Raw genomic sequence first — 72,089 nt, forward strand, 5'->3', positions numbered from 1 at the left:
TTGTAGTAACATAGGTTACCTTTTGACATACAACTTATTATGAAATGATTTTTGGCCCAGTAATAATGCAAAGGGGACAAATATAGATAAGTGGTGAGCCGTTGTTAAAGTGAACTAGTCAGCACGAATTGCAGTTTTTTCTAATGGTAAGTCATAATGCTCCCTCTCCGGCTCTGCAATTGACAGGCATACTCTAATTATAATCAGTAGCTTAAAAATATGACCTTTTGTGCTGTTCCATATCTCTTGGATTTCTGCCTCCACAATAGTCAACTGAACCATCTTCTTGGAATACACATGAAGATGGGAGTTTCTGTGAAGAATACGCTGTCAGTCTGTTCTGTCTCCTGTGGTTAAATCCACATGAAGAATGTATTCTTCGATTATCTTCTGGATACACCATTCTAATAATGTAACAGAAACAGTTATTTTTAATTTTTTATTATTAGAGTTTTCAAACATAAATAACAGGAAAATACACACCCATGTGCCCATTACAGAACATTCAACACGTCATCATTTTGCCAGTGTTGCAGAAACAAGTGTTAATTATAATCACAGAAAGGATTCAAACTTTATGGGGGGCATTGTGCTAGAAGAAGTGAGTATACCCTTTCACCAACAGTCAAATGGTGAAGGGGGGAGCAGAATCCCTGCATGATGCAACATGGTAAAAGTAAGAATGCATCTCCCATGAAAGGAGGTAGGCCCTTCTTTACCCTGCAGAGAGAATTAGGATCATAGCAGCTATATTTGCTTGTTCCTTTTTATATTATGAAGTTAGATTAGCAGAATCATTTCAGTATAGCAGCAAATTAGGGGGTTATGTAGCTTATAGACAATCTCTTTTAGAGATCTCTTTTAGAATCTCTTTTAGAATATTTGACACTGAGAAGCTGAAGGCTAATGACTCACCGTTTTTGTTTTTTTTTTTAAGATTTTATTTATTTATTTGACAGAGATCGCAAGTAGGCAGAGAGGCAGGCAGAGAGAGAGGGGAAAGCAGGCTCCCCGCCGAGCAGAGAGCCCAATGTGGGGCTCAATCCCAGGACCCTGGGATCATGACCTGAGCCGAAGGCAGAGGCTTTAACCCACTGAGCCATGCAGGTGTCCCGACTCACCTGTTTTAAATTTTAAGTTTTGCTTTTCATGTATGTTTCAGGTATACAATTTAAAATTTCAAATCTTTCAATTAACCCCTACTAAAATATACATTTGTGGGATAATTCCAGCATATTTTTAATGTAAATATTTGATAGTGTTTGTAAAGAACTCTTACTTCTTTTCCTACTATAGTCCCTTCTTCTCCAAGTTGCTAATATGCTGTTATACTTGGGCCTATCAGTAATGGGTAAGTGGAAAGGAAGAGGTCAGGTGAAATCCTGTCTTGGCTGTCATCTGCCCTTCTCCCCCTCAAACCAAGGTCTCTTTTGGTCTATCTCAATTTTTTCTTTAGGTCTCTCCATTTGATGAGAATACCTTTGAGCCATGTTCATCCTGTCAATGGCTAAGGAAGTTAGTAAATTAAGAAAAACTAGGTAATTTAAGACAAAAACTTCAATCTGATTTCTGTTCAGTAGTTTAATATAGATTAGTATGGAATATCCTTTTATACTGAAACTTCTATTCTTTCACATAGGATGCTTATAATCCTGACCCCAAATCGTACTGCGTGACAAGAACAAGAAAAAGAAAGCCAAACACGCCCTTTTTTTTTTTTTTTAAAGATTATTTATTTATTTATTTGACAGAGATCACAGGTAGGCAGAGAGGTGGGCAGAGAGAGAGGAGGAAGCAGGCTCCCCACTGAACAGAGAGCCTGATGTGGGGCTCGATCCCAGGACCCTGGGATCATGACCAGAGCCGAAGGCAGAGGCTTTAACCCACTGAGCCACCCAGGCGCCCTGGAGTGAGAGATTTCTATTGACCAATCTTGTCTTTTACCCTGTCCAATAGAAGACATAATAATCAAGGAATAGAGTGAAGTTATTACAAAGGAAATGAAACAAGCTTAACTAGTACCAACTAGTAGCCACTGGTAACCCAGGTGAAGATGAATAGATTGACTGGTTTTAGAATCCCCAAACCACAGGGGAGAAGTGACAATCACTTCCAAAGGCAGTGGCCAGGATCTGCCAAGATGGTATATAAACCCTATATACATGTGGATTCACGAAATGCTTGTTTTCTAACATGTTTACATGTCACTGGTAGCAACAGGACTGAAAGGGATGGTTTTGCGGCTAAATCAGTATTTGCCTCTGACCACATTGTCTCTGCAGTTCTCAGTGCCATAGGCCCTGCGACGTGAGGAAAGTGAGGAAGGCCGGGAAGATGCTGGTAGGAAAGGTAGGAGAGAAAAAAAGAAAAGTTTCTGAATAAAACCAGGACAGCCCATAGCCCACAGGTAAAATTCACATCTCTCCAGGTACGTGTAGAATAATGTACAACTGGAGGAAACATTCTGAATTGAAAGGGAAGGCACACAGTAACTCTTCTCTTCACCTCCTTTCTCAAACCTTCCCCTCTTCTATGGTCTTATTCTCTATCCCAGCACAGTGCTTTATTTTCCTGGATTGTCTTTTTATTTCCATCCCTCTTCCTATCCTTTCTCATGTCATTCCTTCCCTTTCAGATGGCAGGCCTCCCCTCTTCCTGCCTTGTGCTTCAGTTTCACTGCTCTCCAGAAGACGCTCCCAACTAACGGCACCAAGAGGTGATTACTGCATGGCAGAGAGAGGCCTACTGGCGTGTGTGTATTAAAAAGTAATTTGTAGGGGCGCCTGGGTGGCTCGGTGGGTTAAAGCCTCTGCCTTCGGCTCAGGTCATGATCCCAGGGTCCTGGGATCCAGCCCTGCATTGGGCTCTCTGCTCAGCAGGGAGACTGCTTCCCTTCCTCTCTCTCTGCCTGCCTCTCTCCCTACCTGTGATCTCTGTCTAATAAATAAACAAAATTTAAAAAAAAAGTAATCTGTAGCAAACAAAGACAAACCAAAAAACAGAACAAAGAGATGGTTACCAGAAAGGAGGGTGGGGTGGGGGGCAGGGTGAAATCGGTGATGGGGATTAAAAAAACTAAACTTATCTTGATGAGCACTGAGTAATATACAGAACTGCTGAAGTTAAAGCACTATTGTATACCTGAAACTAATTTAACACTGTATGTTTACCATACTGGAATTAAAATTAAAGAAGAAATAGGGGCCCCTGGGTGGCTCAGTGGGTTAAGCCTCTGCCTTCAGGCTCAGGTCATGATCTCAGAGTGCTGGGATCGAGCCCCACATCGGGCTCTCAGCTCCGCGGGGAGCCTGCTTCCCCCCTCTCTCTCTGCCTGCCTCTCTGCCTACTTGTGACAAATAAATAAGCAATATCTTTAAAAAAAATTTAAAGAAAAAATAATTTGTAGGACAGCTAGAAGGAATACAGTTGATCCCTGAACAACTGGAGGTTAGGGGCGCTGATCCCTGTGTAGTCAAAAATGCACGCGTACTTCGGATCAGGTCATGATCCCAGGGTCCTGGGATAGAGCCCCACATCGGGCTCTCTGCTCTGCGGGGAGCCTGCTTCCTCCTCTCTCTCTGCCTGCCTCTCTGCCTGCTTGTGATCTTTGTCTGTCAAATGAATAAATAAAAATCTTTGGGAAAAAAAATGCACGCATAACTTTTGACTCCCCTAAACTTAACTAGTAACAGCCTGCTGTTTAACAGAAGCCTTACTGGTAACATAAAACAGTTGACTAACATATGGTCCTATGCTACATGTGTTATATACTGTATTCTTACAATAAGCTAGAGAAAAGAAAATGTTATTCAAAAATCGTAAGAGAAAATACATTTACAGTACTATACTGTAAAACATCCACATATAAGTGAACCTGCACAGTTTAAACCCTTGTTGTTCAAGGATTGACTATATTTTTAAAAATCCTTATCTAAAAGTCACAGTATTTCTCTGAGAAATCTGTTTCTAGTTTTTGTTTTGTTTTCTTACTACTAGCTTACAGTGAAAGGTTAAACCATTTAAATCTAATTTGTATATTTACTGCAATCGTGGGAAATAAAGGTAAATTTATAATTCACAGCATAAGAAATAAACCTTCATCACAAACTGAATCTATATAAGAATAAATCTGAATTTTAGCTTTGGGTGATAATTTATACCACTTTTATACAAATACCTAATCTGAAAGAAGTCTGAGTGTTTTGTTGGAGTCAAGTACCGTTTCTTACTGTGCAAAACAAAATGACTCACTTATCTAAATGCCAATCAGAATTTATGTTATCAGGAAGTGGGGAGTCCCGAAAAGACCGTGGTCTTTGTGAGGACGTTTCCTGTTCAAAATCCAAGTCTTCCAAAAGAACCTGTTCTTGTGGATCATTACGTGGGTGGTTACAGGAAGATATATGCCATGGTTTTGTTCCACTGTTGAAATCAAAATTTCTTAAATGCCTTTGTTTTTTAAACTTTGGAAAAAGTGGTAGTCTTTGTCCATGACCTCTATTAACATATTTTTTCAATGACATTTTCTCTGAGAAATCGTTGGAATGGTCATGTAGAGATCCTCGTGAGTGCTCTGATACGACATCGGTATATTCTGAATCTTCCAAATTCATTTCATCATGAAAATAGTTCTGGTAGAAAGGCTTTTGCCTTTGAAAACCACCACCTCTGTTGAGAAAATGAGAACTCTGTACAAGTAATTGGTCCTGAAAATCACCACCAAGTGGGTACTCATGGCGGTTATAGAAAGGCTGTTGTTTTTGTGCCCAGCTTCTGTTGATAAAACCATAATCTTTTGTTGGAAATTGTTCCCAACAGTTGCTATAGGCCTGATGATTCTGAATGGAATGTCTCCTTTGTCCATCAATTTTGCTAACAAAATCAAAATCATCTCCAGCATCTGGCTCATGGCAGTCACTGTGAGGCTGGGGATCATGAAATGGTCTCGGTCTGGTTCCATGTATCTTGTTATTGAAATCTGTTTCCTCTTGAGAGACATCATAACACTGGTGATTAGCAAAGAATGAACATCTTGGTCCTGGTCCTTTGTTACCCAAATCCCAATTTCTCAGGTGTCTTTCTTCTGGCATGCTGTCACTACATCTGTGTTTATACAAATCCCCATGCCTCTGGGACCGTCCATTGTTGACATAATCATAATCCTTTATCTGTACATCATTTTGAGGGTGCCGGTCATTAAGAAGCCTTGACCTTTTCCCAGTCCTGCTGGGGGGAAAACAGGCTATAAATACTAAGTATTTGAATAATAAAGGATAAATCTACGCCATAGCAAAACCTCCCTTGTTCAGCTCAACAGGACCGAAATTGTTGTGATGTCCCCGAACTGAATTGTGCCACATTTTCATTTTTCTCCTTTGTTTGCACTTATGAGCCCCAAACTTTCTCCTGTAGCTATTAACTTGTAGATTTCCAAACAAAAGTGTGTTGGTGTTAAACAGTAATTTTTTCCCCTAAAAACTAGACCACAACACATTTCACAGCAGTTTTTCATTTAGAGAAATGTCATAACCAGATCACTTTTATCATAATCTATCTGATGGGTTAAAGAAGTAATCTTACGAATATGGCTAATAACACACTAGATTATTGTACCGACTTCATGTGAGAAGAAGTAAGAAAACATATATTGATTTTTATATAATTACTCCTAAGAACTACTAATGGAGCTTATAGTATAAAATAATTTGGTATAAATAATACATTTTGGCTATTTCCAGTTTTTTTGTTTTATAAATAAGCTGCTATGAGCATTCAAGTCATTTCTGTGTGAACAAGCTTTCAGTCCTCTGGGATAAATGCTCAAGAGTGCAAATGCTGGGCTGTATGCTTAATCCATTTTTAGTTTCATAAGGAACTGCCAAACTTCCATAACATAGAGAACACACCAATTTGAAAGGGTCGAGAGGAGGAACAGATAGAATTTAGAATAGAAATAAGTATTTAAAAACCCAGGATGAGATACTATAATTGACTAAAAAGTTACAACTTTGTTTCCTAGCAACAAGAAAAGGAAAGTTTCATAAAAACAAAACACAACCTAAACAAAGATTAACAACGAAACCCTTCAGTGTCTGAAAACAAAATTACTGGCACCAAATTCTGAGAGACTTCACAAGGATTTTATTCACTGAAGATAAACAAATGCTTCCTTGGAATGGGGGTACAGACATTATGTGCAGGAAGAGCCCGTGTCAGAGCAGACAGGCGCTGCCAGGGTAAACAGAAGAGCTCTGTACAGCTCTTCACAGGGCTCACGCACATCCTGTGATGTTAGCTAACGCCTACCCCAGTGCCTGGCCCTGCTCAAGTCAGGACTCCTTCTAGGCAGGTGGGGCAGAGAGAAAAAGCTGTACCACTCAGGTGGCAAAATGCTTCATGTTTTGGGAGTGAGATCTGAAGCTGAGAAAAAGGAGAACGGGAGACTATCGTCTAGTCCAGCTTGAATTAAATCAGTTCACAATAGATCATCTCAATTTCTTGCTACATATTTCAGTTTAAAAATTCAAGTGCCAAATATTCCTCTTGATTTAAAATAGTATTGTTTATCCTGTGATTATAAAAAAAAATGCCAAGAGAAGAGTGTAATTTTTTTGGAAAGATAGAGAAAAAAGGGTTGTAAGAAAATTTTAAATTCTCTCCTATCAATTTATAAACATATATGATATATATACAAATGTATATCTTTTATATACATTTATATATATGTATATCTCATATACATATATATCAATATATATATGTAAGTCAGAGGAAATTCTAGTAACATTTGATAACCTTAATCCACTTCCTGATATACTGGTAGAATAAATACAAATTATTACTTAGAATCATAGCATTTTAAATTTTGAAGGGATCACAGAGATTACCTAATTCAATATTTGCCAAATAGCTTGGGGAACATTAGTTTTCCGTATCATGTTAATGCTAGTTCTGTCAGGGGGGAAAGCAGTTTTGTGCTTGAATAAGTTAGGGAAATGCTGGGTTCAATAAAATTTAATACATTTCTTTACTTCAGGAATTTGAAGGGCTTCTAATAAGCTAGTGTTCATGGTGACATCAGCGTGCATTTCCAAAATTTATTTGACTTAACACTTTTTATTCCTGTAAAACTAATAATACCTCATAAAATACTAGTTTCATATGTCCTTAAAATACAATTTAAGAAAGCCTAACTGATCTTGTCCAATGCTTTATGTGCTACATTAAACAACACTGGCCTGAAAACGTTACGTCATTGGCTCTATATGACCTACAATTTAGAAGTGGCAGAATCAAGATTTGAATGCAGACTTCCTGACCCCCAATCCCATGGATTTTCTAACCTACTCTATCATCATTAATATGTATCTAAACTATCATAAAATATTCATCTACAATTATGTTGCTTTTACCCATGAAAGTCTTCATTTGGGGACCAATCTCCAGATTCTTCCATAGAATTAGATGGGAGATTTGCATCTTCATCAGAATCCCAGACATCCATTCCAAGATTACTAGAGGAAAAAGATCAATACATTTTTAAAAATTCTATCAAAAATAAGATCATATGCTTTTAAACACATAAGGTGAGCACAAAACAAGGAAGAAAAAAGCACAACTGCACACCATTTGCATCACAGAAAAATCTGTGGATATTTTGCCATTTTGGCTTAGTGAGGAGAATAAAACTTAAGAACCATAAGGGAGAGGTCATCAGTCAAGCAAAATTTTAGGATGTTCGGATTTCCAACTTTGAGGATGTAAACAGTATCTCCTGTGGCCAAGAAATCATAAAAATTAAGGGCTTTAGGCATAGGCACTTATGAGGAAGGGTGAGGTAAAGGGGGAGTGGGAATAATGTCAGACACCAGACCTCCCTAACTCTCCCCTTCCATATACCTCCTCTGATTACCCACTTCCACTATCTGAAATTACCTTGTGAATGCTTTTCCCCAGTACCATACATCCAATCATTGACTCTTCCATGCAGCAAATACTTGTTAGGTGCCCCAAATGCGCCAGGCACCGTTCAAACACTTAAAGATATGGTAATGATCAAATCAGGCAAGTCCCTGCTCTCAAAGGAGAGGGAGACCATAAACAAGTACATAAATTATATAATTTCTGATAGAAATAAGCCCTTTGTAAGAACTCCAAGGTAGTATAATAGACAGTGACTGGGAGAGGGGGACAATATTAAGACAGGAAAGGCTGACTCTGTGAGGTGGTGACATTTGAACAAAGAAATCAGTTATGCAAAGACAGAGCATTCCAAGTAGAGAAAATATCAGTGCAAAATTCCCTCATATATGGCCTCGTGAGACTGCACAGAGACTTAAAAGCTTCATGAGGAAAGGGACCTTGTCTGTCTTATTCACTGCTGAATTCTCAGAGTCAAGCAGAGTGCCTTGACACAGTAGGTACCCCATAAATACTTGTGGAATGGAAAAGGATGAATAGTGTGTTCTGTATCATAACACTTAACACTTTGTTGTATCTGCTGGCTTTACTCACCTGTCTCCTTGAGGGCAAGGCCTCTTCCCAGCCTCTACAGCTGTTTAGCATTGGGCCTGGCATACAGAAATGCTTAACAGAATTCCTGAGCAGTGTATCAGAGATGTTAAATGAATAATGTATCTTTACTGGAGAAGATAAAATTAAGTGGAAGGTATTCTCTAGGAATGCCTCACTGAATTTATGCTAAAGGACACTTAAGATTTTTAAACTGTTACAATGTTCTTTAGTTTCAAAAAGTAGAAAAATGACTATCTGAACATGCTATAAAGGCAATCTTTTCAGGGATAGAGGGCAGAGAAGAAGGCAGGAAGAATTATGTCTCAGTGTCTATAAATGCCCATCACTATACCTTAGGAGAATATTAATATTAATATTGAATTCAAAAATTACTTTTCTAAATTCTAGTAAAAAGGATGCTACCATTGTTCTGATACATATGCTATCTATTGGGAATAACATTTCCTCAGGTAAAGGCTATAAACAAGCACATGGAAAAGGCTTCAAATGGAAGAAAAACACAAGAGTAAATTTAATTGAATAGCTCCTGTAAAAAGTAAGAAATGAATATCCAGTAAGTCTTCTTCCCAGGGTACTTGAATAAGTACTAAGAAGGAAATCCCTAGCTCACAGGCCTAATTCAATTTTTGGTTAAATTTTATTTAGCCTCTTAAACTCTGAAAGACGATAATGCTTTAGTGCATTATAAAACAGATGTGGTCTTTAAAAAATAAACACAAAAGTCATTCTTTTCATGAGCTATTATATAAACTTGCCCAAACACCTATAATTTGAAAAGAAAATGTTCCCTACATAAGTGTGAAATTTTGTATGAAGTTCAGGTGTGAGAAAGATTTGGGGGTCATATGGTAAAAATAAGAGCTGAAGTGACAAGAAAATGGGATTACAGGAATAAAAGCCAAAGACAGTCTTATCAAACATCTACAACAGGAATGACGAAGAGGAGACAACTAAGGTGAATGGAGCTATGAGAATATTAGGAGGCAAACCTAGATAGTATTGGGTGCAAAATAAAAAATTTAAAGTATGGGGCGCCTGGGTGGCTCAGTGGGTTAAGCCGCTGCCTTCAGCTCAGGTCATGATCCCAGGGTCCGCAGATCGAGTCCCGCATCAGGGTCTCTGCTCAGCGGGGAGCCTGCTTTTTCCCCCTCTCTCTCTGCCTGCCTCTCTACCTACTTGTGATCTCTGTCAAATAAATAAAATCTTTAAAAAAAATTTAAAGTATATGTAGAGAGTGGTTAATGATGCCAGATATTGCAAAGAAAAGCTATAGGGTGTGGCTAGGTTGTTGGTGACCTCTGACAAGGAAATTTTAATTAAGTGGTAAAAACACACTGGATACATTTAAGCAGAGAATAAGAAGGTAAAGAAATGGAGGCAGTGATCCTGGACAAGTGTTTTTAAAAAACTGGATAATGTATCAAGAGAATGGAATGGTATTTTGTACAAGATGTAGAAATCAATGGAATGCTTCTAGGTATTTTTAAAATTCTGTATATTTAAGGTATACATTTTGATGTTTTGATATACATATACATTGTGAAATAACTGTTAAATTAAGCCAATTAACATATGCATTACTTCACAAAATGTGTGCTCACATGTGTGTTAAGAATTTCAAGCAAGTAAGGGAACCTGGGTATTGAAAATCAGGATCTGGAAGAGGTACCTACACTCCTATGTTTACTGAAGCATTATTCCCAATAGATCAGATATGGAAACAACCTAAAAATGTCCATCAACAAGTTAACAGACAAAGAAAATATAGTAAATACACACAAATATTTTTCAGCTTTTTAAAAAAGATTTTATTTTATTTTTTATTTTTTAAATATTTTATTTATTTATTTGACAGAGAGCTAGAGAGAGAGCACAAGTAAGCAGAGTGGCAGGGAGAGGGGGAGAGAGAGAAGCAGGCTGTCTGCTGAGCAGGGAGCCTGATGCGGGGCTCGATCCCAGGACCCTGGAATCATGACCCGAGCCGAAGGCAGCTGCTTAACCAGCTGAGCCAGCCGGGCGCCCCTAAGATTTTATTTTTTTGACAGAGATCACAAGTAGGCAGAGAGGCAGGCAGAGAGAGAGGGGGAAGCAGGCTCCCCGCTTAGCAGAGAGCCCAACGCAGGACTTGATCCCAGGACCCTGAGATCATGACCTGAGCTGAAGGCAGAGGCTTAACCCACTGAGCCAACCAGGTGCCCTCAATCTAATATTTTTTTCATTATACTGTCCAACCTCGCACATTTTCAGAACAGAAACTGAGAAAAATTAGGGGGAAAAAAACCCAAATTCATTGTGCTGTATATTTTGGTATTGACTTAAATATTCTTTTTTTTTTTAAAGATTTTATTTATTTGACAGAGAGAGATCACAAGTAGGCAGAGAGGCAGGCAGAGAGAGTGAGAGGGAAGCAGGCTCCCTGCGGAGCAGAGAGCCCGATGTGGGACTCGATCCCAGGACCCCGAGATCATGACCTGAGCCGAAGGCAGCGGCTCAGTTGATCTCGGAAGCTAAGCAGGGTCAGACCTGGTTAGTACTTGGATGGGATTGACTTAAATATTCTTGAGATTTGTTTTAGGAGGCAGTTAAGTTGCTTGGAAATAATTTGATCCTCTTACATGTTGCTTTTAAGAATTATTGGTAAACTATTAAAGAGTAGCGTTCAGTCCAGGGCTAACTATTCCCCACCAGTGAAACAAGACCCTTCTAAGTACTATCCAGTATCCTATCAACTAGTCCGTTTTCCAATCTGGCTGGTGGGAAAAGGCACTACTCCTGGCTCTGTGTGAAAAACATTCCCTCTAATCTTCCAGTAGTTATAGTTTCCTTACAAGCAGGGTGCCTCTCTACTGATCTAGAGACTTCTCTCTCTGTGCAGCTCTCTCCTCTCCAGCACTAGCTGTGTTGATCTCTCTGATCATTTTTTCTCCTTAACTTAGGTATCCATCTGGTTCTGCCATGACTCCCCCTTTCCTGTGCCATGGCCTGGAAACTCTAAGGCAGTAAACTGGAACAATCCCGGGTCATCGATGTCCATGGTTCACCATTTCTCAGAGATAACTGTCCTTTATCCCTGCTATCCAATTTCTTGAAAATTATCTTTTCCTATATTTTCTCTGCTTTTTAAGTTGTTTAGTTGTTTGTTAGTTAGGTGGGAGAGTAAATCTGGTTCCTGTTACTCTGTCATGGTTGAAAGCAGAAGGTCTAGTGCTATCACTTTTTTCCTGCTCTGAAATCTTGGGTCTAAGAACTCTCCTACTTTATGAACTGGCCAATAAAAATTCCTCTCTTTTAATAGCCTTTTGTTTTATTTTAAAATATTTATTTATTTGACAGAGAGAGGGAAAGCACACAAGCAGGGGGAGAGGCAGAGGGAGAAGCAGGCTCCCCAGTGAGCAGGGAGCCTAATGTGGGACTTGATCCCTGGATCCTGGGATCATGACCTGAGCCGAAGGCAGATGCTTAGCTAACTGAGCCATCCAGGCACCCCTACTTTTATTTTTCAATAATTAGAAGCACAATTAAACTAATACATTATTTATTTATTTATTTTGAGAGGGAGAGAAAACGGGGGGAGGGGCAAAGAGGTAGAGGATCTCAGGCAGGCTCCACGCCCAGTATGGAGCCCGAACTGGGGCTTGATTCCACAACCCCAAAATCATGACCTGAGCTGAAATCAAGTGTGTGATGTCTACCGACTAAGCCACCTAGGCATCCCTCTTATAAATTCTTAAATATAAATAGTTCAGTAAGAAATACTTGGCAAAAGTAAGTACCAAGTATGGTGACTACTATGTCCAATTTTACACGAAAATCCCTTTATAATAACACACATAAAAATTCTAACATATAAACATCTAAGCTGTAAACAGTCTTTCATCCTTAAAGCTAATATTGTATAGAGGTATTACATGAGCAAGATGGAGGGATAGGAGTTGCCAATGTTCATCTCTCCCCAAAACAACAAAGCAATAACAAACTACAAACTGATAAAAACAGCCTGAGAAAGCTCTGGACCATAATGAGGAAGCGGAAGAAACCTTGTGGAGCTCAGAAAACCAAGCATTATACCTGAATCACCCCTTCCCCCAGTTCAGAGCAGCTCAGTGCCAGGAGGGATCCCCTTGGAAGGATTTCACCCCACAGAGGTAAAGGAAAGCTGGAGAACCCCTGCAAATCTTATCAGCGTAGTTGTTTGTGCACTGTAATGGGAACATAAATTGGTACAACCATTACAGAAAACAGTATATTGGTTCCTGGATGAATTAAAAATAGAACTACCATGTAATCCAGCAATCCTACTCCTTGGTATTTACCCAAAGGAATTGATTCTGAAGAGATCTCTGCATTCCCATGTTCACTGCAGCATTATTCACAATACCCAAGATATGAAAACAACTTAAAAGTCTTTCAATGTGTGAATGTAAAGAAAAGGTGGCAAACATACACACACACACACACACATACAGAATATTACCCGGCCACAAGGAAGAAGGAAATCTTGCTATTTGCAACATGGATGAATCTGAAGGGCATTATGCCAAGTGCAATAAGCCAGAGAACGACAAATACCTTCTGCGGAATCTAAAAAACACCCAGTTCATTTCAAAGAATAGAATTGTGGTTGCCAGTAGGGATAGTGGCAGGGGGAACAGGGAAAATGCAGTTCAAAGGGTACAAATTGTCAATTTTAAGCAGCATAAGTTCCAAGGATTTAATGTACAGCATGGTGAATAGAGTTAATAATATGGTACTGTAAACTTCAAAGATGTTGAGATCTTAAGCATTCTTACCCCAAAAAAAGAGTTAAGTGAGGTGGGAGATATGTTAATTATTTTGATCTTAGTAATCATTCCAGAATATATACATATATCAAATCACAATGTTGTATACTTTAAATATATACAAGTATTTGAAAAGTACTCCTCAATAAAGTTGTATTATATATTAAAATTATAATATAAAATTAAACATAAATATAAAATTTATATAAATAAAAACAAAACAAAAATTTATAAATATAAAATTAAAATATAAATATTAAAATTATAAAAGTATTCCTCAATATAGTTATATATTAAAATATTATATAAATATTAAATTTTATAAATTGCTAAAGTCTTGCTGCCCTTGGCTCTAACTTTAGGCTCTGGAGCTACATCTCTACTTGTATGCTTCAAAAATAAACACCTGACATATTTATGTACCATTTAACATTTCCCACACTCCCTTATTGCATGCTGGGAATTCATTTCTATAAAAGCAATAATCAGGGTCAATGAAAATTTTGTTCATTGCACTTTGGAGCCAAAGAGCACCTGAAAAATCTATTACTAATTTCTGAGAGACTTTAACTGCCCCAGTGCTACGTTAAAGGAGAGCTGGGACTCAGTTATCACTCATCTTGGTTTCTCAGTGATTTAAAATGTGATACACATAACTGAACTCAATACTTGAAACGTGGCAAAACCATATGTATAGTAAAATTATTAACTCCTTTGACTGTGATCTGAAACTTAAATGCTGACCTTTAAAGTACATTAGTTTTTTAATCAGCTGCATCATACTACATCAAGTAAAATTCCTGCTATTTTCATCTGAACTACTAAGGCTTCCACATCTTGTCAGTGCAATTTTTTAAAAAAAATCAACAATTGTAGGATTATACTTCTTTCTCCATAAATCTCATCATACTGGTTTCAGCTCAGCAGTTTGTCCTATTAATTTCAATTCTGAAACCTGGTTTGTTATTACAGTGATTCCCAAATGTGACCTATTAGCAACAGAAATCATTCTGAATGCATTAAAAAAAAAACACATAAAAAATTCCTAGGCCCCTCTTCAGACAGTTTGATTCACTAGGTATAGGTGAGCCAAATAAGTCTACACTTAACAAGCCCCCAAGTAACCCCCAAATAACCATATTTGAGAATCACTGTTCTCTCATAATCATTAATCCAAAATTGAAGACAGCTACTCAAATAAATACATATACACACATATTCACAGCAACACTATTCACAATAGCAAAAAGGTAGAAATGGGGGTGGAGGGATGGGTAAATTAGGTGATGGACATTTAGGAGCACACGTGATGTAATGAGCACTGGGTATTATATAAGACTGATGAATCAATGACCTTTACCTCAAAAACTAATAATACATTATGTGTTAATTAATTGAATTAAAAAATAATTATCATAAAAAAATAAAAAGTGAGGTTTAAAAAAAGGTGGAGCTAAAATCAACAAGTCAGGAAATGACAGGTGTTGGCGACAATGTGGAGAAAGGGGAACCCTCCTGCACTGTTGGCAAGAATGCAAGCTGGTGCAGCCACTATAGAAGACAGTATGGAGGCTCCTCAAAAAATTGAAAATAGAGCCACACTACAACCCAGCAATTGCATTACTGGTATTTACCCCAAGCATACAAATGTAGTGATCTAAAGGGGCACCTGCACCCCCATGTTTATAAGTAGCCATATCCACAATAGCCAAACTATGGAAAGAGCCCAGATATCCATAGAAAGATGAATGGATAAAGAAGATGTGGCATATATATATATATATATATGGAACATTATGCAGCCATCAAAAAACTGAAATCTTGGCATTTGCAATGATGTGGATAGAACTAGAGGGTATTAATGCTAAGTGAAATAAATCAATCAGAGAAAGACAATTATCATATGATCTCACTGATATATGGAATTTGAGAAACAAGGCAGAGGATCATAGGGGAAGAGAGGAAAAAATGAAACAAGAAGAAACCAGAGAGAGAGACAAACCATAAGAGATTCTTAATCTCAGGAAACAAACTGAGGGTTGCTAGAGTGGAGGAGAGTGGGAGGGATAGGGTGGCTGGGTGATGGACACTGGGGAACGTATATGTTGTGGTGAGCGGTATGTATTGTGTAAGACTGATGAATCACAGACTTGTACCCCTGAAACAAATAATACATTATATGTTAACAATAATAAAACATATATGTATTTTTAAAAGGTAGAAACAGCCCAAATGTCAACTAACAGATGAATAAACAGATTGTAGTATATATACTATGGAACATTACTCAGCCATAAAAGGAAATGAAATACCAATATATGCTATACATAGATGAATCTTAAAAACATGGTGCTAAGTGAAAGAAGTCAGATACCAAAGGTCTATGGTATGACTTCATTTATATGAATTATCCAGAAAAGGTAAACTCATAGACACAGAACGCAGAATGGTAGCTGCCAAGAGTTTGGGAAAGGGGTTAATGGTAAGCAGATACTTTATGGATACGGGGCTTCTTTCAGGGTGATGAAGATGTTTTTCATTCAATAAAGGTGGTGGTCACACAACATTATAAAAGTACTAAATGCCATGCAATCATTCATGTTAAATTGGTTAACTTCATGTTTATGAATCTCAACTCAAAAAAAAAAAAAAAAAAGATAATGTGAGCCAGGTATTTAAGACATCTAGAAGGTTCAGGCACATACTAGGATAGTAACCTGGAGAAAGCAATAGTACAGCATATTCTTCATGTTATGACAAGACAATGCGCAGATATATTTTGTTCCAGCACTGAGGAAGAAATAAAATTATCCCATAGCAAATGGGAACAGTTTAGAACACATTAGGAAGCTAAGCAATTTGTTTTTGTAAATATGGTTTTACTGGAACACGGCCTATTTGTTTATGTTGTCTATGGCTGTTTAAGGCTACCATGGCAGATCTGTGACAGATGACATGGCCTGCAAGCCTATAGTATTTACTATCTGGCTCTTTAAGAAACGTTCTCCGCTCTTAATAGAATGTACAATCTTTAGGGTCAAGCCAGGTTCACAATGAAGCAAAGACCCAAATGGAAAAGGCAAGGAAAGAATAACAAGCCCATAGTCATGGTGCCCTCTGTGAAGAGTTTCTGAAGTATTCAAAGCTTTATCTTTGAAGGGCAGAGTAGACAGTGATGAGGTGTTTGTGAACCTAATGAGAAATACATCAAGTGAGCACTCAGACCCACAACAATGAGTGTCCTAATGATATATATATGAGTTTTCTTTTGGTTTTTGTATTTAACAGTATGAATTATAACAAAGGTTTTAATTTAAGAAACCTACAAAGGATAAGAAAGAAATCTACTAAAGGAATAAGATCCTTGGATAAGATACAACTCACAGTCCAGTTTAAAATTTACCTTCTCATGGGTCGAGTTTTGAGATCCTTTAAGTACACACATCCATCTATTCGATGACCACGGGCCTCACCAAAAGCTAAGAATAATCAATGAAGGATTAATGTTGATCAAATAAAATTAATGAGGTAAATTTTGTGACAAGATCCTTGGATTTTGTTCACCAACTAACAGATTATATAATAAAATGATTTATTGTGGTAGCAGTGATGAGATCCTAAAAAATTTTATTTTTATATAAAAAAATCACAACCTTAATTTTTAATGTTCCCGTGTTTTCTTTTTTCATTTTTTTAAATAAATGGCTATAAGAAAAATCTAGTTAAAAATGTATTAAGTTGAAAAGGTATTAACAGTAAGGCAATAACTAAATAAAAAAGAAATAAATCATTATTTTCTATATTTTAATTCATTTAAATGGTACTACACATTTTCATAACATTGGTCCTTGTTTTTAGCTAAACTTTCTAAAAATACCTTGAATTGCTGTATCTGGATCCCAGCCTTCAACATCAATAAGGTACCTGAATTAAAAATATTATTTTAATTTTATAATATAGGTAAGGCTGAATTTTAAAATTTTCTTCTAAACAAGACAGACTTGAAAATTTAGCACCTATATCATTCTTACCTACATATAAGGTATCCTGTTCTGTTAATTCCATTGGTACAATGAACTCCAATGAGTTTATCTATAAAATGTGAAGAAATATTAAAAAGTATGAAAAAATTAAGATGAGAAATGTATAACATGTTTTATAAGTAATTTGTAATTTTTATAAAAATTCTACCACTAGTGGAATTCTTAGTCATAAAATTTAAATCTAGTATGTTAAAAGGACACTATCAAAGATACAGAAAAGAAACAGGCTTTCTATGTTGACCCTACTGTATCAAAAGGTGAATTTTTAAGGATAACCATACGAAGGACAAAGTTTGTATCATGATCATGAATAACATGCTTCAAACATTATTCAGAAAGAAATAATTTTAAACTTACTTCTTTGATCTTAATTGCCTCTGCATTCAGTGAAATGTACTAATACTTTCTGGTTAATATAAACACCTATGACATCATTTCTCCTTTAAGGCACATTATTTAAAACCACAGTTGAAGAATTAGAAGTAAGATGAATCTACTGATCTTTGTGGATGGGCCAGGAACCTTTTTTTGTATGGTGGAAATGACCTATCTTAAAAAATTTCCCTGGGGCGCCTGGGTGGCTCAGTGGGTTAAAGCCTCTGCCTTTCGCTCAGGTCATGATCCCAGGATCCTGGGATCGAGCCCCGCATCGGGCTCTCTGCTTGGCAGGGAGCCTGCTTCCTCCTCTCTCTCTCTCTGCCTGCCTCTCTCCCTACTTGTGATCTCTATCTGTCAAAAAATAAAATAAAATCTTTAAAAAAAAAAAATTTCCCTATAGTGAGGTTAAAGTTTGAGTACTTCCCTAGAGAAGATGGATTTTGAGAGCCATATTCATCTTCTGGGTATCAATTCTGAGGAAATTTTTCAGTAAGATTCATTCTCTAGATGTTTTTTCTTTACTTGTATTCGTTCACCTTTCCTAGCCTGACAATTGCCAGAACTTCTCAAAAGAGCTGATTTGGCACCTTTCTTCAGGACCACATGTGAAGATAGATTCAGGAAGCATTCATTTAGTGTTTGTTAGGACGTTGTTTTCAACTGGCACTGAATTTTCAACTGGCACCCACATTTCCAAGTCTTCAAATTATTTTCAAATACTATAAATTTTGGGGTGAACATATTTAGAATCAATTTATAGTAAGAGGTTTTAGAAACCCATTTTCATTATTTTGTGGTCTGAATGAAATGGAATTCATTTTTGTAAAAATAACAACTGATTTATGGCCTTTTTATATGAAGAATGATCATTATCTGAAATAGTTTTCTCAATACATACATATTTTTTTCAAACATCTCCATATGGCTTTATACACACACAGACACACATACACAAAGGTGAGGTTTTCATTTGAGCAATGATAGCTCAGGTAATTCCAGTTGAATCTATCTGGCACCTCAATGAGTTCGGAGTCTAGTATGGGAAGAGCCATAAGCAAACAAAGCATTTGCCATAATACATGATGAATGCACACCAACGTGTTATGTGAGTACATAAGAAAGAGCCCTTAAATTTGCATTGGGACATAGGTTTCAGAGGTTTGAAAGAAACACTGAGATAATCCTGAGAAATGAGTGGAAGTTCACCAAGAACAAGATGGAAAATATTTCAATAAAGGAGTGTACAAACACCAGGAGGATAGATAGCACTTGTATGGGAAATAGACATGTGAGACATATGGGAAACAAATGTAAGAGGCTTTTAGAGGGGCACCTGACTGGCTCAGTCAGAAGAGTGTGCAACTCTTGACTTCGGGGTAATGAGCACGAGCCCCATGCTGGGTGCAGCAATTACTGAAAAAATAAATAAACTTATATAAAAAAGAGAGGACGCCAAGAATCAGGTAATGAAGCATCATGTTATCTGTAATCTGGTGCTTATTAGATGGGATGCTACTGAAGGATTTTAAGCAAGAAAATGACATAATCGGATGTGCATTTTATTTTATTTCTTTTATTTATTCATTTGAGAGAGACACAGAGAGAAAGATCACAGGGAGGAAGGCTGCAGAGGAAGAGGGAGAAGCAGGCTGCCCCATGAGCAGGGAACCCGATGAGCGGGGCTCAATCCCAGGACCTCAAGATCATGACCTGAGCTGAAGGCAGTTGCTTAACCGAGCCGCCCACGTGCCCCAGATGTGCATTTTTGACAGATAAATTTGTGGAAGTCTGGAGGAATGACTGGTGGAAGGAGAGGCAAGAAATCTATGCAGGAGGCCATCAAAATAACCCAGATCAGAGAGGGCAAGAATAGACCTGGGGAGGTAGGGGCAGGAGAAGGAAGACTAAGAGTTCAGTTTTTGATGTGTTCAGTTTATTGGTGCCAGATGAACCCCTTGGTGGATACAATGTACATGTGAACACTGTTCAGGAGTTCAGGAGAAAGGTTTGTGCTAGAGATACAGATTTAGGGGGCCAAAGTTAAAAATAGAAAAAGATGAGACAAAGTGAAGTGAAAAGACTTTTGTTTTTTTTTTTTAAATCAAACCATTGTATTGAGGGGATTAGGGAAGGAGTGGAAGGACTGGGAGGACAATGAGATCTGACATCCAAAATCTCCCCAGCTTTGCAGTTGCCAAAGCAGGACAGATTCTTAAGAAGGCATCAAGGATTTGAGCAGGACAAAAGACAGAGAGGAAGCATGGGAGGGGGATTATTAGTAAAGAAAAGAAAACTTGAAAAAAAAATATTAGCTAGAAAACTGAAAAACACTTAGGTAGGAAAAAATTGAGGAAAACAATATCATAGAAGCCAAAAGGAAAATTTTAAGGAAGGAATGAACAGCAGAGGTTAAGCTTACAGAAATTTAAGCAAGATAGGGATGGAAAACTATTCTTTGAATTTCTACAATCTTCCAACTGAACTATAATTAGAGAGCTGTAGAAATCAGACTATGGGCGGTCAGTAAGAATCTCTTTAGTGAACAGTAATGGAATGGGCACAATGAACAGGGACAACTCTTTCAAAAGTGTAATCAGCAGAGGAGGGAAACAGAGCATGAAAGAAAGAATTAAGGTTGCAAGAGGGAAAAGAGAGGATTATTTTAAGACATAGGAGAGGCCTGTGCTTGTTTATATGTTGGTCTATTACAGAGTTGAGAATAAATAAAGAAAATGTCCCAAAGAAGGCAGGATTGGAGGAGAGGTAGAGGTCTGGTCTGCTTTTCTTAGGAAAGCAGAAGAAAGGGAGAATATGCGAGTACAGATACAGGTTAAAGTAAGAAAGAGACCTCTGTTTTTCTTGAGAAGTGGGGAGCTATGATATATGAGCTGAGGAAGGAGTGTGTTGCAGGCAAGAGTCAGAAGCAGATGGGTGAGTTGGTTGGGGATAGGGAGAAGACTGCCAAGCAGCAGTAAGAACCCAACTGAAACTCTTAACCAACCACCCACGGTGGCACCCAGATAACACTGTGGAGGTATTCTAACATGCAAGAGAAGGGAAGGAGGACTGTTGGATTAAACTAGGGATGAGTATTTTTGCATTGGAATTTAGAAAGTATTTCTTAAAGATCTACTAGTGACTAACTTTTGGAATAAAGATAAAAAAGGGATATGTATTGTTAAAAAGGAGAGAGCAGGCCCAAACTGGAATCACTTAACTAAACCCCACCAAGACTTAATACCTAACCTAAGTGTAGCTTCAGCTTCTCCCAGAAATGTGACTTTTAACCAGCCAACTTGGAATTTCCTGGACAGCACAAGGAGATAATCTAATAGACCCTTTGCGTTCCCCATAGGAAGGTGGCCTTAACCTAAAACAATGTGTTCTTTACTAATAAATTCCCCTCTGCCTTTAAAAATCTTTTCTTTTCTGGATGGAGCGCCTTGTTATTTGCTCGATGGGATGCTGCCCATTTCATGAATCACTGAATAAAACCAATTTGATCTTTAATTTATTCAGTTGAATTTTTGTTATGTAATAGTATCTTTTCAGTCTATATAGGAAGTCGTCTTTTTACAGATTTTTTTTCTCCACTTGGTTTTTAAAATCAAGAACTTAAGATCATATCAATGTTCTAGTACCCAACGCATCACAAACCTTTGGTATCATACACTAAAATGTAACTTTATTCTGCTCAGTGGTATCTAGTAGGAACAATGTTTTGATTCATTAAGTCTGTTTTCCTAAGATAAACAGTTTAACTAACAGCAATTAGCCTCCTTCCCCTCTGCCTAGTCTTTGGGGAAAATAAGCTTATGAAGCTATTTTTTGATTTGCTGGGACAGACACAATAAAAAGTAGAACCTGTAGATTCAGAATAAGGCTGCTGTGGGCAGCTAGCATTGTAACCACTGCAATCAGCCTGAAACCGTGAAACCAATTCTACTTCTCAGGCTCTAACTGAACAGTTGGTTAAAGAGGAGCCATTAGTAATTCATCAGAAATAAGCCACTTTCCAAGAAGTAGGCCTTGTCACCTGAAATTCTTCCCTAAGTCCAGGAAACTAGGCAGGCAGTACCAACCTCATCCTTTTCTTTCTGTTCATTTACCCCCAAAATGGGTTCCTTGTCCTTTTTACATTTCTGGGTATAAAAAAATTGTTTAATTCAGGAGACTGATGCAGGAAAGTAAAGGAAAATTGATTTTTATTGTAATTACTTAGCTCAGGTACAGGAAAAGGACAATGAGAAGAGAGAAGTTAAGAAAACTAAAAGGGAAAACAGAATTGATTTTGTCAGCCAGTGGGGCAGGGAGGGTAAGAGAAATAACAAAAAACCCTGGAAGACTAATAGGCAGGGAGAGAAAGGAAGGTGTCCAGAGATAATTAGATCTAGTGAGAGTAAGAGAACGAGAAATGTGAAGAGTGTAGATGTCATCAGAGAAATCTATTCTATAGACATGCTATCCATAAGCAGTATTTATTAGCCCCTGGGACTAATCCTAGGTATAGTCTAGTTTACAAATTTTTAAGTTTAGTAGCTCTTATAACCCAAACAGGAAATCACTAGAGTGAAGATGCTCATGTGGTCAGATCACCTCGGATCACCTCTGAGTCTAAGGGGAAGCCTCTACCAGAGGTAAAGGTAAGTCCTTGACCACTAAGCATTAAGAACACCTGGATAACACTTTGTTTTTTAAAGCAGCCTTTTAAAACTATAAAATACATAAATAAAATAAAATAAAATAAAACTATAAAATACATGTCCATTATAAAAAACAACACCTAAAACATAGGAAGTACAAATATGAAGACAAAAATCACAATCAGATGCCACTATTAACACTGTGACGTTTATCTGAGTGTTTACTCATATTTATTATTTATAAATATAATTATGTAGTGACACTGTCATTTAAAAATACCTCACAAGCATTTTGCCAAATCACTGAATACTTCTCTTTTACTTGGTTTTTAACAACTGCCTATTATTCCATGTGTATGTAAATGCTATAATTTAATAAACTTCATGTTTAGTGATCCTTTAGGGTCCTTCCAAGATATCAATATTTTAAACATATCAGTGAGTATTCTTGTTCACATGTTTACATATACTTCTATTTATAGAATAAATCTATTATCCTGTTACTTATAATTCTATTATTTATTATTAAATTTATTTAGGTAAGACATCCCCCAAAATACATTCATGGAGTTAAAAGGTTTACATAAGACTTTATCTTTCTTTTCTTTATGAAGCCAAACTGTACATCAAAGAGACTAAGATGTACCTTCCTTTATGCTACATATCCTTTTTTTTTTTTAAGTTTTTTATTTATTTATTTGACAAAGAGAGACACAGTGGGAGAGAGAACAGAAGCAGGGGGAATAGGAGAGGGAGAAGCAGGCATTCCACTGGACAAGGAGTCTGATACGGGACTTGATCCTACAACCCTGAGATCTTAACCTGAGCTGAAGGCAGACATTTAATGACTAGCCACCCTGGTGCCCCTATGCTACATATTCTTTCAAAAGTTATTTCTAAGTCAATTTTAAAATACTGAGTTATATTTTTGTCTGTCCTGGGCTATCAGCATTTAAGGAATGCTGTAGGAAACCCATCTGTAAAGCAAAGAATCATCCCTCAATGTATCTTTTCTGTTTGCTTTACTTTCTTCAAACCAAGTTTTCTTAAAGTGAGGGGCATGTATAGATTATAATCTCAAGAAAATCTTTGATAATGTCCTTTTAACTATAAGTATTTAAGTGAAATATGTTTATCATCTTTAAGTGATCTACAATAATTTCTATTAAAATAATATTTGTTAATTAAATAGAAACATTTTGATTACATTAAAGGTTATTAATTACCATTTTCTGCATTTTCCCACAGGAACTTTCTGACCCACTTTTTGAACTGCAGAATAGTAGCATTGTCAGGGACTTCGAGTCCAACAGTATAAAGTTTTTTATAATGAATGCTTTTAGGTAAATCCTAGAAACAAAGGAAAATAGAATGCAACAATTATGTCATTAAAAAAAACATATTCTTCAACCTAATGAAACTTACCATTCAGTATTTTTTAGATCAGGTACAATGATTATACTGAAGGCACACTGTAGATCAATTTGTGCAGAACTCTTCTGTTTTTTATTAAAGATTTTATTTATTTATTCTCAGAGAGAAAGAAAGAGACAGTGAGCATTGTGTAGAAGTGGGGGCAGGGGCAGAGGGAGTAAGAGACTCTCAAGTAGACTCCCTGCTAAACATGGAGCCTGACATAGGGCTCAAGCTCATGACCCTGAGATCGAAATCAAGAGTCAGATGCTCAACAGACTGAGCCATCTAGGTGCCCCTATTTGTGTGGAACTCTTTTGTAGTCTACATAAAAAGAGGCTATAAAATAAGCCTAATTCCTAGAGGCCAATGATAAGGATTCAAGTGATGAAGCAGGCACAGTGTCAACCTAATATACAAGCTTGAAGTGTTAACTCCAGGGGCACCTAGGTGGCTCAGATCATTAGGCATCTGCCTTTGGCTCAGGTCATGATCTCCAGGTCCTGGGACTGAGCCCCACATCGGGCTCCCAGCTCAGTAGGGAGTCTGCTTCTCCCTCTCCCTCTGCTTCTCCCCCTGCATGAGCTCTCTCTTTCAAATGAATAAATAAAAAATCTTTAAAAAGATAAAGTGTTAACTCCATACTTGGTGTTACAATTCTAGATATCAGCTTAGGTTATGTAGTAAGCCTATTTTAATATTTCCCTGACTCATTCTTAAGTTTGCAAGGGAGTCTAAAGTGGAGACCCTAAAAAGGAAGAGCTAATTTAATCATTTAAGTAAAATCAATTAATCAATTAAGTAAAATCAATTAATCAACTAACAATATTCATTTAAAGAATATCAAGGTGATGAGTATAAATGCTTATGGTCAGATCCTAGAAGAAGGTAATAGTTTTGGAAAAATAAGGATAATGACCTTTGAACAGTTATATGCCAAAAAAATATGCATAACAGACCAGCAGAAGCTATAAATGTTAGGCCTTGAAGAACAGGTAAGAGTTTTGGACAGGGAGAGAGAGGGAAAAATTCCAAGTTTCTGCAGTGACTTAAGGCACGGAATCAAGAATGTTCATGAGATAGTGAAGAGATGGTTTGTTGTGAAACAGAGAAGAGCCTGATGAGAAGGGGGTCAGATTAAATTGGGCCTTGAAAAACAGAGAGAGGAGTTTAGATGTGATGCATTCAAACAGTGGGGAGGGCAGGGAGACCTGATATTTTTTTTTTTAGGAAGGACCTGGAATGGGCATGAAAATTATGTTTAGGCACAATGAGTCAAAGATATATAAAAAAGGCTAGCTGTTGAATAATAAGGTAAAAGATCTGGAGAAAATGAGACACATTTTTTAGGAGGAAAAAATCTACAGGGTTTGAAGATAGAGGACTCAAATGATTTCAACCCAATACGTTCAGTAATGGTGCTTTCAGGTGAAACAGGGCAGCTGAAAGAGGTTGCAAATTTGTAGTTTGGGGAAGGAGTGGTATGGAAGTAAAGAAATGATGGTGTGTTTAGTTATATGTATGCTAAAGATATCAAAGACTATATGTTACCTAATCAGGGCAGGAATGGCAGATGACATCTTTGATGGCACCAATCCAATTGAATAGCAAGGCTCAAGAGTTATTTTCCTCTATAACAAAGTTTTAAAATTCTCTTGCTCTCCACAGCCCTTAGCAAAGTCGTGTCGCTAAGACTTGGGACAGGGAGGGGAGGACTGGAGGATGATGAGGCCTAGTGGATCCTAATCTCCTGCTTCAGCCAACACAATTCTCTGTTTATCTGCTTTATATAATGGGCTTCAGATCATGATTTAATTGAAATGATTTTGCTGCAAAAAAAAAGTTCAAAAAACACTGTTGTACAATAATATGTATCTCGTGTTTTTTCTTTTTCTTTTTTCTGTTGCTTTCTTTTCCATCATGCTACTCTTTCCCTCGGTTTCCTTGTTCCCTTTTGTGCTTTTCCTGTTTTATTTCTATGCACACTCAATTTATTCTATATATTTGTTCTCTTAAAAGAAAAATATTCCATTTTTTCCTCTCTGCATAATCCATGATTTTAGGAAAAAAAGGTACTATATGATTATGTGAAGGATTAAGAAGATCTCTAATAAATTCCACATGGGAAATGCTGAAATTAGTATTAAAATAACCACACAGTTACTTTCTTTAAAATGCAATATTAAAAAATCTTTTCTATTTCAAGATGTATCTATGATAACAAAATATATTTGTAACTTTACCTTAACTTCATAATATCTTGTGGTGTATGTTAGATCGATAATTAATCCAAGTTCCACATTTAGTGCTTTTATTGCACTTATCAAATCTTTTGGTGTAAACTTCTGGGTTGGAGTAAGTCTCTGATTAACTGCCTATAATGAAAAACGAACAATAAGTTTATGAAATACAGATAAAATATACCTACCATAAAATAAACAAGGAAGAGAAAAAACATAAGAAGACAAAAAGAATCAGTGAAAACTGTCATACCTTTAAGAACACTGGAAAAATCTCATAATGAATTGGAGCTGTGAGAAGAGCCCAAACATATTTACATCATCTGCTTCAGTGATTTGATATATGTCCTTGTCACCAAGGACTCAGAACACTTTAAAAAGGACTATCCTGCTTGGATCCACTGGAATTTTCTTACATCAAATTCAGTTTAAAATAAAGTTATTAACCATGAGTGAAAAATGGTTTTGTAGTAGAGTTCTCATTTGAACTGAGGCTTTGAAAAGTTAAATTACTTGCCCTACATCACAGGCTAGATGGCAGTCAAGATTTTAAACCAGAAATTTTTACTTTTATCCAGCTCATACCAGTCTGACTCATTTGACTAAATGTTCATTTTTCTCCCAGATATGAAGGTTCTTAGTTTCCATATTTATATTAAGTAGAGTGAGAATTTTAAAATGTCATATATGGATTGTCTGGAGATAAATCTATAGTTTTGGTCAACATTTACAGATGTTACCAGCTTCTTCTGGTGTATTTGTTATTGCTCTCAGTTGTGTGTGCTGATGGTACAACAGATTTGATTTTTGTATTATATGATTAATAAGAAAAAAATCAGTTAACATAACGCACTACAAAGCCAAATATAAATAAGTTTAAAAAAAGTTTAAGTTCAAGTTTAAAAAATTAATTCAACTTGGGAACAAAAAGAAATGAACTGTATGCTACATGAATGAATTTTGAAACATGCTAAGTGAAAGTAGCTAATCACAAAAGGTCACAGACTTTATGATTCTATTATATGAAACGTCCAGAACAAGCAAATCTACACAGAAAGTAGATTAATGGTTGCCAGGGGTCAGGGGAGGGGAAATGGGGAGTGACTACCAATGAATACAGCGTTTCTTTTTGAGGGGATGAAAATGATGTGGAATTGGTGTCACTGATTACACAACTCTATGACTATATTAAAAACCACTAAGATAGATACTTTAAAAAGGTGAATTTTATGGTATGTGAATTAAAGTATTAATTATATTAAATATATTTAAAAAGTAACTTAAAATTACTTCTCAATATATTAAAAAAGCAACTAAAAGACCCATGAAAGGGAAAAATCTGAGTTAAATTAGGAGGCCAGTATAAAAGATTCTGAACTGTGTGCTCACACATTCCCAATGTCAGAGCAAGCAGGAGAAACTAAAGCTGCCACAGATCTGAGGCCATGTACAATATGGCATGGGTTTCAAGTATCTTTTGATTTTTTTAAGGAAATTCTATGCAAAGGATTTCACAAATTAGTAAAGGAATGCTGATTTTTTCGCAGGGGTGGTGATTACTCGAAAGTTATCCATCTTTATTTTTGGATTATAACTTTTAAGTAGATCAAAATATAAAAAGCAAAAATAACATTAGGATTCAAAATATTTTCTCTCAAAAAGGTATTTAATCTTGTTAAATGCTTTCAACAAAACAAGTTGAACCCTTAAAAATTTAATTCGAGGGGCACCTGGGTGGCTCAGTGGGTTAAAGCCTCTGCTTTCGGCTCAGGTCATGGTCCCAGGGTCCTGGGATCGAGCCCCACATCGGGCTCTCTGCTCAGCCGGAGACCCGCTTCTCTTCCTCTCTCTCTGCCTGCCTCTCTGCCTACTTGTGATCTCTGTCTGTCAAAAATTTAATTCGACTTGGCAACAGAAAGCAAAGAGGTATGATACACACTACAACATGGGTAAGCCTTGAAAACATTATGCTAAAGAAGCCAGTCACAGATTTATCATTCCACCCACAGGAACGTCCAGAACAGTCAAATCTATGAAGACAGAAAGGAGACTAGTGGTTGTCTAGGAGGCGGGGGTGGGAATGAGGGAGAAAGGGGAGTGACTACTACTATGCATGGGTATTTGGAAGGAAGTAAGGGTGATGAAAATGTTCTAAACTTGTAGTGACAGCTGCCCAACTTCATGAACATATTAAAAACCACTGTGTACTTTAAATAGGTCAATGTCAATAGGTGAATTACATACTAATAAAGCTGTTATTAAAAAATTAGTCCAAAACTACTCCCTTATACTAGCATGAACAACTGATAATTACATATATGAAAAATTTACTCTTCCTTCCATGTCAAACATTTGCTGGAAATTTCACATATTTTTATGAAAAAAAAAAAAAAAAAAAAAGCATAACATTAAGTAAACATAGATCACATTAGTCCCAATTCTCCTTATAAGATAAATGAGAAAATAATATACATACTCCCTTTAAAGGAACTTTAAAAGCAATAAATCGCGTTCCAGGTAGAGGATGTCCAATTGGTGTCACAGACCTCCACCTGCAATGAAAATAAACAACTAAATTATAATACAAATATTTTAATGACTCAAGATGGTAAATAAAGAGTATTTTTTTTAATAACTAGAGCTTCACTTGTTGGTTAGTTGCTTTTCGAGTGCTATCATGCATGAATTTTAATTTACTGCTTCCTCCTTCAAAAAACACAAAAACAATGGAGGGTTTTACATAAGTATGGCACTTCTACAGTAAATAAGACAGCATTCATTCCTGATAAACTTCCAATGCCCCAATGATAGTGTCTTTGTTTTTCTTGGGCAACAGTAAGAGAAGGAAAATAGTTTATGAATTTTGCATCATTGTCACTGATTATATATTAAGTAAAAAGCAGTAAAAGGTATTAAACGTGAGAATAATAAAAGTAAAATATGAAAACCTACAGCGGTTTTTTAAAAAGATTTTATTTATTTATTTGACGGAGGGATAGAGAGAGAGAGAATGCACAAGTAGACAGAGTGGCAGGCAGAGAGAGAGAGAGAGAGAAGCAGGCTCTCTGCTGAGCAGAGAGCCTGATGTGGGGCTTGATCCCAATACCTTGGGATCATGACCTGAGCAGAAGGCAGCCAGTTACCCAACTGAGCCACCCAGGTGCCCAAAACCTACGGTGTTTTAGTAGTAGGAAACAAATCATTTTTTCAACATGATTATTTTGCATATGTCTTAATTTCTGATTAATCTTGAATTAAGAACTATAGCTCATTAACTTTAAATATCTTGATTTATCTATAACGACAACAAAGAGAAATCTGGTATTAAAAGTAACTCCTAGTCATATAATTATTCCCAAGTTATTTTTGATAAATCCCAATTATAACACACGAAGATTTCTTAAAATGAGCATTTTAATTCCCTGCTTACTTCTCCAGCTTCATTTCTGTACCATCCTTTCCTTCTCCAGGCTCTGGCTGCACAGTTTCCTTTCCTTGGTCCTCCAATGTTCCATACTATACCTTCTCCCATTTCACTCCTTTAGTCATCCTCAGCTTGCAGCTCCAGTATTAGTTCTCAGGAACTTCTCTGTTATCACCCATTCCCATTAGACATACCCTTCACCTTCCTTCCTGGCACTTAACAGTTTGTAACTATACACATGATTATGTGATTTTTTGGGGGGGGGGAATCATGGTTTCTCTCTTGATCATAAACTGTGAGATTGACCATGTTTGTCTTTCCTCATAGTACAATGCCTGCCACACCAGATACTCCATAAATATTAAATAAATGTTGAATAGTTTGGTTTCATAAAATCACTATTTAACGTACTGATTATATATGATTAACAGCTGACTTGTCATTAAGAATAATGAAGGTCAGAGGTAATGGGATGACATTCAAATGTCGGAAAAAAATATATAGCCAAGCAAGAATTCTATATCATTCTATATCCAGCAAAACTATCCTTCAAAAAAGGAGTGATAACTATGTTCCAGTCCTTTGCTTTGTAAGAACAGAAATTTGATTCTGATAATTTATCTGAAGTTGAAAAATATAGTTTCTCAAGTTCTTAAATACAATCCAAATGCTACCAAAATCCAATAACAAAGCAAAGATGTTGGACTAGGTTTCTTTCTCTTTAAAATTAGAAAATGATTTCTAGCATAGTAAAAGGCTTTACTTACAAATAAAAAGCCCTCATTTCTACCTTTAAATAACTCATTAACTCTTAGATTTTTGCTTGTGACTTTTTAAAAAGATCATTTCTTTGATGGAATTCTTTGCTTGTGGAATAAGATGCCCTTGAATACTTATGACATTTATCCTTTCCTCAACAGCACATCTAATTCTACTATTATGAATGACATTCAACTATACTACAATAATTCCATAAATATGTTCATCTTTGTTTTGATATCCAGCTGGAAGCCGTACGTTTTGTACTAACAATACAAAGGAACCATATGGAAGCAATATCGGACCATCTGCTACTATTGCCAACATTATTATATATATTACTATAACGTGCACTTTTTTCAAGCCGTTTATTTCCACAACTAATGCTTCCATAATGACATAAATGACGGTATCTAAATAAACTAGTACTTCATTTAAATTATCTATTCAGCCACTTTTTTAAAAAAAAAGAAAAGTAAGTGAATCTATATACATTCCCAAGATTTGCTTCTGGAATGCAATACTTTTGGGGTTCTGGTTTTCAGACAGATAAAATTTTATTACACTCCAAGAGAAGACAGAAATCTTTAGAGTACTCTACACAAATCCAAAAAAAACTTGCTTACAGAATTCTTGGCCACAATGTAAGATAAAAGCCAATTACCACTGCAAAATTAAACAAAGAAAAAAAAGGTAGAGACTATATGGAGAAAACCTATAATGTTCTGACTGCTACCAAGAGATCAGTAAGTTGTTGAGCTATCAATCATGCCAGCCATGTGAATGGATGAAAATACTAATTTAGGATTAATAAAAGCAGGAACAGAAGAAGGCTACAGACAATGTCTACTAGAAAAATCTCTCCACCTATTCAAATACTACCCTATCCTTGCGGATTAGTTTAAAACATCATTTCTTTCATAAGGTCATCCTTTATTACAAAACACCCTCACGACTTAAAATCACAAAGAATGGGACAAATTGACCTCATGTACCTCCTGATGTATACTGAGAAGGCTATATAACAATACCAAAGTAGCGTCGTTGCCAAAAACAAAACAAAACAAAACAAAAGAAGTTTAACCTGAATATAATTAAGGAAATGATCAGCAAACTCATAAAGAGGGTCATACATAACAAACTGCCTAGATTAGGGATCAACAAACTTCTAAGGTCAGATAGTAAACATTTTAGGCTTGTGGGCCACACAGTTTCTGCTGCAACTACAGAACTCTGCCGCTGCAGTGCAAAAGAAGCTATACACAGTATGTACATCAGGAGTATAGCTATTTTTCAAAAAAAACTTTATTTATAGAAACAGTTGGGTCAGCCCATGGGTCATATTTTACCAAACACTGGTCTAGACTCTGAATAAATGACAAAGTAATGAAAGACCAAAAAAAAAAAAAACTATTGTAGATGGAGACTACAGAGACAACTAAATATACACATGAACTTTCTGGGATCAAAACCAAACTCCATCATAATTATATTGGGAAACCTGGATATGGATTATAAGAATATTGTGTCAATGTATAATTTCCAAAGTTTGATGATTATATGTAGTTAAAAAGGAAATTATCTTGTCTTTAGGAGATACATGTTGAAGTATTGGGGAGTATACTGTTATGGCCTCTGCAACTAAATCAAGTGGTTAAAAGAAAGTGGGATAAGTGCATACGTTCACATATGAAGATCAAGCAAATGTGGCAAATTAGATTCTAGGGCAAAGGTTACAAAATATTTACTTTTCTGAAGTTCTTAAATTTTTAAAAATAAAAACAGGAAACAAATGATGGCACAATAAAAAATATAATTAGTTATACTCTGCCCTAAAAAAAATCTCCTTTGAGTTCTTTCTTCTCTGAACTGCCATTTCTATTAACTCATTGAACCATAGAGTTCAGCAAGCCCTTATTATGTCTTAGTCTCTAAATTTCTTCTGGTAAGTCTTACCCTCGCAAAGCACTTGGTATGGTAGTAGGTATATAGTGTATGTTCAATAAACTCTATGCTAATAAAATATTAGGATGGGGCCATAAAAACATATGAACAAATACTTCCCTGAGCCATAAACCCCACTGAAAATGACAGGTAACAATATCTTGCCTAACTGAAATAATATCTGTACACACTAAATAAATAATAAATAAATACAGTGATTCTAGGAGAAATTAAACAGAAGGTTGTAGAAAAGTAAATGAAAGTACAAATAAATGAAGTAATTTTACTAATACTGATTAGCCTTTCTGGAACCAGAGCTTAACCACATTCTGGTGATAATTATAAGGTAGCAGTAATAACATTTTACATTCTCAGACTTTGAATTTTTTCAGAAATTTTCATTATCTCTTTTGTGTCTCATATGACTCTATATGATAGACATAGAGGTGTATGTATTATTTATGACCAATTGAGAAATGAAAAAAATGAGGCCAAGAGTTGGAGTTGCTTAGTATCCCAGTGTACCACTGGTAAAGTCAAGATTTGAAGCTAAGTCTTGTTGCTTCTCCTTTAAGGCACATTCTGTATTTGGAGCAAAAGAGGCAGGATAGTATAGGTAACTTTTTGGTTAGGAGCCAAAGGCAAAAGGGGGGTGAATTTTACACTTGGGCTTTGAGCTTTTTAAAGAGAACAGTGTACTCTATAGGCAATGAGCAGGAACTAAAAAAGATGAAGCCTCTACCCCATGGTGGAAATTTAAGCTTTTTAGAGTTTCTTCATGATTTCTGTGCTATTTTCTTAGGACTCTGAGCTTGATTCTATTTTTATTTTTATTTTTTAAAGATTTTATTTATTTATTTGAAACAGAGAGAGAGTGTATGTTCAGGTGGGAGGGGCAGAGGGAGAGGGAGAAGCAGATTCCTTGATAAGCAGGGAGCCCAGTGTGGGGCTCAATTGCAGTACCCTGATATCATGACCTGAGCTGAGGGCAAACACTTTTGAGTCTCCTAGGGCACCTTGATTCTATTTTCTAAAAAATTCCCCACACCATAATCTTATTACATACCCCTATGAAAATGAAATTTGGTGGTAATTTGCATTCATAAACAGTGTGTATATACACACACACATATAAAGGATACATATTTTTGAATAAATTTTTACCTACTTTGCTAGATCTCATCATATACCTATGCTTAAATAAGCACATATTTTTCCCACTCTACAGAAAAGGAAACTAAAGTTAATTATTACAAAATTATTTATTCAAAGTTATACACCTCACTAGTTGAAAAAGATAAAACAGAATCCAAAGTACTCCCATTTCAATGGTGTCCAACTTCCAAGCTGTAACATAAAAACAAAAAATCTCCTTAACTGTTCTATCCTACATAAACAGATATACTTTTGTTTTAGATTTACTTATTTGAGAGAGAGTATGTGTGCGTACAGGGCGGGGAGGGCAAAGGGGAGAGGGAGAGAGAATCTTAAGCAGACTCCCACTGAGCGTGGAGCCTTGAGGCAGGGCTGTATCTTAGGACCCTGAGATCATGACCTGAGCTGAAATCAAGAGTGGAATTACCCAGGTGGTCCCCAAGTAGCTATACTTTTAAAAAAGGACAAGAGGCTCCTGGGTGGCTCAGTCAATTAGGCGTCTGCCTTTGAGTTCAGGTCATGATCCTGTGACAAGGTTCCTTGCTCAGAGTGTGTTCCTCCCTCTCCTTCTGCCCCTCCCCAGGCTTGTGCTCTGTTCTCTCTCGTTCATTCTCTCTCAAATAATAGTATCTTTGAAAATAAATGAATAAAAGACAGTAAGAACTACTAAGATTTCTTTCCTCAAATATTTTACCCAAATCACTGGTAATTTAGTGTATAAAGAGATCAATTTTCCATCTAACAAACACTGGGTCAGTGGTAGGAATGGATGTTTTCAAGGGCAGAAAACCAGTGTTTTCTTTCTTTTTTAAGATTTTATTTATTTATTTGACAGATAGAGATCACAAGTAGGCAGAGAGGCAGGCAGAGAGAGAGGGGGAAGCAGGCTCCCCGCTGAGCAGAGAGCCTGATGTGGGGCTCAATCCCAGGACCCCGGGATCATGACCCGAGCTGAAGGCAGAGGCACCCCCAGAAAATCAGTCTTAACATTAAAACTTTACTTGCCAAGTTCTGAGTCCCTCTTGAAACCCTGTACATTTTTAGTCTGTACCACCTTCTTAGTTAAAATGTTTTGCAAGTTTTCTACTCACTGGATAAAGGAGTAGGTAGAGAAAGAGATGGTCAGTCACAGAACAGGGATAGCAGCTGCAATGACACTGCTGATGTATTAAAGAGGGATGGATCATGAAATTCAGTGATTAGAGCACTGGAAAGTAGCTTGAGATCAAAAGAAAAGTCACTGAGGTCCCCTTCCTTTCCTTAAACCCTCAAATCCCATTGTTAACCTTAGCTGTTGAAACAACTGTAAATCTAGGTCTTCCTTTTAGTCCTACCACAGTGCTCTTCACCTACTACTTCAACACTGGGTAACTGCAACAGTCTTCGATAATGTGTCCCTTTGCCCTCAGATTCTCCCCCATTTATCCCTTCCTAAATGTCACTGTTATAGAATCTTTCGTAAATACCATCATTACAGGATAAATTTCAAATCTGTATTTTAGACAGCCTTAACCTGTATATTAAATCTTAACCTATCACCACCTGGAAATTGTGTCTCAGTCCAGCAGATTTCCTCAGAATCCCACAAATACAGAAGTTCATTCCTCTTCCTGTGTTTGTGCCTGTCCTTAGGCTCTTTGACCATCTAATCATGGTTTCTCAACTGAGCGCTAACTCAGTTAGGGGCTGAATAATTCTTTCTTGTGGGGAGCTGTCTTGTGCATGACAGGATGCTTAGCAGTATGTCTGGCCTTATCCACTAAATGCCAGTAGCACCCTCAACCCCAAGTTGTGATAACCAAATGTAACTCCAAATAACCAAATATTTCTTGAAGGGCCAAAATCACCCCTGGCAAAGAACTACTGATCTAAATCCAAGTCTCACTTCAAGCCCTAACTCAACCCTATAAGAAATCTCCAATCACTAAAGCCTGTAGTCACCTCTCCCTTCTCTAAACCTATATGAAATGTTTTGTTTGTAAGGGACTAATTTTTTCAATATTGCTTGATGACAGGTTCCATCAAAACTAGGTTCCAGGGATGCCTGGGTGGCTCAGTTGGTTAAGCGGCTGCCTTCGACTCAGGTCATGATCCTGGTGTCCTGGGATCGAGTCCCACATCAGGTTCCTTGCTGGGCAGGGAGCCTGCTTCTCCCTCTGCCTCTGCCTGCCACTCTGTCTGCCTGTGTTCTCTCTCTCTTTCTCTCTCTAGGTTCGATGTATATTATGTCTTGACAACTGAAAACATTAGGCCTGAAAATAGTTCATTACTAATAATTCCAAATGGTAGAACATGCCCAAATATTCTCAGAATACAACTATGTGAGAAATATTCTTTTAAAGCTCCCAAGAAAGCTGAAAATTAACTCATCAGCTAATGCAATAATTCAGGTAACAAGTGAATAATCAGACAGAGGCATCAGATCTTAATTTCCTTTTAAAAAGTTCATTCTAAGCCATTTCAAATACAGGATTTCATTTTACTTCTCACCCCACTCTATAATCTAATTACCAAAACTTTTGTTTAATGCTGCAGTAATTTGTATCTTATGAAGAACTGAAGTGCCAAATATTTAACTTTCTGTAGATACACTTACTTCACAAAGAATTTTTAAAAAAATGTACTGGGGCGCCTGGGTGGCTCAGTGGGTTAAGCCTCTGCCTTTAGCTCAGGTCATGATCTCAGGGTCCTGGAATCGAGCCCTCCGTCGGGCTCTCTGTTCAGCAGGGAGCCTGTTTCCCTCTCTCTCTCTGCCTGCTGCTCTGCCTACTTGTGATCTCTCTTTTTCTCTATCAAATAAATAAATAAAATCTAAAAAAAAGAATAAAAAAGAATAAAATATAAGTAGAAAATCAAGAACATGTAAACATCAAAACATACAGATCATAAAAGCCAGATTTTTTTTCTTTTCTTTTTCTTTTTTATTTTTTTTTAAAGATTTTATTTATTTATTTGACAGACAGAGATCACAAGCAGGCAGAGAGGCAGGCAGAGAGGAGAAAGCAGGCTCCCCGCAGAGCAGAGAGCCCGATGTGGGGCTGGATCCCAGGACCCTGGGATCATGACCTGAGCTGAAGGCAGAGGCTTTAACCCACTGAGCCACCTAGGCGCCCATAAAAGCCAGATTTGATGTTAACTAAATTTCACATTCACCTCTCAGCTTTAAAAAAAAAAAAACAAAAAACAAATGAAGAGAAATAATTTATACATTCATTACATATTTATAAAATACCAAAAAGAATCAGACAACAGTGAAAAGGAAACATTTTCTATTACTGAGTCCTAAAATAAATCATTCACATGACTGGACGTGAGTCAGTGAAAATAACTGTTCAATGAATTAAGGGAGTATAGTCTGGGCACCTAAATCCCAAGTGGTTCAGCTTGATCCACTGGAAGAAATGGATGGACTACAGAGCCTTGAAATGATCTGCTGGTCAACTTCTTTAAAGTCAAGCTTTTAAGAAGTGAAGAAAGGACAATTCTGGATTCTATGGTCTTATAAGAATCTGGTGTGCTGGTGTTTTATGTCATTTGCTGATAACAGATCTATATAAGCTAGAGGCTTTATGTGTACACCACAGATAAAAAAGAACCAAACCCACAGCATTAAGCACATGGTAAGTAATCATTACTTTTTCTTAAACCCAAACAGACAATAAAATTGGTACCTTAGTGAGCAAGTAAAGGAGCTAAAACTCTTGCCTAGATAGAGGACAAACCCACTTAAATGTAAATTCTTAAATAAGTACTTGATTGGGTTTTTTCCCTCTAAAGAATGGATCTCTACTGCAGATATACATAAAAATTTCAAAAATTCTTTATAGAAATATTAGATGTCTTGTTTTCTATGCCTGCTAATCAGAATTTCCAAAGGTGGGACCTACTAGAATTAAAAGTAGTTAAAAGTAGGTTTTTTTTTAAAGAATTTATTTATTTGACAGAGAGAGATCATAAGTAGGCAGAGAGGCAGGCAGAGAGAGAGGGGGAAGCAGGCTCCTCGCTGAGCAGAGAGCCCAATGCGGGGCTCGATCCCAGAACCCTGAGATCACGACCTGAGCTGAAGGCAGAGGCTTAACCCACTGAGCCACCCAGGTGCCCCTAGTTAAAAGTAGTTTTGGCATGGAAAATTTTCAGTTACCAGTTACAGTATTTATTTCCCCTTTCCAGTCAGCTAACCTAATACTCACTTTTCTGTGATAATCAGCAGCAGCCTCTGTATAGTGCCACTATGTCTTTAAGTCAGGGAGATCAACTACCCATTAGGGTACTTCCAATCTCATGGAAATATGTCAGCAATTAGTTGGGCCTCATTTTCTTCTTAAGCCTTCAAGTGTTCTCATCTTCAACCACTAAATGTAGAAGGATGCCTTTGAAAATCATCACCCTCTTCATGTTTCTGCAAACATGTGGAACAATCTCACTGAAAAACTGAACTTCAAGAGCACTTTTTAGGAGAGAGGTCTTGCTAGGGAATGAGCAACAGCAAATGTGAACTTCAATTAGTTTTTGTTCTGATTTCTATATACTTTGGGGCCCGTTTGCTTTTATTTTTTAAGTAACAAAGATGAAAATAAAAGATTCATTGAAAGCTTGTGATTTGGCAGTATACTAACACAGTTGCTTTCTCATCTTAGAATGAATATTTTTGTTCTCTTTCTCTCTTTCTCACACACACACACTCTGTGTGTGTGTGTGTGTGTGTGTGTATGTGCTTGTTATACAGAGGAAGAGTATGGGGGGGAAGTAGAGACTAATTTCTGTGATGGAGGTCAGGAATTTGCATTTTAAATAAGCATTCCTGGTAATTCTGAAGGTGGTAGTCCAGGGACAAGCCTGAAAAAACAAGATCCACAGACAAGTAGTACATGGTCAGGTAGAACATTCCATTCTAAGCAGAGGGAAGAACAAAAACAAGATATGAAGGCATCCATGAATATGCTATGCCTGAGGAACAGGTGCTTTGGTCCTTGCTGGTTCTCAGTTTCTATACCTGATAAATGAAGAAGCGGACCACACTGTCTCTGAGGTCTTTCCCACAGTTAATACCTGATCATCAGCCAAACTATCCACTGTTACCTGAAGATACTGTGTTCACTGCTATTCATTTATTCACTTAGCAAACTTATGAAGTACTAATGAATGGAGAAATTCAGTGTTAGCCCTCAATGTTTAGTCTGGTGCAAAGAGACAATTACCATAAAGTACCACGGAACAGAATTAGGGACAGCATCACAAAGAAAGCTTAAGTAGAAACTTTATGGGGAAAAAGGGGTGGCATTCCAGGAAGGAATGGCACATGAAAAGGCATGCAGGCATGACGCCACATGCTAGACCCAGGATACAGTGAGCAGTTAAGTATGGTTTTAGCATAACGTGCATTCTGGAGAGTAGTTTAAAAAAAATGAAGCTTATGAAGAGAGAAAACAGTTCATATATGCCATGTAAAGAGCTCAGATTTTACCAGATGGAGGAAATGAAAACGGGGAATCAGGCCTGCATTTTACTATGACAGTTTGGTGATAGTATAAAGAATGAATTAACAAGAGACTACCCTACACCTGTCTAGAATCAATAAGACAAGAAAGAGCAAGTGTTGATGAGAATATGGAGAAAAGGGAGCCCTTGTGCACTATTGGTAGAAATGAAAAGTGGAACAGCCATTGTAGAAAAGAATATGGAGATTCCTCAAAAAATTAAAAATAGAAATACCATATGATCCAGTAATTCTACTACTGGTTATTTACCCAAAGAAAACAAAAACACTAATTCAAAAAGATATATGCACCCCATGTTTCCCATGTTTATTGCAACACTAATACAATAACCAAGTTATGGAAGAAATCCAAGTGTCCATCAATAGACAAATGGTTAAAAAAGATGTGGTATAATAATGTACAGACTCGGGGCACCTGGGTGGCTCAGTGGGTTAAGCCTCTGCCTTCGGCTCAGGTTACGGTCTCGGGGTCTGGAATTGAGCCCATCGGGCTCTCTGCTCAGCGGGGAGCCTGCTTCCCCCTCTCCCTCTGCCTGCCTCTCTGCCTACTTGTGATCTCTATCTTTGTCAAATAAATAAATAAAATTAAAAAAAAGAATTAAAAAAAATGTACAGACTTGTCCAATCACTACATTGTATACTAAAAATTAATGTAGCATTGCGTGTCAACTGTACTTCTATAATAAAAACATGTGATTATACATATGTATCTGGTATGTATACAGTGGATATTACTCAGTCATAAAAAAGGATGAGATCTTGTCATTTTCAACAACATGGATAAATGTAGAGGATATTATGCTAAGTGAAATAAGTCAGACAGAGAAAGCCAAATACCATATATGGTATACATGGAATCTAAAAAATAGAACAAATGAATAAACAAACAAAAAGCAGAAACAGACCCATAAATACAGAGAACAAAGTGATGGTTGCCAGAGGGGAGGGGGATGAATGGATGGGCAAAATGGGCTAAGAGGAATGGGAGATACAAGTTTCCAGTTATGGAATGAATAAGTCATGGAGATAAAAGGTACAGCATAGGGAAAAGTCAGTGGTACTATAATAGTGTTATATGGTGACAGATGGTAGCTATACTTGTGGTAAGCATGGCATAATGTATAGACTTGTTGAATCACTATGTTGTATAACTGAAACTAATGTAATATTGTGTCTACTATACTTCAATTTAAATTTTTAAAATTAATTTAACTTTAAAAATGAACCAGAAGGGGACAACTTGGAGGCAAAGACATCAATTAAGAGGCTACTGTCAAGAGATGATGGCTGCTAAAGCAGAACAAGGAGGAAAAAAGTAGGTTCCAAAGAGCAGCTGTTTAGGAGACAGAATCAGATAACCTGTTGACTGTGTGTGGGATGTTAAAAAAAAATGGAATTTCAGAATTGTTCTAGTTTTAACTTGGGTAACTGAATATTGGCTTCATTCAAAAAACAGGAAATAAAGAGAATAAGTTTTGTGAGGCAAAACTGGTTTTAAGCTCTGCATATTCAGAGTTTTGGAAACTGGGGTAAAGATATCCATAGTCAGTCTGGAGCTCAGGTAAGGAGTGTGGGCTAAGAACAGATTTGGAATTCATTATCCTGCAGATGGTAGTTGAGGCTACAAGACTCCTAAAGTGAACAAAATAAAAATAGAACAAGATAAAGGACAAAACCCTAGAAAGCAACAGTTAATGTTTAGTTTTTTGTTTTATTTTTTGCTTTTCTTAAGATGAACTTAACATGTCCATACGCCAAAGAGAAGAAAATGACGAAAAAAATCTTAGAAAAAAGGGATTAGAGTGAGATCCCAGAGGAACAAGTATAGAAAATTCAAAATGCTCTAGGAGATGGGAAAAGAAAAGTAGAATCTGATGTTAGAGAAACCAAAGAAGGGAAGTTCAAGACTGGGCAATGGTCTAAAGAACCAAGCGCATTTAAGGGGTCTAAGAAGATACTATCTAAGTATCTAAGAAGATACTTATCTTCTGGGTTTATCAAAGAAAGTCCTTAGTGGCAGATAAGTGATGGAAGCTAGAACACTGCAGGTGGAAGAGGTAAGAGATGTGGGGAGTGGGAGGTAACTATTTCCACAAATTTGGTAGTATGGGAGAGGAAAGAGCAGAAATCAGAGGATAATCCAAGTGGAGACATTTTCTTCCTGTTCTTTTGTTGTTGAATAAGGGAAATGAAGCTGATGCAGGGAGGTGAGAAAAAGCATACTAAAGATAAAAGAAAAGGTTAAATGATGAAGCACAGCCCGAGGGAGACAAAATGGATGGAATCTAGCATACATATAGGATCAGTTGTGGATAGTAAAAAGCACACCTCTTTAGCTGAGATGGAAGAAAAGGATATCTGCTCATGAAGTTAAGTTTGCCTGGTGGTCACTGCTACAAATTCACTTGAGAGTCTATTTCCTCCGAAAATACAAAACCAGCTGCTGAAAGTACAAGGTCAAAGAGGGGATAGAAGGCTTAAAAGTGATAAAAGTTAGAATAGTAGCTGTGGGTGGAAACGGAAAAGAATGGCTGAGTTCTATTATGGAATATGATACATTGTCATGACGATAATCCGGTTTTGTGATTTTCAGTACTAGAACTTGATTATCTTTAGATGTATGAGTTGAAAAAGCAAATGACTAAACTGAACTAGAGCAGAAAGCAAAAGCAGAGAAAGACAAAAGGCAAGGAAATTTTAGATACTGGTGTGAGTAAATAATGAACCAAGCAGTGTGGCTAGACAAGGAATAAAGTACCTTTATGGAAGGTAACCATGCTTTTTGACAAAACAGTTCACAGCACTGCCTGGCAGCACTGAAAATAACATTTTATTCTGGAAACAAGTAATATAATAAACTAAGTTCCTTCCTTCCAATTACCATCTACAGCTGGACTTACAAATTCAAACGCCAGGCCGGTTGATATACCTCAGTAAAATATGTCCCAAATAAAGAAACGATAAAATGATAAAGTCAATCAACAGTAAGTCTCAGTGCTGCAGAGGCTAAAAGGGGATGGGAAACTGGAGAGGCCTACTTTTCGTAGAGAAGGCAGCTGCAAAACACTTACTATTGTCATGTACAGATCTGGTTTCTTAAATCTGATTTTTGAAGAAATCTAGATTTTCATGTGAAAGCTCCAGACCTTTAAATGACAGCAACTTAAAAAAACAAAACAAAACAAACAAACAAAAACTGAAGCAAAATACTTTGGCAAGTGAGATTTGGAGACCAGTCTGAATGAGGTATCTGCTGAAGTGATACTATTTTCCTTTAAACTTGAAAATATTTTGGGGCACCTGCGTGGCTCAGTGGTTAAGCCTCTGCCTTCCGCTCAGGTCATGATCTCAGGGTCCTGGGGTCGAGCCCCACATGGGGCTCTCTGTTCAGCGGGCAGCCTGCTTCCCCCTCTCTCTCTGCCTACCTCTCTGCCTACTTGTGATCTCTCTCTCTCTCTGCCGAACAAATAAATAAAATCTTAAAAAAAAAATTAGGGTTGATTTTTTGTTTTACCCCTCTAAACTACAAACTGTGGAGTATTCGATCTCAAATCCTACACCACCTCACTTTAGCCTGTTCATTATTTGGGCCTACATACTTCACAACACATATGGAAGTGTAGTTATAATAGTATATCAGTAAATACATGCTATATGTATTTTTAAAAACAGTACCCCTGTTGGGGCGCCTGAGTGGTTAAGTCTATTAAGCTTCCCACTCTTGATTTTCACAAAGGTCATGATCTCAGGGTCCTGAAATGGAGCCCTCCTCCATCAGGCTTCGAAGCTTAGAGGAGGGAGGGTTAGCTTGAGATGTTCTCCTCCCTCTCCTTCTGCCTCTCCCCTCAACCCCTTCCTAAAATAATAAATCTTAAAAAACAAAAACAGTATCCCTGTATAATACTTCCAGAAATTACGTGAATTTAAGAACAGCACAGATTACATATTATTTGCACGTGCACTCATATTCTTTTTTTTTTTTTAATTTTTTTTTTCTCTTTCACAGATTGAGAGAGAGAGAGAGATTACAAGTAGGCAGAGCAGCAGCCAGAGAGGGGAGGAAGCAGGCTCCCTGCCAAGCAGAGAGCCCGATACGGGGCTCGATCCCAGAGACCCTGAGATCATGACCTGAGCTGAAGGCAGAGGCTAACCCACTGAGCCACCCAGGCGCCCCTCATATTCTACTTGGCCTATAATCTTGCTATTGAATGAAGTATTACTTGACTTTTTCCTTCTTTCACCATCATTGTTCCTAAATTCCCATAGCAGAAGAGCAGTAGAAATTCAAGCTGGAAAATCCAGCAAGGATTTTACTCAGAATGACAATTTTCCAGGCTCGGAAACATTTAGCTGTATGCGATTATCTCCCATGAGAAAGTGAGCAGAACTTCCCAGTTCTATTTCTACATATGCCACAACGTACCAACATATCCTGGAACATTATTTCGCAGCAGTTTTCTTCACTTCCACATCTCCCCTTTCCCAAATATACAAGGCTGTTAGAAGTTTTAACCACCTTCTAAGTTCCAAGCACAACGCCTGGCGCTGAGAGCGGCTACAAATCGTGCAGAAGGTCTGAATGAATGAAAGCCTTTCCATCACACCGCATGCTGCTTTCCTTACTAGCAAGTCTCCTAACAGCCCCACGAGTTTCCCGGGCCAAGTTTCAAAACACGGAACATTTTCACTGAACTCGTTATTTTAACTCTGGGTGACTCACTGGGAAAAGAAAATATACGTCAGCTGTTTCGTTTACGAAGCAAAGACGACAGGACCCGAGTGAGCATGTCCTGCGTGCCCTAATTTAAGGCTTTAAAACGATTTTATTAATTTATTTGTCAGAGGGACGGTGAGCGAGCACAAGCAGGAGGAGCAGCAGGGGAGACAGGGGGGGAAGCAGACTCCCCGCTGACGCTGGGATCATGACCCGAGCTGAAGGCAGACGCTTAACCGACTGAGCCACCCAAGCGCCCCTAATTTGAGGCTTTTAAAAGTACTGAATTGGTTACACTCACACTAACCGCCGGAAAGAAAAAGGACTCCTGGCATCTTTAGGGCACCCCTTGGGATGCCACCCTCAAAGCACCTAAAATCAAAGAAACCCTCTTTTCCCCGCGCGGTCCAGGAGGCGGGTCGCGCGGGCGCCGGAGCGCCACCTTCCCCGCCGCCCGCCCTGCACGCCAGCCGGAGACCACAGGGCGCACCGGGACCGCGGACAGCGGGCCCGCGAGCGTGTCCCCCGGGACGCCAGCCACTCCGGTTGTCGCCGCGGGCCCGCGCCGGGTGGGGAGCTCGCGGCCGGGTACTCACCCGTTGGGGATACTGTTCTTCTTCACCATGACGCGAGAGGTGCGGGGCTTTCACGCGCCAGGACACCGCGCTCTCAGCTCTCTTCCAGATCAAACCCCCAGGAGGTGCGGCCCCTAGAGCACACACCCGGGCCGCAGGTAATCACAGCTGGCGCTCCCGCAGGCGCTAGAGACCCAGGCCAGAGCGGGAGTGACAGGGCTCCGATGCCTCAATTCTAGTCAGAAGCGCAGGTACGGGGTGAGCAGACGTAGCGCACCGAAGATTCCCGAAGGCGCACGCTCTGCGCTCGCCAGGGACCCAGCTAGCCGAGGGGGCCGCACCGCGCATGCTCCTGGACAGCCTTGACGTCAGTCCCAGAGCAGGGAGCGCTAAGCCAGCGGCGGGCTGCGGGCGCTGTGGTGAGGAATCTTGCGGGGCGGTTGGTGACCTTTGAGAGTCCGCGGTTAATGGTGTGTCCTGCCTTAGCTGTTCATAAATAGCAAGAGTGCACTGTCCATCCAGGTGAATGTCATAGTGCCTGTTAAAGCCCCCTGACCTTTCCCTGTTAGACACCCCAATATCTTGTCTCGTTCGAGCCCGCTCTGTGGACTAAACTGGCGGCGGCCCCCTGGACCCAGACACAGACCCGCAGAGGCCGCTGGGACTTGTAGTCCTACCCTACCCGTCAGTGATTCCCTTGGGGAATTAAGAGGGTTGAGAACCACTCCATTTTGCAGCATTAGTGAGTAGTGCTTGATTTGCATCAAATCCAAGACCATGTTATTTATTGAGTGCCTATTTTGTGCTGAACATCTTGCTAGGATTGGTGGAGGAGAGATGAGTCTGGATCCCCGCTCTAGTCCTTGCTTTAGGATAGGGAGAAAGATGAACTTGCAAAGTAGGATGTAATAAACAAAAATTACAGTCATAATGCTTTTGGAGGTCACAGAAGAGCCAGAGTCAGAAAAAACTTCCCAGAAGTTGTGGGGTTTGAATCAGCATTTGAGACGTGGAATGCTCTAGGTTAGAGGGAAGTTGCAAAAGTCCAAGGATGAATGTGGCAGGGAATATAAAGAAGGATGATCAGACTATAATCAAAGGTTTATGTTGGATAGTGGTGAGCACGGCTTAGGTGGGAGAGTAGACACGGCGATCCTTTGGCCTGACTTTCAGGAACGGCCTCGTTTTGACTTTCTTTCCAGTTGAGACTCGTTAAGTACAGGCACTGAGATATATGTCAGGTTTAAGTAAAAGGCAACATCACAGGACTTACCTGTGCCCAGTTTCTGGACATCATGGCCCGTGTTGCTCCATGAATTAGTACATTTTTATAAATCCTGTAATTAACTTGAGAATGGCAAAATTACATTACATCGTGTGTGTGTGTGTGTGTGTGTGTGTGTGTGTGTGTGATAGAAAGTTTCAAAGTATGCCACAGTTTTTGTGACTTGTTTTGGCATTAATCAATCTCTATGTACCTGAAGTCTCAAGGGAAGTAAACCCAAATCTATCTTGACCTATGAGAGCAGGTTATGGTAATTTGGGGGCTTAGTCCTGTGTGCAGTGGATGATTTAGTTTTGATGCCTTTTAAAGACATACAGAAGTTCACGGAAAATCCTTTGTCAGTCTACATGTTCCTAGTTTTTGTATTTTAGAAAAGAAGATGATAGTTAACTAAAAGTTATTCGTTTTTTAATTCATCAGGTAATGAAACACCTGGAAGTCATGATGCTTTCTGTAAAACATTGTGAAATAATGCTGTTATATTTACCTAATTGTAGAATATCGTTTTGTTAAATTCCACCTTTTCTATACCTTAGTACCAGTATATTTGCCATATATTTAATAAATTTTGATTTTGGCAAAATGCTATCCATTGCCTTAATTTTACCATAACTTGGAGGAAGACTTTAAGTTTTGTGTATAGCATCACAATGCAAATCGAAGAAGTATGGAAAACATGACTGGAGAAACACTGCTATAAGGGAGTTCAGAAAGGACTGATCATACTATGTGACAATAGATGAACTAAAATAAAGATAAAGTTGGATTTGGGACTGAATTCAGTTCTGCTAAGGAAGGAAGATGGATTAATACATTTGGAAAGATTTCCAAGAGCTGGGAGAAAACTAAAAGAGAAATAAATTCCTAGTTATTTCATAATTAAGAAATATTACTAAATATCAGAATATGCATATTGTGACCATTCCATATGGTAGAGATTTTTCTGTAATTTTATTCTGCTAATGCTCCTGAAACCAAAGGGCATGTGACAGAAGTAATCAAGGTGATTTAGTGTGAAATTTATACACAACATAAAATTTCATTTCAGGAATCACCATAGTAATAAAGGCACATTTGGGTGAATTTGTAGAACTCAGAGATTTCTAAATGCTAAGCAAGAGGCAAACATTTGGATCAGAAAAGGCTGAATGAACAACTAGACTTTAATTCTCAGATTTTGACTAGAGACCTCTAGGTCATCTGACACAAAAATATCTAATCCTCAATATTCTTACTCTTTAGAAAGAGCTTTAACTGCAAGAATTGCAAATTAGCAATAACCTTGAAGAGAAGATTGTGTTTAACTGTTGGAGCCAATTTTTCAATAAAGAGCTGAATTGCTGTAAGAAGGTAAAAGTCTGAGTCACAATTTTTCCTTACTTACACAAAATTTTCAAAAAAGCAAATGCAATTTTTTCCCGGATCTTCAATTTTATTTATGAGTTTTATTATTTAATCCATAATCATTTATTTATCTTATATCATTTATGGAATGATAAATGAACCAGGTTAGAAATATCTCCAGATATGCAAAACAATACCTTTGTCAAAAATTTCTTGTATAATGTTTTAAATTAATTGTAATAGAGATATGTATAGGAGGTGCTGTCAGTAATGTTTCCCTGGGTTTAGCAGATAAAAATTACAGATGTATGTATCAGTAAGCCGGGAATTGATTTGAAGTTCATTTAAGACATTCTTGCAGAATGCAAAGTGAATTAAAAATTCTCTTTTCCTGGTGTTATATTCCTCTTGTGCCTAATTTGGTATGTTAGTAGAAAGAATCTTAAAGATATTTTAAACTCTTAAATCAATTTCCTAACGTCTCTTTACTGATTAAACAAAGAATTTAGACCTGATTCTCTTCTGTTCTTCTGTTCTCTTCTAGCACAGTATTTTAAATCGTGTTCTGGATTTCTCACCTGAATGTCCCATAAACATCCATTAGGAATATCCAAAAACTGAATTTATTGATCCCTACCCCAACTACATTCCTACTTTGACAATACTTAAAATGATGCTACCTTTCAGAGACTCAAACCAAATACCAGGATTGGTTCTTCCCTCACTTTGTTTTCTCCATCTAATTGCTCATGAAATCTTGTGACTTTTACCTTTTAAGTGAAGATTTCTCCACACTCCATTCCCACTTCCATTTTTGACTCAGATCTCTAGCATCTCTCATTGGGACTATTATAATGGCCTCCTAACTAATCTTCCTGTCTCTGGTATATATCTCCATGTTTAATCAGTTATTTTTTTCTCACTAAAGTTTTGTAGATCTTAGAGGGTTCCCACATATTTTAATTGAAGTTATTCCCAGGTATTTTGAAAATGGTTTTGTTTTATTGCTATTATGGAAGTGATCTTTAATTTATTAATATATAGGGAAGCTATTAACTTTGACATATATTCCATATATATATATATATATTTATATATATCTTTCTAATTGTGTCTAAACTTTTTGATTGAGTGTCTTGGGTTTTCTACTTATAAAAAACTATCCTCGGGGCACCTGGGTGGCTCAGTGGGTTAAAGCCTCTGCCTTTGGCCAGGTCATGATCCTGGGTCCTGGGATTGAGCCCCGCATCCGGCTCTCTGCTCAGCAGGGAGCCTGCTTCCTCCTCTCTCTCTCTCTCTCTCTCTGCCTGCCTGTCTGCCTACTTGTGATCTCTCTGTCAAAATAAATAAATAAAATATTAAAAAAACAAAACAAAACAAAACAACAAAAAAGCTATCCTCTACAAACAATGATAACTTTGTCTTCCCTTTCCTAATAATTATACTTCTTCTTTTATGTGTCTTACTACATTAACTGGAATTTTTACTATATACTAAAAGTGATAGTGTATTTCTTTGTTTATTTTCTAGTTAAATTAAAAATTTAAGTAGCATACTCAAATTTAAGTAGCATATGTTAAGTATCACATCATACTTTCAGTAATATATCATCCTAAAGGCTATTTCTTATTTATTTAGAAAGTGGAAATGAAAGAATCATCATGGAAAAGATCTCAAAGAGAAAGGAAGACATGAAAAAAAAGGTAAGGTATTAATGGAGATTATAAGGATCTTCAATTATAAATGTAAAATAATCCTGAACAATGTGCTATGTTTGGTTCTATATTCAAATCATATAGTTCACATATTAAAAAAAATAATAAGCTTAAGAATGAATTCTACTCTTTGGTGTGTTCATTATGCCATAGTATTAGAGGTGGGTTATTTATTTATTTATTCCCTTATGTAAATATTAGTTCATTCACCTCTTCTCTCAGCCAATGGTCCATTTTCTGCTTTGCTCAAAAAAAAAGTTTTTCTTCTTTTAGCGAGTGAATAAAACATATATAGGGCTAATATCTACACTTCCTTTAGAGTAATTCCAGTTAAGATTCATATTTTATCCCTGTCTTCTAGATGGGGGTGGGAAGTTATGAAGAAATGTGCAGAATCCTGGGAATGCTGGGTGAAATTATTAGAAATTAAAGGGAGATCTCTATCAATCACTTACTGTGATTAGTCCAGAATAGAATTAGTCCAGAATAGAATTAGGTATTTTTAATTGTCTTGAGGAAGATATTGAACATCTTAGTTTATGTTGATCTTATTCAATAGTGCTTAAATAAAAAAGTGTGATACGGGAAACACTAGTGGATTTTGAAGTTCTTTCAGGAAGTCTGTAGACTAGGCTCTTACTATGGTAATGTCTTTTATTTTAGTTGTTATTTAAGGAGTCTTCTGCTATTGTATTTAAACTTAAAATGATAAACTCATAGCCTATATTGTTCTAAAAACAGACTTAACATTGCTAGTATGGTTTAATTTCAGAATAGTGAGGCTTGAGAAACTTAAAAGGAAGTTTGAACATATGGAGTTTTTTAAATAATGGTAGGATGTTCAATCAGAAATACCAGCAGACAGCTAGAAGTATGGTATTCAGGATAGCAGTCAAGGTTGGAGACAGATTTGGGAAGCCCTGGGAATACATCCACTCTCCAAAGCCTTGGAATGTGCCTGCATGTAAACTATGAAGAGAAGTGTGACCATTGAATAAGTGGCCAGAGAGTAGAGAGCAATGATATAAAAAGTTTTCAGAAAATAAAGGTGCCCAACATTACCAGATGCTACAGAGTAATCAAGTAAATAGCTAACATGGATAGAGTGTTGAATTTCAAAGTATTTTCATATGTCTAGTCTTACTTGGCCCTCCTAAAAGATCTGTAAAGTTAGTAATAAATGAACACTAATAACTAACCATTGGATTTTATCAATCAAAGGTCCTTTTGCTATTACAGAGAGAAACTTCGTCATTTAAAAATTAAAAATCCACTGTATTGGGGCACCTGGGTGGCTTCGTGGGTTAAAGCCTCTGTCTTCGGCTCAGGTCATGATTCCAGGGTCCTGGGATTGAGCTCCGCATCAGGCTCTCTGCTGGGCAGGGAACCTGCTTCCTCCTCTCTCTCTCTCTGCCTGCCTCTCTGCCTATTGTGATCTCTGTCTGTCAAATAAATAAATAAATAAATAATCTAAAACAAAAATCCACTATATTTAAAGAGGTCATACCAATTGATAAAAAGGTGAAATTTAAGAAAATAGGCAGAGGACATGAATTGGCATTTTAAAGGTGATGACTTTCAAAGGGCTGATGAACATATGAAAAGATGTTCCATGCCAAAACAAAAAGATATAAGGTAACCTTACCCCCCCCAACTTTTTTACAGATGTCAGAAGATAACAGTGCAGAAGAAAATGTAGACAACCATCTCCAAAAAGGTTCTCAATAAGTATACCACAACTCTGATACTGCTGATTTCTATTTTTTAAAGATGTAAATGACTAATCCTATCATAGGGTTTCAAATGGGAACACAAGTTTCTTAAGAAATGAGTTAAAACAGAAATGAAACTTCCTAGATAATACAAGATGGGCATAAGAAAATACATAGTAAAGTCAACACGTGTAATAAAACCAAATTTTGTTTTCTCTTCCTTTCTGCGAACATGAAGAAGTCACTAGTGCTTGAGACTGTGTTAGTCCATAAACATGCATAGATATAAAACCTGCTTCAGGAAGCTCCAGATCTCATATATATGGAAAAACATATATAAATATGGTTGAAGCCTGGTTCATTCATCCGCCATATATGTATTGAGACCCTACCCTACTTTGTGACATCTGCCTATTCTAAATTCTGGGAATAGAGTATAAACAAACCAACTAGTAATTTTTAAACTTATCAAGGAATACTGCAGATAAAGAGGATTCTCATTACCTATAGTAATTTAGCTTTATATTATCCTTTATTTCCATTGGCCTCTCTGCAACCTTTTGAATACTCAAAGGAGAAGAAAAAGAAAAATGCAAGGCAGAATAACCAATAGGTTCTCCATTTTCTACTGTAAATAGGACTGCACAACCCTTATCTTTCTCAGTCCATCTGGTGGATTGTCTGGTGAATGAGCAGAAAATAACACGTCGTTTAGAGTGCACACACTACCTGGAACCTTCTTTATACTCATGTTTCATATCCTTTAAGAGCTGGCAGAAATCAGGGTTGGCGGTATTATACTGACTTTTCAGAACTGACATAAGTAGTTAAAATGGGTACATAGACACTTCTCTCTCTTCCTTTCAGATCCCTTTCTCTTCAGTTTAATCATATTGAGATAACCCGGCTTTGTTATTTGTAAACTCTACAGAACAGTCTACATAGAATGTGACTGTTCTCATGCTTATCGGAGCTCACTTTTTTCTTTCTTTTTTTTCTTTTTTGAATGACTACAAAGGACTCTCCAATAGCTAAGAATATAGAAGGTAGGGGAGAAAGTCACAAAAAGAAGCAAGTTTCAGTCCTGACTATTTAGTCCAGAATGGAAAAGAGGGAAGGGATAACAGCCTCTGGTCTTAGGTTCTAAGCTCACATAGGACAATGACCCGGTCTTTGTAATTGTCATGATCTTTAGAAATACATGCAGTTTAGCTATTTAATAAGCACTTTTTTCTACTGTTGCTGTTTTATTATAAGAAGGTGTCGTGAACTCTTTATTATGTTGACTTCTTGATAGATTTAGATGCAGAAGAAAATAAAAACGTAATAGAAACATTGAGAGGCAAAGTCAGAGAGAAGCTAAAAAATGCTAAGGTAATGCTTTTTTTTCTTTCCTGTTTTCGTATTTACTGCTTACTGCAATATATATCATAATAAACTTTTCTTTTTCAGAAAAGAGTGAAAATTCAGCCCTAACAAAGCTCCTTAAATCCCAAATGTTTTGTCTTTTCCATGCTTTTTTCCCCCAAACCTAAAGCTAAGAAAAGTTGAATTAGGCACGGTAACTGTATATGACATCTCAAGGGAAAACATGTATGTACTTGTTGAAAGAAAAGCATTGAAAAATCTTGATTTTTTTTATCCATTTTGGATAAAAGCCTTATAAGCGCAGTTATGTCTATATTTGTGAAGATTAAATTTTCCATACCGTTTACTTACGTTGTGTTTCAGATTAATCAAGGTGAAAAATCCTCACCTCAGCTACTTGTTGCTGAGAAGATGTATCAATGGCCTGAGGTAAATAATTTTTTTATACTTTTTAGAACAGCTTTATTGAGTTATACTTTATATAGCAAAATATCACTCATTTTAAGTGTATGATTTAACGATTTTTAGTAAACTTACAGAGTGACGCAATCAACACTCTAAGCCATTATTGTCACTGCACAAAGATTCCTCATACCAATTTACAGCATTCTTTATTCCTACCTGACATTATTTTTATCCTAAAAAAATTATAATAAAATACTGTAGGTGATCCCCAATTTACAGTTTTTGTTTTACAATTCAATGTGTAATCACATGTTTAAAACTTGAAATGGCAAAACAACTCCTCTGTTTTAGGGGAACTAGCTTATTTAGGGTAAAAGTTGCTAAGCACCTTTAGCCCAAGGATTCCAAGTAAAATGTCTTAATTAGGATCGAAGTTTTATTTCTCTCTAGTTGTTAACAGGTGAGTAGTCTAAACTGCCAGGAGAGCTCTGCCGTCTTTAGCAGATGGTTTCTATCTCTGAGTCCAGTGGCAAAGCTCCAGTGCCTTTATTTGCCGGCCACAGGGAAAGAAGGAAAGAGCCAGAGGGTTGCAGATTGATCTCATATAGGGTAAGACCTGCAAGCTGCACACATGACTTCCCCTAAAGGAATGCGGGGAAAATATTTAGGTATCCCCCCAAAAGTAGATTCTGTTATTAGAGATGGGGGGAAAGACAATAATAGACAACTAGTCGTTTCTGCCATAAGCAGCGAGACTAACTCTACAAATTTTAAAATGCAAGGAATTTTAAAAAAATATTTTATTTATTTGACAGAAAAGAAACACACAGAGAGAGGAAACACAAGCAGGAGGAGTGGGAGAGGGAGAAGCAGGCTTCCTACCAGCAGGAAACCTGATGCAGGACTCCGTCCCAGGACCCTGGGATCATGACCTGCTCTAAAAGCAGATGGTTAACGACTGAGCCACCCAGGCGCCCCACAAGGAATTTTTTTTAAGTCATCTTTGTTTCCCCCACAGTGTCCTTTTTGGGTGCTTAGTAAGAATTATTTTAATTAAATTTAAAAGTAAAAGCAGACTAAAAAAAAGAGATGTGTGTACATGCTATTCATTCAGCAAATAAAAATTTGCCTAAATTGGATTTATGTAACTGAATAATAAAAAATTGGAAGCTTGTCAAAGTTGGTCCATTGAGTGTCAAGAAAAGAGGTGAAAAAGAAGAGAAATTGGCTTCTAAGGCTCTCCATACCAACTGCTAGATATCTGCTCGGGAAGTTGAGAAATTTAGCAAGTGGTTTTTCGATGAGCAGAGATGAAGGGAAGTAAAGTATATATTGATAACTTTGATATGTAGCATTGTTGCAGGGTGAATAACTATTAAAGTTAATGTGACAGCTGAACTATAGATACAGACAGGATATAAGATAAGCTTTGTATTTTATATATTTTAAAATTCTTTGACTTCTAGTAACCTGAGTTTTACTTTTAATTATGGAATTAATTACTTCCCAAATCTCCCTAAAAACAGTTTATTTTAATATGTATGTGAGAAAGAAGTGGTGATTTACATTTAAAAGATTCAGACTTGACAGTACTGAAAAGCAAAAACTTATTTATCAGCAAATTTATAAGTAGGAATATGTGCCTTTTAATACTTTTAACTGTCTATAACCACAGAAGACTGTAGGTGGGCTGGGTGGTACTTGTATGTGAGTGCACACATATATGAAAGCATCAAAAAACAGGGAGAGAAAAGAAGAATTTGCCCTGAGCCCCCATTTTGATCAAACTGTAAAGTAATACTCTTAGTACTCCAGCTAGAGTGACAAGACAGTTTGGGAGGCAGAACATTTGGGCTCTACTGCATTCTGTTTCTTATCGTAGTTACCAGAAACTTCAAAACAAAACCCAAAAAAAATGTAATGAACCAAATAGACTCTTGCTGCTCCTTGCTCATGAATAAGATGACCGTTACTGTTTACCATATCACAGAAAAATATTTCTTGCATGTATAAGCAGAAAAAATACTCTTTTCCACCCTGAATACTGGTTGACCATTGTTTAATCCACAGATGGAAGTCTCGCTGGATGAAGGGCTTTGGTTTTTCATGCTGAGCGGTGAAGAAGGCTCTGCTGTGGGCCGCTGTTCAGAGCAGGTTGGATTTGTTCCCCTTCTTCTCCTGTCTCAGACAAATTAGCCCTTTATTAAAGGCATAGAATGAAATACTTGATTAGGAGATGAAATTTTTTTTTAAAGATTTTTATTTATTTGACAGAGAGAGATACAAGTAGGCAGAGAGGCAGGCAGAGAGAGTGAGAGGGAAGCAGGCTCCCTGCCGAACAGAGAGCCCAATGCGGGACTCGATCCCAGGACCCTGAGATCATGACCTGAGCCGAAGGCAGCGGCTTAAACCACTGAGCCACCCAGGCGCCCAGGAGATGAAATTTTTATTATTTGAGCCAACTCTTCTTTGAATTAACAATCTGTTAAAAATAATAATTCCAAACAGTTATTGAGTACTTACTGGATGTGCAATGTTATACTAAATTTTAGTATGGATGACATCATCCAATCCTCGTAGTAATCATGTCTACTTCAAAGGGGAGGAAGGATGGTGAGTGCTGTGAAGTGTGTAAACCTGGCAATTCACAGACCTGTACCCCTGGGGATAAAAAATACATTACATGTTTATAAAAAAATAAGAAATAAATAAAAAATTTAAAAAAAAATAAAGGGGAGGAAGGTCAGGGATGAGGGTGAAACATCAGCAGAGCTGGAAGTGCGGGCTGTCCCCTCCGAAGCCTGTGTTTTCTTTTTCTTTTGTTGCTCCTGTCCTCTCCAAGTGCTCCCCTTTGTTCTCCGTCATCTCCATTACTCTCCATAGATGCCTCATTCTTCATCCCTCCTAGTCTGATCCCAGACCCTTCTAATTTCTAGCAGTTCTTCCCATGCCTCCCAAGCCCCTCACCCCCTGTTATTCCCTGGTGGCCCTCTCCACCTGTACTAGTCGGTCTCATGGGTCTTTCCCATCTCCTGACTGTCCATCCCTCTGCTCTCCCTGTCTGCTGCTGTTCCTCTACACTTTTTCCAGTTCCTCTTCTGCCTTTAGTCTCTGCAGTTTCCTTGGTCCCTTCCCCAATACTACTATCCCCCGGAATTCTACCCAGTATCTTCTGATGCAGCTCAGCATTACCTAATCCCTCAGGCCTCCTGAGTCCCTGTTGGACACCCATTTCCATTCCAGTTCACTTCCCAGTCCCTTCCATCCCCTTTTCTTGGCAACCTGCCCAGTCCTTTCATTCCTTCTTTGTTCTTGCAAATAACAAGTTTTTCTACAATAAAAACAGCTTTATTCGGGCACTTGGGTGGCTCAGTGCATTAAGCCTCTGCCTTCGTCTCAGGTCATGATCTCAGGGTCCTGGGATCGAGCCCCACGTCAGGCTCTCTGCTAGGCAGGGAGCCTGCTTCTTCCTCTCTCTCTGCCTGCCTCTCTGCCTACTTGTGATCTCTGTCTGTCCAATAAATAAATAAAATCTTTAAAAAATAAAATAAAATAAAATAAACAGCTTTATCTTTTAAAAGTTTGAAGAAAGTATGTACATGATTTCTTAAAATGCAAAAACCATATGAAGAAACTAAAAATCACATCAAATCCCACTGCACTGAGATAAACCACTCTCACTTTTCACAACTTTCTTAGTGCTTATGCCCAGACTTCCACATACACAGACTTTCATATGAATAGAATCATATTTGTAAATGGCAATTCCATTTTTCCAGTTGCTCATCCAAACCCTGGTGTCATCTTTGGATCCTCTTTTATAACAGACCTCATATTCAATTTATCACAAATCCTGTTGGTTCTACCTTCAAAGTATGCCAGAATCCAACCTACTTTTCGCCACTTCCACTGGTCTAAGGTTAGACTAGGTCTAACCCTAGTCTAAGCCACCATAACCTCTCATCTGGATCATTGCCAGTGTCTCCCTAGTGTCTCACTAGTGTCCCAACAGTCTCTTTTCCATGTCATACAGTGGGCAGAGTACTCCTGTTAAAATCTAAGACATAGCATTCTTTTGCTTACACCTTCTAACAGTTTCCTATCTCACAAAACAAAACAAAAACAACAAAAAACAAACAAACAAAAGCTAAAGTCCTCCAAAGCCTGTATGTCCTGGCCCACTTGGTACCTATCTGACCTCATCTTTTACCATTTTGCCCTTCTCCTATCCAACTCCAGCCAGATTGGCCTCCTTCGTATTCCTCACAACATGCAAAGGACTTTGTACCTTTTATTTGTCTAGAAAGCTCTTCCTTTATCCTCATGCTATCTTTCTCTCATTACATTTGGGTCTCTGTTCAAATGATACATCATTTTAGATAATTTAAGGTACTGTATCTGACAGCCCTATCTACAATAGTAGCCCCTACCCACCTGGCCTGGTGGTATTCTCTATCCTATCCTCCTATCTTGTTTTTTTTTTCTTAAACACACTTATCACTACTGAGCATATATTTCTATATCTATTTGTTTATTTTCTTCCTGAAACATATTAGGCACTCAATGAATATTCCAATGAATATTGAATAAGTGAGTTTCAAACATGTGCATGCTCTGCCAAGTCACGTGACCTCCCAGAGTCTCACAGTGTGGGTTAAGGAATGAGCTTTTCTGGGAAAACAAGAGACAAGACGGTCCATTGAACAGATACCAGGGTCAGGTACTGTGGTTATGGCTGCTTTTCCTTCCCAGAGAGCAGACATGAGAGAAATTAGGTCAGTGAGGCAAATAGGCTCTTTGGGCTTTAGTAAGTCAGGTATAGATGTGGGTTGTTTAGAGGCACTGTCTTGAAAAGCCCTGTACCTGGTGACTTTGAGGTCCATAGGAAACTACTGTCCTCATCACGGAGGAGAGAGCCACTGTTTGGGAGACTGGGTTTCTTTCTGCAGGGAGAAAGGGGAGTCCTGATCCCAAATATGTTGTCTGGGCAGCCCAGAGTGAGGTCCAGGGTTATTTTCTGACAGTTCTACTTATCATACCACAATTAGCAAGGCGTGTTCCTGTGACATGGCGGGGGTGGGGGTGTGGGTGGGGAGGGTAATATCTCTTTTTTACCACACTAACCACACCATGCCCAGGTGTCCATCTAGAATTATGAATGGAAAGTTAGATGCCTTCTGACCTCATACTCCCTGTCACACGTCACCTAACAGTACAGACACTGCTCTGCTGTGAGCTGCATGGTAAAGACCAGGAAGGAGATCTGGAAGAGCAGCTAGCCTTAGATTAAATAAGGAATAGTTGGTCAGATGGGGCTTATGTTGGTTAAAATCATAGTTTGTCTAAGGCTAAAAATATAGGCCAATTGAACAGGGTAAGATTTTTAAAAGAGACTTGTTTGGTCACAAACAACTCTTTAAAAGAGACTTGTTTGGGATCCAAGATGAGCACTGACCTACTCAGCCATCAGGACAAGCCTTAGCTCTGAAGGCAGGTTGAAAGCCCTGGTCCACACCAGGGGTATTATGAGAGATGCCTGATAACGGGAGTTCAAGCCCCTTCTTGTCGGGATTGGAATCTTCAGAGATCCCCTGTGTTAGAGATCCCTCAAATCTTGCTTCTAGATGTCAGTGTCATACCTAGCTTGAATTCTGGAAGAGATGTCACAAACAAAGGTTTTTGGATATAAAAGGCATTTCTGTGATTATTTCTTAATTTAATTTTTTTTTAAGGATTTTAATTTATTTGACAGAGAGATAGAGAGAGCACAAGTAGGCAGAGCGGCAGGCAGAGGGAGAGGGAGAAGCAGGCTCTCCACTGAGCAGAAAGCCCGATGCGGGGCTCGATCCCAGGACCCTGGGACCATGACCTGAGCCGAAGGCAGCTGCCCAACCGACTGAGCCACCCAGGCGCCCCTCTTAATTTAACTATTTATCCCCAAATGTATGTTTTGGAAAATTGAGGGATTTTATTTGCATGACTCACACGCTCTCTGTCTCCTTCTGTTTTTCCGTATATATAGATTTCGAATTAGATAAGTAAAGTCATCCAGAATAAATTCATGATTTTTGTGTGTGTGAAGAGACTCATATAAAATTTCTGATCCTTATATAAAAGTATGCATTTTGATATTTAGTAATACATCTGTTTTGATACTTATATTCAGATTATTTATAATTTTTGTAGTAGCTATCATATTTCAGAATCTCACTCTAATCATTCTGCCATAGATTTCTATGTTGAATCTTTTTTTTTCTTTTAAATACCATCCAGAAACCAGCATGAATGCTCCATATCATTGTAGGTAATAGTGCTTTCTGAATGGTGAAAAAAAACACAGTTTAAGACTGCATGGCCTGATGTCTCTGGACTTTGCCTTACACTGTGAATTCTCAGTGGTTGAAATACCATATTCCAATATCTCAGGTCATTTTCCATGGATGAGGAGGGACTTTAGTTGTAGTTCTGTTTCAGTAGTCCTTCATTGTGAATTGCAAAGAGGGGTTATAGAAAAATCATACTGTATGCCATTAAGCCTTAAATGAATTCTTCCTATGTTCAGTGAGATTTTGTTATAACAGTTTCAGCTTGACCTTGAACTAGATGGCATGACTCAGAAAGACAATTCACTGCAAGGTCCCAATACATCTCACTTATCTATATATAATCATGGGGACAGCATATTTGCTTATTTTTTTTCTCTTTGGTATTCAACAGAGATCCGTAAATGATAGTTACCGCAAACATTTTTCACCTGGTGATAATTTACGAAATTTTGCCGAAGGCCAAGATAAAGATTTTATGGAGGAAATCATTTTCCCAGATTTACTTGAAGTAAAAGCTGCTGAATATGTAGATGATCAAGAACAAGTCAAAAAACAACAGGCAAACATTTTTGTGCCAAGTAGTTCTCCAGGTAAAATTCTTTACAATATTTAAGTCATTAATGACTCATAGAATAATAGCTTCTTTGTATGTTGGATAGATAAAAAGAACTGATCTAAAAATTACAGAAAATTTTCTACATTTGTTCTTCACATCTTCTCTGACTTTAAGGAAACTGATTAAAAGAAATCATATATATATATATATATATATATATATATTAGACTTTCTGCTAAACTTTAACAGTAGGGTATATGGTAGTTGCCTTTTTTATTCTTTGGTCAATACCAGTTTAATAATTTGGACTTCAAAGTAATATCTAGGTTTTGTCATTAAGTGGTCAACCAGCGTAAATTGCCAAAAGGTATGATTCCACGCATTTTAGAAGATGAAGGATTCTATGTTCAGAGAAAGCCACGAATATACAAAAAGACTTGCAACAAAATGGAGAACCGCCTGCTTACCCTAGAAAAGGCAAGTACACCAGCTAACAAGTTACACCATTTACTGCTAGTATGTGACTTTTGTTTTTAGTGAAATATTTTACTGCGTTATTTCTTAAATATTTTTGGTAGGGAAAGTGTTGGTTTGAAGAAAGTGGAGAAATTATGTCACTACCTTCACCCATTAGACAGTCATGGAATTTCAGGCTAAACACAAGCAAGGGATCTTTAAATCCAGCGCTAAAGACCATATATAGAAAGGTAACCAACAACAGTTTATTTGTGATTATGGTTAGAAGAATTCATATAATATCAGTTATAACTTATGTGTTTCTAGTGTTAATTCACCCTCTAAAGGTATTAGTAAGTCGAGTAATGTAATGGCAAAACTATGATGAAATGTAAAATAACCATTAAAATTATGTTTTTGAGGAAAATTCAGTGATATGGGGAAGTACTCAAATGCAAAGTGGTAAAGCAGAATGCCAAGTCATATATGATCCTAATTTTATACAAACAGATAATGAATGAATTACTCAATGAATGAATAAATACATACATACATGTGTAGATAGAGTAAAAGAGTGGGAAAATATATCAAATAATTATCTTTGAATAGTAGGACATAGGATTATTTTAATTTTTCTTCTTTATTTCTTTTTCTATTTTCTAAATTTAAAAAATGAAAGTATATTATACTCATAAAGAAATAAGTTTTACATGTATTCTAAGACATTATGAAAATTAGCAGTCCATTAACCTGATGAGAAGAAATATTTGGACAGAAATAGGTATATTTAAAAGTTGTCTTGAAAAATTTGAATCAGAACTATTTACAAAATTTCAGTTGCCCATTCATTTGCCTTAACCATTCTATATATAAGAAATATGGCTGTGAGTAGATATAAAGTGGAAAACTACCCACTAGAAATACTTAGAGGATGTTATTCTTTATTCCCTCTGTTGCTTTGAACCTGTGAGTTACCTCTCTCCCAGTAATTATATGTCTTCCTTCTGTAATTAATCCTTCTTCTTTACAATTCTTACAGTTAGTTCTTGCATATTCTGATAGCAGGGACATATTAGATTGATTCTTCTCAGCCTGAGGAAATGAGGGCTCTCCCTCAACTGAAAAGATTGTCAGTTTTGAGAGTCTCCTTGTCTTTCTATAACATATAAGGATCTTCTTTATATATGATAAATGCTCTTGGGGCGCCTGGGTGGCTCAGTGGGTTGAAGCCTCTGCCTTCAGCTCAGGTCGTGATCTCAGGGTCCTGGGATTGAGCTCTGCATCCGGCTCTCTGCTCAGTGGGGAGCCTGCTTTCCCCTCTCTCTCTCTGCTTGTCTCTCTGCCTGCTTGTGATCCCTCTCTGCCAAATAAATAAAATCTTTTTAAAAAAATGCTCTTTTCTTCCCATGTTTCTGTTTCTTTCCCAGGGAATTTAGGAAATAAAAAATTTTTTTCTTAAATTGTGGTATGTTTTTCATATCTTTATACTGCTTATAAATTGTTCTTGGGACTTTCTAAAAATATACCAACACTTTGTGCTAAGAAAGCCTTTTTAATTTTACTATGTAAAATGCATTTAAGCTTTAATTAATTTTCCCTCTTTTATACAGACATATACAATTGGCTACCAGAACTTCTGATCATTTGATGAACAGAGTTCTACCCAAGCAGAATCAAAGAAACTCAATGTTGAAGACATATAATTAGGTCCTTGGTCTTTTTATGTTCTTTTTCTTCATACAGAAATTTTATGTTCTTTTTCTTCATACAGTATTTTTCATCGTACTCTTTGCCTAATAATCCCAGCTTCCATGACTGCTGCTACCATGTGATTGCCGGTGACTCCCAAACATGTATCTTTCCCAGATCTCTGTACTAATCCTCAATTGCATATATAGAATACTTTTAGAAAGCTCAATCTGGTGTCTTTTTTTTTTTTTTTTGGATATACTTATTTTAGAGGGGGGAAGGGCAGTGGGAGAGAGAGAGAATCTTAAGCAGACTCCCCACTGTGTGCAGAGCCCATGGGGGGCTCTGTTCTCACGACCCTGAGATCTTGACCTGAGCCAAAACCAAGAGTCAGATGCTCAACCAACTGAGCCACCCAGGTGGCCCCTCAGTCTGGTGTCTTAAGATCAGAACACCTAAAAGAGAATTGCCTCAGTCAGAGGCAGTTTTGCTGTGACGCTAATGAATTTTAAGATTAGGGTCCCTAACTTTGCAGAGGTCCCTTTCCAAGGCTCTGAGGGGGATTTTAGCAATGTATTCACTTAGTTATCTTTATGTACAGAAATATAAATATATCAAGTATATTAGCTTAATTAATTTACATAAAGTCAACAAACCTGTGTAACCAGCATTGAGCTTAAGGATAGAATATTACCAACATTCCAGAAGTCCCCCTCATGTCCTTTGCCATTAACTATTTCCCCTTATGGTAACTACTATTATAATTTCTACCACTGTAGATTACTCTTACCTCTACTTTTGCCTATATTTTACATAAATATATATAAATATAATAATAGAGTAGGCATTCTATGTTGCTGCATGAAATAATATTTTGCTTAATCTTCTTGCTATACAGAACTCCATTGTATGAAATATATATTTTCTTTTTCTCTGGGGAAAATTGTACAATATTAGTGTTATTTATTTCTTAAGTGCTTGGAAGAATTCACTGATGAATCCATTTTGGCCTGAAAATTTATTTGTGGGAATGATTTTAATTATAGATACAGTTTCTTTAAAAATAAAAGACTGTCTTGTGGAAAGAACCACATGTTCATGGATTGGAAGACTTAATGTTGTTAAAATATCTATACTACCCAAAGCAGTCTGCAAATTGGATGCAATCACTATGAAAATCCCAATGGTATTTTTCAAAGAAACAGAAAAACAATCTTAAAATTTCATATGGAACCACAAAGGACCCTGAATAGACAAAATAATCTTGATAAAGTAGAAGAAATCTGGAGAGAATGTTATCATCATAATGGCAGAATAAGAGTTTTCTGTTGCTTTCCTCTCCAAACTACAATGATTCTGACAATCACCCATGGCCAAGAGTGCCTTTTTGTGGAAGTCCCCAAGTCCCGTGAAGAATCCTAGTATAACCCCGAAGTAAAAAAATAAATACATAAAATAAAAATCTGAGCTGGGGTATTTTTTGTTAGGTCGAGAGTTCTAGATTGGACGTTATTTGCTTTTAGCACTTTGAAGAGAGATTTCTCTCTTTTGAATCTCATTGTTTCTATTGAAAAGACATCTTTTTAAAAAAAGTATTTATTTATTTATGGGAGAGGGGAGGAACAGAGGGAGAAGAAGGAGAGAACCTTTTTTTAAAGGATTTTATTATTTATTTGACAGAGATCATAAGTAGGCAGAGAGGCGGGCAGAGAGAGAGGGAGAGAGGGGGAAGCAGGCTCCCTGCTGAGCAGAGAGCCTGATGGGGGACTCGATCCCACAACCCTGAGATCATGACCTAAGCTGAAGGCAGAGGCTTAACCCGCTAAAGCCACCCAGGTGCCCTGAGAGGAGACAATCTTTTTTTTTTTTTTTTTTTTTTAAGATTTTGTTTATTTATTTGACAGAGATCACAAGTAGGCAGAGAGGCGCGGGGTGGCGGGGGGGGGGGGGGCAGGAAACAGGCTCCCGGCTGAGCAGAGAGCCGGTCACAGGGCTCAGTCCCAGGACCCTGAGTTCATGACCTGAGCCAAAGGCAGAGGCTTTAACCCACTGAGCCACGCAGGCACCCCAAGAGGAGACAATCTTAAGCAAAATCTATTCCTTGAGTGGATCCTGACATGGAGCTAGATCTCACAATCCTGAGATCATGACCTTGAGGTAAAATCAAGAGTCAGACTCTTTGAGCCATCCAGGTACCCCTTGAAAAGCCAACTTAAAGTCTTATTTTGTTTTTCAGTTTTTCTCTTTGGTTTTCAATAATTTTCACTATAATATGTTGAGTTGTGAGTTTTTCACTATTTATTCTGCTTTGGGGTATTAGAACTTCCTGAATGTATGATTCCATGTCATCCACCAGTTTAAAAAAAATTCTCAGCCATTTTCTTAGCAAATATGACTGATACCTCAGTCTCTTTTTGTTCTGGGACTTTAAGTACACATGTCCCTTGTGTCTTACTTTGCTTTTATTTTTTTATTCCTTGTCTTCTCTCTGATCTTTAGTCTGAGTATTTATCTGATCTGTCTTCTACTTCACTTATCTAATTTTCTGCTCTGCTTTATCTCCTGTTAAATCCATCCAATGAATTCTCTCTTTATTCATTTCTTTTTTATGTAGAAAGATTTCTCCCTCTACACCTTAAGAAAAAGTTCATTTTTGTGGTGTTTCTTTGCCCTTATGCTCCTTCTAGTTTAGGCTTAATTTCTAATTTTTTAAAATTTTTAATTCTGGGGCGCCTGGGTGGCTTAGTGGGTTAAAGCCTCTGCCTTTGGCTCAGGTCGTGATCTCAGGGTCCTGGGATCGAGGCCATCATCAGGCTCTCTGCTCAGCAGGGAGCCTGCTTCCCTTCCTATCTCTCTGCCTGCCTCTCTGCCTACCTGTGATCTCTGTCTGTCAAATAAATAAATAAAATCTTCAATAAATAAATAAAATTTTAATTCTTTTTGTCTCCGCATTTCTGTTTTTTTTAACTCTGATTTATGTTCTTTTTTTTTTTTTTTAAAGATTTATTTTTTTTGACAGATAGAGATTACAAGTAGGCAGAGAGGCAGGCAGAGAGAGAGAGAGGAGGAAGCAGGCTCCCAGCCAAGCAGAGAGCCCGATGCGGGGCTCGATCCCAGGACCCTGGGATCATGACCTGAGCCAAAGGCAGAGGCTTTAATCCGCTGAGCCACCCAGGCGCCCCTGATTTATGTTCTTAAATGTCATAAAATTTTTCTCAGTGTCTTTTAGCTCATTCAGAGGTACAATTTCTATTTTTATCTGTTTTGGGATTTCTTTCTGTTGTACTTTGTGGGAATATTATTTTACTCTCTATTCATTTTTTTTGTCTATTCATTTTTATTCTTTCTTTTTTTTTAAGATTTATCCATTTATGGGGCGCCTGGGTGACTCAGTTGGTTAAGCATCTGCCTTTGGCTCAGGTCATGATCCCAGGGTCCTGGAATTGAGCCCTGCATAGGGCTTCCTGCTCAGCGGGAAGCTGGCTTCTCCCTCTCCCACTCCCCCTGCTTGTGTTCCCTCTCTCGCTGGGTCTTTCTCTGTCAAATAAGTAAAACCTTTATTTAAAAAAAAAAGATTAATCCATTTATTTTAGAGAGAGAGAGAGCACAGGGGGAGGAGTAGAGGGAGATGGAGAGAGAATGTCACGCAGACTCCATGCTGAGCTGGGAGCCCATGCAGGGCTCCATCCCATGACCCCGAGATCATGACCTGAGCTGAAATCAAGAGTCAGGCACTTAACCAACTGAGCCAGCCAGGCACCCCTAATAACTTTTCTAATAATGTCACAGAACTCTGTTGTTTTTTTCTAGTGTTAGAAATATATAGTGGCTGGATTTCCAAAATTTTTTGACTGATTTCCCTTCCCAGATATTTTTTTTCTACCTTTTCTTTCCTTAATCTCTGTGGTTCCTGGCCTTCTCAATTTTTATACCACTCCTAGAAGTTTCTCTTTAGTGTGAAGACTTGTCCTAAAAATTCTGAGGAAATAGGTTCCTCTCAGCCCCTTTAGTCCTCTCCAAAAGCGGGCACCACCCCACCCCCAATAGGTGGAGTAGACAAAACCTCTTCCAGTTTTAGCTGCTGTTTTTGAGTTGGCATGCTGCACTTTCCGATGAACAACTAACTTTCGGCTCCTTGGGGTTTTCCTGCTCTCAGGGTCTTCAGATGCTTCATTGCTTCTCTGATTTCTCCCAGATAATCACCGACATTATGCAAGCTTTCTACTGTTGGTGGTTTGTCTTCACCCACTTGTATTTTGGGTTTCATGAGGGATTCTTGGAGATGTAGTTCTGTTACGCACCTTGTCCATGGATTTTTGGCTTTGCTATGTAGTTGCTCTGCCTGTTTTAATGGTAGAGATTTGGGACTATCTAAAGCTATAATGCCACCATATTCCCAAAATCATCTGTCTAATGAATTCTTTTTTTTTTTTTTAAGGTTTATTTATTTATTTGTCAGAGAGAGTGAGCATAGGCAGACAGAGTGGCAGGCAGAGGCAGAGGGAGAAGCCGGCTCCCTGCTGAGCAAGGAGCCTGATGTGGGACTCGACCCCAGGACACTGGGATCATGACCTGAGCGGAAGGCAGCCACTTAACCAGCTGAGCCACCAAGGCATCCCTGTCTAATGAATTCTTTTTTTTTTTTTAAGATTTTATTTATTTATTTGACAGACAGAGATCACAAGTAGGCAGAGAGGCAGGCAGAGAGAGAAAGGGGGAAGCAGGCTCCCTGCTGAGCAGAGAGCCCGATGCAGGGCTCGATCCCAGGACCCTGAGATCATGATCTGAGCTGAAGGCAGAGGCTTTAACCCACTGAGCCACCCAGGCGCCCCTGTCTAATGAATTCTTAATTTCAGATATTTTCAGTTCAAAATGTTCATCTGACATTTGATTCTTATGTATATATTCCAGTTTCCTCCTAGAATATGCCATGCTTTCATGTATTTTCTCTTTTACTCTGTTTTTAAAAACACATTAATAATAGCTACTTTAAAGCCCATATCTGGTAACTGTAATATCTGGGTTCCTGCAAGTCTGGTTTTTTTTTTTTTTTTTTTTTTCTCTTCATTTTGCTCATTTAGACTGGTCTTTTATTATGGTCGATGACTATTGTATTACAAATATTACATATGAAAAGTTATAAAAGATCTAGACGACATCTTCTTTCAGAAAGGTGCTGTCCTTTGCTTTGTTAGGCGTATTGAGTGGGGACAATCATTTTAATCCAATTAGGGACTTCTCTGATTTCAGCTAGGTTGCAATTGTGTCAAGGTTCAATCTGTATCTCTATCTTCTGTTTACCTAATCTGTTTCCTGCTTGACTGCAGAGTAGGGTTTTCTTTTCTTTTCTTTTTTTTTTTTTTAAAGATTTTATTTATTTATTTGACAGACAGAGATCACAAGTAGGCAGAGAGGCAGGCAGAGAAAGAGGAGGAAGCCCACTGAGCCACCCAGGCGCCCCGGGTTTTCTTTTCTTTTCTTTTTTTCTCCTTTCTTTTCTTTTCTTTTCTTTTCTTCTCTTTCTTCCTTCCTTTCCCTTCCTTCCTTCCTTTCTTTCTTTCTTGAGTCAATTCCTAACACATATCCAAATGCTTAGCATATAGTAGACACTCAATGAGTGCTTTTATTATTTATAATGCAGTCTCAGTAGATGTAAACTTTTATGGCTCTAGTATACATTAGAAGAGAAAGACATCAATTGACTGGCATAATCTTAGAAAGATAATTTTTTGCATGCTGCCTATCACACCCTGAGAGACTGGCAATGTCTCTACCCCATCCTCATTTATAAAATAACATATTTACTTATATTTTGTAAATGATCCCCTCCCCCAATACACATACACACCCAACATAGCACTATCTTTCTGTTTTCTCCAGTTTGGCCACTAAAAACATCCATCTCCATTAAAAATAAAAATAAAAGAATGAAAGAGGGAGGAGAGATAATCCCTAGTACTGATCTTATCTTATTCTTTGTTATTATGTGGTATAACTTTTACATCTTATGGTGACAATATGTTTCATCTAAATTCTGCTGAAGATAAAGCACAGATATTTTAACATAATTATCTGAGACCATTATTCTTAGGGAGAGAGATCCTTGAAACAATGGAGTTTGTTGAATTAATGAATGAATGATTGCATGCATGAACAATTGGATGATAACAAATAAATGCAAAATACACAATTTTTGGAGAAATACTAACCGCCATCTAGATTAACCTTTGTAACCACCAGAATCCCAAATTGGAAACCACTGGGCTGAACAAATACCTTTTTCCTTAAGTGCATTTATTTATTCTAGCTTCATCCAAGCAGAATTTCAGTATTTCATGGACCTTTTAGACTTGGAAATAAATGGAAATGTCACTTCACCAGGTATCTAAACTGAGTATTAAAATTCATTCTGTAGCATCCATAACAGACGATGTTCTGGAATTTGTGCCAGACAAATGTTTCTGCCTGCTTTTCCCTTTTATCTTACCCACATTGATTACTCTGCCTAGCTAGCCTTAGAGGCAAGGCTCATTTGGGGTTTCTCGCCAAAATAAAAGAAATATAAGGGTGACTGAAGCACAGATAAGAGCTGCACAAGTACCAAAGTCCTCTCTGTGCTGTTGCCTCTGCCACATTCCTCTGCCCCAGGTCTCATTGCCTGTGTGAGTTTTGCCTGACCATTTGACTATGCCCTTTTCTCCCTATTCAGACATCCTCATGTCTTTACATAGATTTTACACTTGTCATCAGCGTGGATATTTTTGTGCACTTACCTGGCCTTTGACTTATTATTCCTAGATCTTTGTGCTTTTGGTCTAACTCAGTTCTAGAAATTCACTTAATCCCCTCACTTAATTGACCAGTGCAGAATCTGCTCAATAAGACAGTCCTTTCTAGCTTAGGAAATTTAATTTTCAAAAGTTTATTTATAATTTGGTTACTTAATACCAAAACTGTTTATTTCTTGGTGGTTTTGCCTGGTAAATGACCATTTTACTACTAACTGACTAAACCTTTTAAGTGGAATCAAGACAAGGTTTTCTCCTCTGAGTTGGTCCTTCCATAGAGAATAGAGACTTATAAGGTAAGGATGAAACAAAAACAAACTTTATGGCTCTTCTCTTGCCCTCCCGCAAACCAGTGAGGAAACGGAGATTCCTAGCTCCGGAGAGAGTAGGGAGGGAGAAATACAGGCATTTCTGCAGTCCTTGAGGATCTGCCACACCAGGCCACAGGTGGGATAGCAGTTTTTCAGTGTAACAGTAGTTGTAATAGCAATGGCACAAGCATGTTCTATTACACCAGACTGGTCCAGAGAAAGGGCTCGGGCTTTCTTTTTCAGGGAGATGCAGTCATGGATCTTATTGGAAGTGGCTAGACTTACAAACTAGACAGTGCATGCCAAGTAACCCGTTAACCCTCTCAAATTACATCACTAAAAACCAGTCACATACATATTCAAGCAAATGTGCTTAAATTCAGAATAGGGTACTAAAACATATTTGAATCATTTTGTATATAATTTAAGGCCTAAAGACTTCAGCTAATTTAAGGGCAATCTGGTATACAAGTGGAGACAGTCTCATGTATAAAGATAAATGGTCTCCTTAGCACTTGCTTGGAGGTTCCAAGCCCCTCCAGGGAATTTTCCAGGGGATTAACAATATATTCACATACGAACAATGTTTTAGTAAGGGTTTACCACTTAACTCTCACTCATAGATAACTATTAGATCATAACTCTCAAAGGATCTAAACACCATTTGTCCTAGTGTTGCTTTAGGAAATCATTGGCAGGGTTTATAACCTGAAAGTCTAAACTCTACCAGCACACAACAGTAAGGTATATGACATAAATTATAGCAAGATGATTAAAGTGGATGTAATATAAATATATTTAATGAAATCAGGGGTCATAATTTCAAGGAAGAAGGACCAAATTATTGTTTATTGCTTTTCTACATCCCTTAATTTCCTTACAATTAACATGTTACTTTTATAAAGAAAAGTCACTTATAATTTCAAAGAATCAAATTAACATTGTGTAGGTATTTTTCTTTAAAAGGCAGTGAAACCTGATCTGGAAAGCTCTATTAGGAACAAAACAGAAGGTCAAAGGGAAATGTACCAATTAGATCTCAATATTGTGGGTTTACAATTCAGCCATCATCCTCTCTTCAATCAAGAACAAGTATTATGTGCTAGGCTGCTTCAACTTTATGAGTGTTTTCAGGACAGGCAGCAACAGAATTTACCTCAGCTGCTTTATGAGAAGGTGAGAATGGCTTCCATTATATTTATAGAGCTGAAGATTTAATATTGAAAGAGAAAACAAAGAGTACAGAGCAAGCTATCCTAGAACATACTCCCTTAGCATTTTAAATATTTAACCAATTGGAACAATAGTTTCTTTCAGTTTCTCTGAAAAGAAACTCTGGGAGTTGACTGACCAGGGAGGTAGCCTCAAACATATCCTGCAGGATATTTAGCACTTACAGATGGTTTGCTAATCATTGGTATTCTTGGTCCTATGACTCAAGAAGAGTATTTGAAAAGATTACTATTTAAAAGAGCCATATGGTTGTTTTAAGTCTAGTAAAGTATTTTTGATGAAAATATTAGATCTTGAATCTCATATAAAATGTGAAAAGTCTTAGTCTAAGAATGATTAAACCAATCATCCAATGACAGCATAAAGGTTACATGAAAGTGTGGGGGGAAAATCAAATGAGTACCCACTGATTATTTTTTATGAATTTGTACCTCTCATTTACTTGCTTTTTAATTTCACTTTTTATGTATCTTGGCAAACGTTAAAATTTTTAATGAGGCCACATCTTTCCATCTTTTCCCTTGTGTATTTTAGGTTTTGTTGTTGGCTTCCTAAGACCTTCTCTACCCCAAGTGTATCAGTCAGCTTTTCAGTTGCTTTAACCAGTAAGGAAAGCAATTGTTTCAATGGCTTTAAACAGTAAGGAAAAGTTATTACCTCCTATATCACAAGTCCAAAGTTAGGGCTACTCTAGGGTTGGCTGATTTGGAGCTTCAACAATACCGTCAACAACCCTAGCTTTTCCCCTCCCTTTCTAATGTTCATCTTCAGCAAATTGACTTGGTTGGCTCCTGTCAGGTAAACTGCCTGGCTGCTCCAGTTCAAGGCAGCTGTCCAGACACACAGTATGCATAGTACTTGAGAGCCCTCTTCAGCCTTTCCCCCACGTCTGGGCAGATTTGCCCTCCAGTCTCATTCGCTAGAGTTATCTCACATGATCATGTCTCAACCAGCACTAGCAAAAAGAATGAAATTGCTACAAATGGCTAATCAGGGTTTACCTCTGAAACACATGGAAGATAATTAAGCAATTGAACAAAATTAGGGTTCTGTCATCCAAGAAAAGTGACCTTTCAAGTGTAACCAATAGTGTCTGAGAGACCAAAATTACAGTTATCTTTTTATATATTCTAATAATATGTGTGTGTGCATGTGTAATTTCTAGACTTGTATTCTGTCTAGTGTTTGTATTGGCAGCTTGTAAGATTCAGTTCAGTTTCTTTTCTCCCAAAGGTTAGCCAAACACCAGAATTTAAAATTCTGCCTTTATTGTAAACTAGTTTAACATATTTTATAGATTTAAGAACTATTTATTCCATTGATGCAATAGTCTAGCCCTGCCCTACTTTTTTTTTTTTTTTTTTAGATTTTAAAGAATTATTTACTTGAAAGAGAGAGAGGGAGCGCACAAGCAGGGGGAGCAGCAGAGGGAAAAGCAGGCTCCCTACTGAGCAGGGCGTCTGACATAGGGCAGGACCCTGGGATCATGACCTGAGCCAAAGGCGGATGCTTAACCAACTGAGCCACCCAGACACCCCTCGTCGTGCCCTGTTTTAATTACTTTATTATTAAATTATAGTGTAGTAAAACAAGTGACTCTTCATTTTTTCCTACAATGTTGTATGTTCTTGAAGATTTGATTGCCCATATGAACTTAAGAATTAGCTTGTCAACTTCTGTTTTTAAAATTCGCTTATTATATTTACTATGATTATATTATATTATACTAATTTTGAAAGAAATTTTTATCTTTATAAAAGTTATATTCCCTTAACCAGAACTATAGTATGTCTTCATGTTTGTTGAGGTCTTCTGATTTCTTCCAGTAAAAGTTCATATTAATTGACTCGAGTTCCTATAAACTGTCCCTAACTGTGACAGATTTGTCCTACAAATGTTTTAGGGTACAGGTTCCTTCAGTTTTATTTCTCTATGAATATTCTCTGTGGATATTTCTATCTTTTTGCTTTCCTCAGTATCATCTTCTCTTGATTTTATTTTTTCTTGTTTTCCTATGTTGTTATGCATTTATTTTTTACAGGGAGTTAAAAACAGTTATAAATATACATGTATATATATGGATGTGATGTTAGCAGTGGATATGGTTAAGACAGATAAACAGATATCTTTTCTGTAACCATGGGATTTTAGGTGGAAGATAAGGTAGATTCCTGTGCTCAATCTACCATCTTGATTAATTGATATTTTTTTACATTAATTGGTGAACTGATTACCTAGAAAGTTCTAGGTATAATGTTTATTCCTTGGATATTGATGCTCTTCTCAGTTCTACCCCAAGGTGCTTATATGAAATATATTTTGGAAAATAAGACAAATACACAAAAAGTTATGCAGTTGTGCTTCTGTTGCACATGCCTAGACCTTTGGAGAAATTGGAGTGCTGGTAATAGTGGATGAGATACACAAAAAAGCTCTTTTCTTTGTTGTAGCTGAAAGCACTGACAGATGCTACCAAATTAGCAAATGAAAACTTGGAAAGAAGCCAGCTGACCAAAAAATCTTTACAAGGTTATTACTGGCAGATAAGGTAGGTTTGAGGCCATTAATATATCTACTAACCATTTAAAAATAACTTCTTTAAGCTGAGTATTGCAGTTGCTATGGAAGATATAAAATAAGGAAAAGACAAGGTCCCTAGTCTTTAGGCAATTACAGAAGTGGCTCCAGCCTTTCCTTAAGACCCAGTTTTGTGTAAAAATATTTCATAAAGTGTCACATGAAAGTAGTTGTAATTTTAATATCCATTGATTTAAAAAAAGCAAATGTTAATTATAAACCA

The 72,089-nt window shown here is 37.5% G+C and overlaps 2 protein-coding genes across 2 annotated transcripts in view; one reads left to right on the forward strand and one right to left on the reverse strand.

Moving 5' to 3' along the window:
• Window positions 1–211: 211 nt before the first annotated feature.
• Window positions 212–44,558, reverse strand: LOC123955063. The gene is made up of 10 exons (XM_046026599.1): window positions 44,123–44,558; window positions 28,510–28,585; window positions 26,037–26,168; window positions 23,607–23,730; window positions 17,348–17,408; window positions 17,194–17,240; window positions 16,720–16,795; window positions 7,413–7,514; window positions 4,252–5,223; window positions 212–404 (listed from the first exon to the last, which is right to left on the reverse strand). The coding sequence occupies exons 1-10, from the start codon at window positions 44,149–44,151 to the stop codon at window positions 212–214; spliced, it is 1,812 nt and encodes a 603-aa protein (XP_045882555.1). The 5' UTR covers window positions 44,152–44,558.
• A 4,724-nt stretch (window positions 44,559–49,282) lies between these two features.
• The window catches only part of CC2D2B (coiled-coil and C2 domain containing 2B), a 98,092-nt gene continuing 75,285 nt past the window's right edge, over window positions 49,283–72,089 (forward strand). The window contains exons 1-10 of the mRNA XM_046026600.1: window positions 49,283–49,342; window positions 50,111–50,162; window positions 51,455–51,531; window positions 51,889–51,955; window positions 53,990–54,084; window positions 58,648–58,846; window positions 59,153–59,289; window positions 59,391–59,519; window positions 69,023–69,232; window positions 71,740–71,837. Of these exons, the coding sequence (XP_045882556.1) occupies window positions 49,283–49,342; window positions 50,111–50,162; window positions 51,455–51,531; window positions 51,889–51,955; window positions 53,990–54,084; window positions 58,648–58,846; window positions 59,153–59,289; window positions 59,391–59,519; window positions 69,023–69,232; window positions 71,740–71,837 (1,124 nt within the window). The remainder of the gene's footprint in view (window positions 49,343–50,110; window positions 50,163–51,454; window positions 51,532–51,888; window positions 51,956–53,989; window positions 54,085–58,647; window positions 58,847–59,152; window positions 59,290–59,390; window positions 59,520–69,022; window positions 69,233–71,739; window positions 71,838–72,089) is intronic.

Source organism: Meles meles, chromosome 13, assembly GCF_922984935.1.
Source record: "Meles meles chromosome 13, mMelMel3.1 paternal haplotype, whole genome shotgun sequence".
Classification (NCBI taxonomy): domain Eukaryota; kingdom Metazoa; phylum Chordata; class Mammalia; order Carnivora; family Mustelidae; genus Meles; species Meles meles.

What these genes read in the sequence shown, in the direction of transcription:
- LOC123955063 (XM_046026599.1), bottom strand. Translation starts at nt 44,151, where the DNA reads ATGGTGAAGAAGAACAGTATCCCCAACGG. An exon ending in TTAAAGTTCCTTTAAAGGGA is followed by an intron (nt 26,169 to 28,509) that starts GTATGTATATTA and finishes TTTTCATTATAG; the next exon opens with GCAGTTAATCAGAGACTTAC. An exon ending in ACAGGATACCTTATATGTAG is followed by an intron (nt 17,241 to 17,347) that starts GTAAGAATGATA and finishes TTTTTAATTCAG; the next exon opens with GTACCTTATTGATGTTGAAG.